We start from the raw sequence: 72089 nt of genomic DNA, 5'->3' as shown, positions 1-72089 counted from the left end.
AAGTATATACGGTATTTTGTGTGACATAACTCTCTGATTTAAGGGCATAAAAATTAAAACTTTGTAAAAGTTTGAAAATTGCAACATTTTTTAAATTGTCACCAATTTTCCATTTTTTCCATAAATAGACGCGTCATATCAAATAAATTTTACCACTATAATGAAGTATGATATGTTATTAGAAAACATTCTCAGAATCAGTGGGATTCATTGAAGTGTTCCAGAGTTATGACCTCATAAATCGACAGTGGTCAGAATTGTAAAAATTGGCCTAGTCAGGAAGGTGAAAAAAGGCTTCGGGGTTAAAGATGTTCGAAGATAGAAATAGATAGGGATGAGGTTCCCTGTATTTGCTAGGAAACCAGTCCCGTTTTAAAGCCATCCCTTTGAAAGACATACCTATTTTATGACCACACTCATTTTGCTGGCCATTGTTTTCTCAACCACAAACACTAGTAACAGTAACCTAAAGAAAATACACAATACCATCCTTAGGCTGCTTATAGTTTTTATTGATAGTCTTATTGTCACCTGTTAAGAAGACGTTGTTCCAGCAGAACTTTCAGTCACTTCTTAGTATGAAGTACTAGGGTTTTTCTAAGGTAGGGACCCCAGCTCAAAATGGAAAGGATAGCCTACTTCCTTTAAGAGGCGGGTGAGCACTGGAGCGGTCAGGACATCTTTGGATACAGCTAAACAAGTTTTCCACTCCTGTTCAACCCCTATCTATCTATGTCCCTAATTGTGCTGCTTGCAATAATTTTTATAAAATCACAAATCTAGCAGAACTAGCAGTTCTCTGAATGCTGAGCTCTGTATTACAATATAGACACAAATCATTGGCATCTTTTTGTGACCACTATACATAGGCACAAGCTGCAACCCAATGGTGGTTGTGGGTTAAACAGAGCAGGAAGACTACATGGCATGAGTGATAATCTCCTGCTCATAAAATACTGATATTACTCAAAGTATAAATAGCAGCTATGGTAATTCCGTGACGCATCACTGGAATCAGACTTTCTGCATTGTCCTAACCTGTAAATGATGAACTGATAGGACACCTGATAGACCCCATTGGATAGTTAGGTAAAATGTTACCAAAGGAGGTAACTGGTCCAAAGAATTACAACTATGAATTGATGGTCCAAACAGAAAATAGCATCAAATCATAACTCAATGCTAAATGCAGGTGAAAAGAGTGTAGGAAAAGGTGTGGAGGAAGACGAGAGGAAGAGGGGAGAACTAAGACCCAATTTTTATTACTTGCAGTATTTGTCCATATGCCCCAATAAGACATATGTATGAGGTAACCCCGTTAAGTATGCAAATAAGAAAGCTATGTGAACAAAACAACAATGAATTATAGGACACCTGACAGGACTACTGTTCTGAAAGCTCATACTGAAGTGAGTTTTGGTGGTTTTGCAATTAAATTCCCTTTAATTGCCAGAGCTAGAGGACAATCCTTTGCTCTCTCTAAGGGATGAAAACAAGCAATAAACTCTCTGTAGTGTATAATATGCCTTAATGCAGAAACTAAGTTAGAGTTAGACAGAAACAGTACATGTGGCTGGAGAAGCATGGCTCTGTTCACCATTTATTACATAGTCTTCAGAGTCTGCCTACTCAAGGAACAAATGATTATAGTTCGCAAAGAAAACAAAAAGTACAACACTTTGAGGTTTAATACACTCTTGGTAATGCAAGTTGGCATGATGGGTGGTACAGAACACTTGAACATTGTCCTTTACGAAGCACAACTTCCACTTTGGATTGGTTAATTAGAGGGTTAGTCCCCTCTTAGTAGTCATCAGCTACCCAATGGAAGAGTGATGACTAGCTAATTAGTACAAACCCTCATGGATTACATAAATGAGGCTTATAGTGCCCATTTTATTGGCTTGATGGTTCCACATACATCAGGACAAGCAAGACTAATGCTGGAAATAATTGACTTTCCTTCTAATTTAAGAGTTGAACAAACACAGTATATTTCACTACTATTCAAGAATGGTTGAAGGGGACATTGCCCAAAATATTCCCACAGCCCCTTTTAATGTAGTAATTGAGTGTCCCTTTTTCCACTAATCAAGACTGGGATATGTCAGAAGCTTTGTAATTAAAAAGACTCTCTAAATTAGGCATATGGAGGTTACTATACATACTATTCTATATTACACATACAGTAATACTCCAACAGATTTCTATGCAAATGTATTCATATGAATATAACTAAAGTTGTGATCAGATGAGGATTTGGCACTAGACAAAACATGCTGTCTGTTGCCCTAACTGTATTATTGTTCTGTACTGCCTTGGCGCCAGTAGAACTCCACATTTCTGAAAGTTTTCTTACATAAAAACTCAGACAAATTACAAACTCAGACAAATGTGAGGTATTTTACCTGGAACTCCTAATTTTGGTAAGATAGGTTTATCTCCAACAGTTGCAGCGTGGTCAGATATTTCTCCCTTAGGTAGAGGTAGACTGTCCTTTGAATTGATAATTGGCAGAGGATTCAGTCCTGGAATTTCTGGTGAACCTTAAAGGAAATATCACAAAAGAGTATGTAAGAAGTGGCCGAGAGCAGCAGCAGTAAGCCAGAGAATAGGTACAATAACCTTGATGGTTATATTCAAATTAGCGCAAGTAAGATAAATGGCTGCCAGTCACTTTGTGGGGTACAGAACTCTTGACATGCTAGAACACAATGCCAATAGTACTTCAAACAGTGCAACTCCCCCTTTGAATTAGGCAATGTTACTTTACAGAGATCCCATTACTTTTACACTTACCACTACATTTCGACTTTGATAAATTTATATATATTCATAAGTTTAATGAAACAACTTTTCAGCTACTCTCCACATCACCGAATCTGCTCTAACAAGCCTCAGTAACAAACCTTCTTACCACCCATGGCATACCAAAAATGTCCCAGAATCAACAAGCTATGTTACTTTATTGTCCACAGGACAGCAAATTTCTTGCTATAAACTGATTACTAGTCTCTTAAGCTAAAACTCAGCTCAACCCCTCTCAGGCACAGCTACAGCTTCACCCAATTAGACCTAATCCTATCTTGCTCCACACAGGGCTGTAGTTACCCACAGCCCACAAAGATCTACTGGATCAGACCTTCCAAAAGGCTGAAGTGAACATTGGTGGTCTTGTGATTAAATTCTCATTAATTGCCAGAGTCCCTAAAATCAATAGCTTCAAATATAACATTCCTAAATAGTCCTGGAATTTCAGGAGAACCTACAAGGAAGAAATGTGAATTCTAATGCACAAATACTTTTGACTAGTAAAAGTTCTACAACTTCAATATCTTTAAGATAGATCATAAAAATCAGATTAGTGGGCCTCCTATACCCATCACTTATTAGTTGTTGTCAGCTCCATCACTGGAGCAGCATGGCTCTGTTCACCATTTTTCACATAGTCATCAGAGTCTGCATTGTCAAGGAAAAAATGGCTATAGTTCACAAAGGAAACAAAAAGTACAGCATGTTGAGGTTTAATACACTTTTGGTAATGCAAGTTAGCATGATAGTTGGGTGGTACAGAACACTTGAACATTGTCCTTGTCGCAGCACAACTTCCACTTTGGATTGGTTAATTAGAGGGTTAGTCCCTAGCTAATTGGTATGAACCCTAATGGATTAAATTAATGAGGCTTATAGTGCCCAGTTTTATTGGCTTGATGGTCCCAATCAGGACAAGCAAGACTATTGCTGGAAATAATTGACTTTCCTTGTTCTAATTTAAGAGTTGAACAAATGCAATATATATTACTACTCTTTAAGAATGGTTGAAGGGGACATTACTCAAAATACTAATGTAATGTAATTAAGTGTCCTTTTTTCCACTGATCAAAACCGGGATATGTCAGAAGTTTTGTAATTAAAAGGACCCTCTAAATTAGGCATATGGAGGTTACTATACATACAATTCTATTTTACAGATACAGTAATACTCTAACATTTTTCTATGCAAATGTATTCATATGAATATAACTAAAGTTGAGATCAGAAGAGGATTTGTCAATAGACAAAACATGCTGTCTGTTGTCCAAACTGTATTATTGTTCGGTACTGCCTTGGAGCAAGTAGAACTCCACATTTCTGAAAGTTTTCTTATGTACACAAACTCTGACAAATTTGAGGTATTTTACCTGTAAATCCTAATTTTGGTAAGATAGGTTTATCTCCAGCAGTTGCAGCATGGTCAGATGTTTCTCCAATAGGTACAGGTAGACTATCCCTTGAATTGATAATTGGCAGAGGATTCAGTCCTGGAATTTCTGGTGGACCTTAAAGGAAAAACACAAAAAAATATGTAAGAAGTGGCCGAGAGCCGCAGCAGTGAGCCAGAAAAAAGGTACAATAACCTTGATGGTTATATTCAAGTTAGCCCAAGTATGATTAATGGCTGCCAGTTACTTTGTGTGGTACAGAACTCTTGACATGCTAGAACACAATGCCAATATAGTATTGTATAGTATAGTATTCCACTTCATACAGTGGAACTCCCCCTTTGAATTAGGCAATGTTACTTTTTTACACTCACCACCACATTTTGACTTTGATAAATTGAGAAATATTCATAAATTTAATGAAACAACTTTTCAGCTACTCTCCACATCACTGACTCTGCTCTAACAAGCCTCAGTAACAAACCTTCTTACCACCCATGGCATACCAAAAATGTCCCAGTATCAACAATCTATGCTACTTTATTGGCCACAGGAAGGCAAACTTATTGCTATAAACTAATATGCGAAAACTCAGCTGAACCCTTTCAGACACAGCTACAGCTGCACCCAATTAGACCTAATCCTATTTTGCTCCACACAGGGCTGAAGTTACTCACAGTCTCCAAACATCTACTCACAGTCCCCAAACATCTACTGAATCTGAACCTTCCTAAAGGCTGATGATATTCCCACCTTTTACCACAGTGGGACTTTTAATTTGAGCAGAGTTGAAGGCACCTTTAGCCCTAGCCTCCAGTGTCACATGTTCTCTTACCTGCTTACTCTTTTCTTCCAGTGACAATATTTTAACCTGACTAGTCAGTGCTACAAAGCTATCCGAAACCTTGGGATCCCCACAGCACTGCAGGAACAAAGCAAGATGACTCAGCTTCATTCACACTGAAATATAATCGTGAAAGTAGAGTATAGGTTCTAAAGGTGCCATACTGTATATGATCTTCCAGGACTCTGACCCTTGGTGCTTACCCACTACCTTATTCATACTCCTCTTATCCTTCTCAGCATAATGGCACAGTTCTTCAACACCATAATGCTCATGTCACTGTAAGAGTTCATTTACACGAACCACCCCGCTGCACTAAACCAACGCTGATCGATTAACCTTTACTGATTAGTAGTGATGAGCGAGTATACTCGTTACCCGAGATTTCCCGAGCATGCTCGAGTGATCTCCGAGTATTTGGATGTGCTAGAAGATTTAGTTTCTGTCTCCATAGCTGCATGATTTGCGGCTGCTAGACAGCATGAATACATGTGGGGATTCCCTAACAAACAGGCAACCACATGTACTCTTGAATAACGAGTATACTCATCACTACTGATCAGCAGTCATACATAATCTGTTCACGCAAACAGAACAAAGGAACCAATTTGAACTGAATGATCTGCAATACATCTGAAGTATTTACTTAAATACAGAACTTATTTAATAATTTTCTGACTAACTTGCCACATTTTCAGCTATAGAAAGCTAATGAAAAACAACAACTTTTGTATTCATCATCTCAACTCCTCATAGTCATATATGCGCTGTGGGGAAAAAATAGCAAGAAATATATAAAAAAAACACACAAACCTGTCAGTCCATTTTTATTTAGTGTTTCTAGTGGGACATTTGGCATCTCTTGAATAGGCTTTGGAATAGGTTTAGAGATTGGATCTTTGGGAAGTACCTGACGTTTTGCCCATTTGAATGGCTGAGGAAGGGAACATGCTTGACCAAGCACCATTAAAAGTAGCAAAGATCTCTGAGATAACATCTTTTTGGTCAAGAAAACCTGGAAGTTAGACATATTGTAGATGATAGAATGCAAGTAACATAAATGATGTGCTTATTGTAGCATAATATACAATATCTATGAACAATAAGTGCAGTAAATCCGACCCATAGAAAATAGTAATGAATACACAATATTGGTTTTAAAGGAGTTTCCTCACACATAATATTTATAACATATCTACAGGATAGGTGATAATGTAATGTAAGATCTCTTGGGGCCCCACGAGTGTGCAGGGCTACATAGAATATAGTTTTTACTATCTCCATCAGTTCTATGGATTTTAATTTCTTGACTGTTTTTATACATTGAGTAGGAATAGAGGTCTTGTGACACATGTTCTACTCATCAATGGGAGTCTCTCTGATTGGGCTTCCAGCGATCTTACAATTATACAAAGACTTCTCACTTGCTCAAGACTTGCAAGAAACACAGTCCTCCAGTGAATTGCATTGATTGACAAAATAGTATAGCGTATGGTATATATTTGCCAGCATTGTAATATTTTCTAGAGTATTGCTTCTGAACCATGTTTAATGGGTCAAGTTGCAATTAACTGGTATATTTTTGTGAAAGTGGGGAAATTTTAAGAGTGAAGTTTCTAGTTTAATAGCAAACTCATTAAATTCTGGACTAAATATTTGTAAAGTAAAACATACAAAAGGCTACATCAATTTTGGCTATACAGCAAAGCACAATCTACCAAAATAAAACAATGGACCAGTATAGCCTTATGCTAAGCTATTAGATTGTTTTGTTTTGCTGACATTAGCACAAAAGGTAAAAAAGCCCTCTTCCTATGTTCACGTGTCAAGCTTCACAATAGCGGTTCCCATGCTGAAAAAGTTTGCCCTGTTATAGTTAAATAATAAAACATTCATATAACATAGAGAGCATCATAACTAGCAGATCAATACACAGTCTAGGAGCAGTTCAATGAAAATATTGTGGTACTTACTGTAGGCATATCCAAGAATTATGAAGTCTGGTCATGTCTCATTTTATATTCTTTTCAAATACTTAATTATTAAGTGGTAGTGGATGTTTCTTCAGTTAGATAGAATGCCCCTCTTTGTTGTATCCTTGATATTTTTTCCTTAAGTGTTGTAGAAATACTTTAAAGTATCTAATGGATTTGCGCAAGGTAGTGTCTGTAAAATTAAGAGGTAATTATGTACAAAAATAAGGTTTCAAGCATCAAAATGTCGAGAATTTTATTCCTAAATGGACCAATTTGTGATGTAATGACTGCCTTAGTGTACTTTAGAAAAGTTCTTGAAACTGGCAATGTTTGTACAATGTTGGGGAGAAACGAAGAACACTCCTAGTAGGGGTCCATCTCATATAAATCTGCAGTTGCAATATAATTATCAGAGCACTCTCTTGTAATGGCTGTGCACTTGTGTGATCGTCACACGGTGGCAAGACTGATTATATCTGTCACATAAAGATGTTGTTGAGAACCCGATGATGGAGTTTGAAAACTTAAAAGACTCTGAGCTCATGCAAGTGTTATTTTTTACATTTTAAAAATTACAAAAAGGTACTATCTTGTTCACTATCATCGATAGGAAAGGCCAGATGATGCAAATTTCCCAGATTTATAAAAACCCAGTCTCTTCTAACCTTGTGCCAAAAAATAGCAGCCATGGGTTCTTTTAAGCAGCTGCCTATGATTCTGAAAATGAAAATGGTGGAGGCCCACAAAGCCGGAGCAGGCTGTAAGAAGATAGCAAAGCATTTTCAAGTTGCCCTTTCCTCAGCTTGAAACTTAATTAGGAAATGGCAGTACAGGAGCAGTGTAAGTCAAGATAATGTTTGAAAGACCAAGCAAATTTTCAGTGAGAGCTACCTGCATGATTGCTAGAGAGTCAATTCAGAACCCCTGCTTGACTGCAAAAGACCTTTAGAATGATTTAGCAGACTCAGGATTAGTGGTGCATTGTTTAAGTGTTCAGAGACACCTATACAAATATGGCATTCATGAAATAGTCATCAGATAAAAATCTCTCCTGCATCCTCACCATAAAATTCAGCATCAGAAGTATGCAAAAGAACATCTAAACAAGCCTGAAGTATTTTGGAAACAAGTCCTGTGGACCGATGAGGTTAAAATAGAACTAGTAGGCCACATTGATCAAAGATATGTGCGGAGATAAAAGGGCACAGAATTTCAGGGAAATAACATCTTGCCAAACATTAAGCATGGGGGTGGATCAGTCATGCAAAGATGGCATCTACAAATGAATAATGATCCTAAACACAAGTCAAAATCCATAATAGACATAAAAGGCACAATCTGAATGTTTTACAATAGCTTGTACAGCCCCCTTATCTGAACATCATTGAAAATCTGTGGCTAGACTTCAAAATAGCAGTGCATGCAAAACAACTCAGGAATCTATCAGAACTGGAAACATTTTCCAAGAAAAAGTTGATGAAAATCCCTCAACAGGAATTGAAAGACTCTTGGATGGCTCCATAAAGCATTTACAAGCTGTGAATCTTGCGAAAGTGGGTGCTACTGTAAATCCATCTGAAGGGGTTAAAATATTTTACAGCCAGGAGCTCTGCTAATGCAGCGGTGCTCGTGGCTGCAAAACCCCGGGGAATGGAGGTAAAGTAGGTCAATGACCTATATTTACCTTCATTCGCGGTGAGGCGCCCTCTGCTTTTTGTCCTCATATGAACTCGAGCCTGGGAGCTTTCTAGGAAATTTCCCATGCTCGAGGAACAACCAGCAGAGGGCGCCTCACTGCAAATGAAGGTAAATATAGGTCATTGACCTACTTTACCTTCATTCCCCGGGGTTTTGCAGCCACGAGCACCGCTGCATTAGCAGACCTCCTGGCTGTAAAATATTTTAACCCCTTCAGATGGATTTACATCGTGGGACGTTACAGATCTTCGGAAGGTATGGATATTGTTGGTTTATTATTTTTTCTTTGTTACGGAGCGAGGGTCTTCAGATGGATTGAGTGTAGAATAAAATATTACAACAACCTTTGTTTTTATTTCATTAAAATACTTTTTAATAATGTGTTTGTGTTTTTTTAACCCTTTACTACTATTGGATTAATAATGGATAGGTGTCATAATTGACGCCTCTCCATTATTAATTTGGCTTAATGTCACCTTACAATAGCAAGGTGACATTAATCCTTCATTACCCCATATCCCACTGCTACATGGGAAAGCGAAGAGAGTGGCCAAGTGCCAGAATAGGCGCATCTTACAGATGTGCCTTTTCTGGGGTGGCTGGGGGCAGATGTTTTTAGCCAGGGGGGGGCCAATAACCATGGACTCTCTCCAGGCTATTAATATCTGCCCTCAGTCACTGGCTTTACTACTCTGGCGGAGAAAATTGCGCGGGAGCCCACGCCAATTTTTTCCGCCATTTAACCCTTTAATTTAATAGCTAGAACGGCCAAATTTTGCATATAAACAATACTAACATTAGTAGTGTGGAATATGCAAAAAAAAATGGGGATATGAGATGGTTTACTGTATGTAAACCATGTCTCATATCATGTCGGGTTTAGGAAGGAGATAGCAAAAGGCGGCAATTGAATTACCGGCTTTAAAGCTATCTCGCGCTGTATGAAATAATAATATATATATATATACATATATGTGTCTTACTGACATATATATATATATACCTATTCTATGTGTACACATTTATTCTACCTATTCTACTGTAAGCTGTCAGTGTGATTTTACTGTACACCGCACTGAATTACCAGCTTTTCTCTCTAACACCGCTGCGTATTTCTCGCAAGTCACACTGCTGGTCCGTGTGTAATCCGTATTTTTCTGGCTTCCATGGACTTTCATTGGTGATTTTTTTGTGCAACACGGTGACAAACGCTGCATGCTGCGATTTTCTACGGCTGTACAAAGCCGTATAATACGGATCAGTAAAATACGGCAGATAGGAGCAGGGGCATAGAGAATAATTGGGCCGTGTGTAATGCGTGTTTTACGGACGTATTTTATGCGCTCATACGTCCGTAAAACTCGCTAGTGTGACGCCGGCCTCAAAGTGACTTTAAAGGGCTTCTATAGATAAACATGAAAGTGATAACAATTTAAAAGCCATACCTGTAAAATTATTCAAAACTTTTAGCTGTATGCTCATTTAATTTATTAAGGAATTACCACAATGTGAAATGAAAAATTACAAAAATGTTGCTTTATAGCAAAGTTTTTAAATTTCACAGGGAGTAAGAGGAGAAAATGGATTGCACAATTTGTTACCCACTTTACTCTGAATTATACCCCTTATGTGGCCAGAAACTACTGTTGATGAGTGGCAGGGATTGGAAGGGAAGGAGCACTGTTTTGCTTTTGTTACGCACATTTGGCTCTGCAATGTCATGCTGGCAGAGCTTCTGGGGCAACAAAACAAGCAAAACTTCAACAAGTGACACTATTTTTGAAACTACACCCCTAAAGAAATTCATCTAGAGGTAAAATGAGCATTTTGAACCCACATGTGCTTCACGGAATTTTATAACTTTGGACCATGAAATTTAAAAAATTGCATGTTTTCAGAAATTACTGCTTATGCCTCATGTTTTTCATTTTAACAAGGGGTAACAGAAGAATCCCAACCTTGCAATTTGCTACACTCTTTCTCCTGAACATGTTAATACTTTATTTATGTTCAAAAGCTACGCTTTGGAAAAATGGCAGGGCTTGGAATGGAAGGAGCAATACTTAACTTTTGAGCACAAATTTGGCTGTATTTGAAATAGATTTGCACATTTGCAGAACACCTGAGGTGTTAGGACAGCAGAAGTTTTTTTTTCCTGTTGAATATAATCCCCTTTAACCTATTCATCTAGGGGGATTGAGGCATTTTATTGCCTTGGTTCTTCTGTGTTCAGAAATACATCCAATTGGGACCCCAATGGTTACAGTACACAAAGCTATGCATAAAACATAAGGGACATCATAATCTTTTAAGGTAGAAGTGAGAATTATGAGAGGGTGCTTGGTATAATGAAGACCAGCATGAAAAGTAGCACAATGTGGACATGGGTAGGGTGGAATGGCAGAGTTGAACTGAAAGGGAACAGTGTGAGATGACAGTGTGAAAAGGACACACAGTATGGAGATGTGGGGCAACATAGAGGGACTTCAGTGTGAGGAGAAAGTATGGACAGGTGTCATTATGGGCATACAAATTGAGGGGCAGAGTGAAGAGAGTACAGAGTGGAGTGGCAATATAGAAAAGGAGCAATGTGGGGGGACACTGAAAACGGAGATAGTACGGAGGTGGCAGCATGAAGGGAAATAATGGAAAGGGGACAGCGTGAAGTTAACTTAGTGTGGAAGCCACCGTTCAAAGGGAAGACAGTATGGCAGTTGTAGCTCATAAGAGTTGATGGTGTGGAGGGAAAGTAATATGTGTGAGGCACATATTTTGTGCAGGAAGCACAGTGAGGGGCAACGATTTATTCAAGGGCACAGCATGGGCAGATATTTTTATACAGAGAGTGTCATTATGAGACTGCTATTTTTAAGGTCTCCATGTTGGGATGCGCTGCAGAAGACCAGAGAAAAGGCAAGTATACAGAGACAAGCTGTGGATGTGAAAAGTCATCATGGTGTCTGAACTAGATTGACAAAAAGGGAATGAGAACAACTAGAGACGACAACACATTTAGCCCCTTCAAGACCTTGCCCTTTTCTGTTTTTGCGTTCTCGTTTTTCGCTCCCCTCCTTTCAGAGCCATAACTTATTTTTCCGCCAATATGGCCATGTGAGGGCTTGTTTTTGTGGGACGAGTTGCACTTTTGAACGACATCATTGGTTTTAGCATGGTTTTTCCCTAAAAAAAGGGAAATAAATTCTAAGTGTGGTGAAATTGCAAAAAAAGTGCAATCCTACACTGTTTTTTTGTTTGGGTTTTTTGCTAGGTTTACTAATTGCTAAAATTGACCTGCCATTGTGATTCTACAGGTCATTACGAGTTCATAGACACCAAACATGTCTAGGGTATATTTTATCTAAGTGGTAAAAAAATATTCCAAACTTTGCTAAAAAAAAAAAAATGTGCGCAATTTTCCAATACCTGTAGCGTCTCCATTTTTTGTGATCTCGGATTATGTGAGGGCTTATTTTTTGCATGCCGAGCTGACATTTTTAATGATATCATTTTGGTGCAGATATGTTCTTTTGATCGCCTGTTATTACATTTTAATGCAATTTCGCGGATACCTAAAATCCTTAATTCTGGCGTTTCAAATTTTTTTCTCGCTACGCTGTTTAGCATCAGGTTAATGCTTTTTTTTATTGATCGATCGGGCGATACTGAACACTATGATACCAAATATGTGTAGGTTTGATTTTTTTATTTTATTTTGAATGGGGCAAAAAAGGGGGTATTTAAATTTTTATATTTTTTTTATTTTTTTCATTTTTTTTTAAACTTTTTTTTTTACTTTTTCCATGCTTCAATAGCCTCCATGGGAGGCTAGAAACTGGCATAGCCTAATCGGCTCTGCTACATAGCAACGATCATCAGATCGCTCCTATGTAGCTGAATTGCAGGCTTGCTATGAGCGCCGACCACAGGGTGGCACTCACAGCAAGCTGGCATCAGTAACTATAGAGGTCTCAAGGAGACCTCTAGTTACTATGCCGACGCATCGCTGACCCTCGATCATGTGACGAGGTCGGCGAAGCGAGCATTTCCGCCGGTTAACTACCGGTGTCAGCATTTGACAGGGGCATTTAACTAGTTAATAGCAGCGGGTGAATCGCGATTTCACCCGCCGTTATTGCGGGCACATGTCGGCTTTGATGCAGGCTCACCGCTGGAGCCCACATCAAAGCAGGGGAACCGACCTCTGCTGTAAGAGTACGGCGGAGGTCAGTAAGGAGTTAAGGTACCTACATATAAATGTTTATTTGTGACACTGCCTTAAACTGCCTGTATCCAATCAGTAATAGGCTTCCTGTATCATACACAATTTTAAGATAGCTAGTAACCACAATTTTCAAAATCTGTTACCAATTGTAAGAACATTGTGGAAGTTGTAGGTTCATGGAATACAGGTGTATATAGCAGGGGTTGACATGACATTGCAGACATTGCAATAGATCACGATACTAAGATTGGTTATGTATTCATATATTTATGATGGTTATGGTGATGTACTGTATTCTGGTACTGATGGTGGCCCTGGTGATGTATTAATGTATTAATAATGTATCATCCAATCGCCTCCAAGACTCTCATCCAATCGCCTCCAAGACTTCTCCCGAATATCCCCCATCCTCTGGAACTCTCTGCCCCAACACGTCCGACTATCAACCACAGTCGGATCCTTCAGATGGAACCTGAAAACTCATCTCTTCAGGAAAGCCTACAGCCTGCACTGACCCCGCTGCCGCCTCATCACTACCGAAGCTACCGCCTCACCAACACCGGAGCTCCTGCAACCCTCAACCTACTGTCTCCTTCCCCATAATCCTGTAGAATGTAAGCCCGCAAGGGCAGGGTCCTCGCCCCTCTGTATCAGTCCGTCATTGTTAGTTTGTTTACTGTATGTGATATTTATAACTTGTATGTAACCCCTTCTCATGTACAGCACCATGGAATCAATGGTGCTATATAAATAAATATTAATAATAATAATAATAATAATGATGGTTTTGGTGTGATATTCATGTACTGTGGTGGTTCTGGTGCAGTATTTCTGTACTGATTAGTTCTAATGATTCATTCCTGTACTGTTATCATAGAATCATAGAATGTTAGAGTTGGAAGGAACTGCAGGGGTCATCGTGTCTAACCCCCTGCTCAATGCAGTATTCATTAAACCATCTCAGACAGATGTCTGTCCAGCCTCCATTTGAAGACTTCCATTGAAGTGGAACTCAACACTTCTCATGGCAGCCTGTTCCACTCATTGATCACCCTCACTGTCAAAAAGTTTTATATAAAATCTATTCTGCATCTTCTCCCCTTTCAGTTTCATTCCTTTGCTTCTCGTGTTTCCATGTGCAAATGAGAATAATGATGATCTCTCAACACTGTTACATCCTTTCAGATATTTGTAGACAGCTATTAAGTCTCCTTTTAGCCTTCTTTTTTGTAAACTAACATTCCCAGATCCTTTAACTGTTCCTTGTAGGACATACTTTGCAGCCGCTCACCATCCTAGTAGCTTTTCTCTGAACTTGCTCAAGTTTTTCTATGTCTTTTTTAAAATATGGTACCCAGAACCGGACACAGTATTCCAGATACGTTATGACCAAGGATGAGTAGAGGGGAATAATTACTTCACGTGATCTAGACTCTATGCTTCTCTTAATACATCCTAGAACTGTGTTTGCTTTTTCATCATTGTTGACTTATGTGCAGTCTGTCATCTATTAGTATACCCAAGTCTTTTTCACACGTGGTGTTGCTTAGTTCTAGTCCTCCAAATCTATAATAATGTAAATATTGTTTTTCTTGCCCAGATATAGAATCTTGCATTTCTCCATGTTAAATACCATTCTATTAGTTACTGCCCATTGTTCAAGCTTATCTAGATCTTTGTGAATCATTTTTGTGCCTTCTCTAGTGTTAGCTATCCCTACTAGCTTTGCATTAACTACAAATTTGATAAGTTTACCTTCAGTTCCCTTATCTATATTCTTTATAAAAATGTTAGACAACACTGTGGCCAGGACAAAGCCTTGTCGTACCATACTTGAAATACTTTTCCAGTTGGATGTGCAACCATTTATTACTTCTCTTTGAATGCAATCACTGAGCCAGTTATGAATCTGCCTAGCCGTAGCCTTATATTTTCAATATTATGTCCAACAAATTACCATATGGCACTTCAATCCTAAATGCAACAACAATATGGATAATCAGTGGCATTAACCCCTGATTCCAAAGAAGAGAACCATAAAAATATCGCTAAAAAGATTATTTATTAACAATATTTAAAAAGGTTACAGAACATAATTTACAAAAAGATACCCCAGGGGGCCGAAAAAAACACCCTATAGCAAAATGTGCATAGCCTAAAAAACTGCAAATAGAGAGATCTATCGAAAGTTAAATAGATCAAGTAAGAAGCAATGTATATCCAGATCCACCTGATGCCTGTCGTTACACATGTATAATCATAGAAAGCGCCCCTGCAGGGAATACATAATATACTGTGCAGACAGCTAGGTATAGATATTAACATAAAATGCAAAGTATAAATTATCTCACCGCAGCTGTAATAAGTAGATAAAGGCTGCAACTTCTTACTGACGGATGATTTCGGCGTTCCCCTCTCGCCCCGACGCGCGTTTCGCCCTTAGCTTCTTCCGATATTTTTATGGTTCTCTTCTTTGGAATCAGGGGTTAATGCCACTGATTATCCAATATTGTTCTAGCCATAGCCTTGTCAATCCCAAAGTTGTTAATTTTTTCAATAACTTAGATAACAACAAAGAAATAGAGTATATGTGCTGTAAAAAAATAGATTTTATTGGATAGATTAAAAAACAATTTTATGTAAATATTCACAAAGGTTTTGGCTTGTTTTGGGATTCTTTGGAGAGTGATGTTGCTGTCTGGACAGATATCTGTATGGATCAGAAGTGTGAATTCCCTTGAAGGTTCACATATGGACTCAATGGACTGCATCAATAAGAACTTTTTTCTGGCTATAATGATACCACAGATCATTTCATCTTTCTCGCATCTGACCTTTCCAGTGAGATAAATTTGATCATATAGTCTTTTGGAACTATGTATGGCGTATGATTAATTATTTAATACTTTATTTTACTACGTTATCACCACACACTTACTGTAATCTTGTATAGCACATTCAATAGTGCATCACCATGAGTTTTTACTGTACTTTCCATAATTTTTAATTACTAGATGGTGGCCCGATTCTAACGCATCGGGTATTCTAGAATATGTATGTAGTTTATTTATGAAGATTTCAGAATAATGCAATAAATACACAGGATTCGGCCGGCGGGGTGCGACCAATTAGCAAAGCATGGTTCAAATCCTGCTCCAATTCGCATCCGGACTGCATCTGTCGCTGATTGTTCACGGCCGGCCGGGCGCAACCAATCAGTGAAGCCAGGGCCAGCTCCAGGTTTTTGAAGACTCCGCGCGAAAGAGTCTCACAGCCCACGTAGCATATAACACAGCCCACATAGTATATAGCACAGCCACATAGTATATAGCATAGCTACATAGTATATAACACAGCCACATAGTATATAGCACAGCCACGTAGTATATTGCACAGCCACATAGTATATAGCACAGCTACTTAGTATAAAACACAGCCCACGTAGAATATAGCACAGCTACATAGTATATAGCACAGCTACGTAGTAAAAAACACAGCCCGCGTAGTACAGTTATATGAAAAAGTTTGGGCACCCCTATTAATCTTAAACCTAATGTTTTATAAAAATTGGTTTTTATGCAACAGCTATTTCAGTTTCATATATCTAATAAATGTTGGACACAGTAATGTTTCTGCCTTGAAATGAGGTTTATTGTACTAACAGAAAATGTGCAATCTGCATTCAAACAAAATTTGACAGGTGCATAAGTATGGGCAACCTTATCATTTTCTTGTTTTAAATACTCCTACCTACTTTTTACTGACTTACTAAAGCACTTTTTTGGTTTTATAACCTTATTGAGCTTTGAACTTCATAGCCAGGTGTATGCAATCATGAGAAAAGCTACTTAAAGTGGCCACTTGCAAGTTGTTCTCCTGTTTGAATCTCCTCTGACGAGTGGCATCATGGGCTTCTCAAAACAACTGTCTAATGATCTGAAAACAAATATTATTCAACATAGTTGTTCAGGGGAAGGATACAAAAAGCTGTCTCAGAGATTTAACCTGTCAATTTCCACTGTGAGGAACATAGTAAGGAAATGGAAGAACACAAGGACAGTTCTTGTTAAGGCCAGAAGTGGCAGGCCAAGAAAAACATCAGAAAGGCAGAGAAGAAGAATGGTGAGATCAGTCAAGGACAATCCTCAGACCACCTCCAGAGAGCTGCAGCATCAACTTGCTGCAGATGGTGTCACTGTGCATCGGTCAACTATACAACGCACTTTGCACAAGGAGAAGCTGTATGGGAGTGTGATGCGAAAGAAGCCATTTCTACAAGCACGCCACAAACAGAGTCGGCTGAGGTATGCAAAAGCACATTTGGAGAAGCCAATTTCTTTTTGGAAGAAGGTCCTGTGGACTGATGAAACCAAGATTGAGTTGTTTGGTCATACAAAAAGGCGTTATGCATGGCAGCCAAAAAGCACAGCATTCCAAGAAAAACACTTGCTACCCAAGGTAAAATTTGGTGGAGGTTCCATCATGCTTTGGGGCTGTGTGGCCAATACTGGCACTGGGAATCTTGTTAAAGTTGAGGGACGCATGGATTCCTCTCAGTATCAGCAGATTCTTGACAATAATGTGTTCATGAATCAGTGACAAAGTTGAAGTTATGCAGGGGATGGATCTTTCAGCAAGACAATGATCCAAATCACCGCTCCAAATCTATTAAGGCATTCATGTAGAGGAACAATTACACTGTTCTGGAATGGCCATCCCAGTCCCTAGACCTGAATATCATTGAACATCTGTGGGATCATTAGAAGAGGGCTGTCCATGCTCAGCGACCATCAAACTTAACTGAACTGGAATTGTTTTGTAAAGAGGAATGGTCAAAAATACCTTCATCCAGGATCCAGGAACTCATTAAAAGCTACAGGAAGCAACTAGAGGCTGCTATTTTTGTAAAAGAAGGATCTACTAAATATTAATGTCACTTCTCTGGTGGGGTGCCCATACTTATGCACCTGTCAAATTTTGTTTGAATGCAGATTGCACATTTTCTGTTAGTACAATATACCTCATTTCAAGGCAGAAACATTACTGTGTCCAACAGTTATTAGATATATGAAACTGAAATAGCTGTTGCAAAAAAAAACAATTTTTATAAAACATTAAGCTTAAGATTAATAGGGGTGCCCAAACTTTTTCATATCCTTTGTCAGGCTGCATATAACTGTATATAGCACAGCCATGTAGTGCATAAAACAGCTACATAGTATATAGCACAGCCACGTAGTATATAGCACAGCCATGTAGCATATTGCACAGCCACATAGTATACTGAACAGCCACGTAATATATAGCACAGGCACATAGTATATAGCACAGCTATGTAGTATTATAACACAGCCACGTAGCATATTGCACAGCCACGTAGTATTTAGCACAGCCATGTAGTATATAGCACAGTCACTTAGTATATAGCACAGCTATGTAGTATATAACATAGCCACATAATATATAACACAGCCACACAGTATATAGCACAGCTATGTTGTATATAATACAGCCACGTAGTATATTGCACAGCCATGTAGTATATAGCACAGCTAAGTAATATATAACAAAGCTATGTAGTATATAACACAGCCAAGTAGTATATTGCACAGCCACATAGTATATACTACAGCTACGGAGTAAATAACACAGCCCACATAGTATATAGCACAGCCACGTAGTATATAGAACAGCCATGCAGTATATAACACAGCCACATAGTATATAGCACAGCTACATAGTATATAACACAGCCACATAGTATATTGCATGACCACATAGTATATAGCACAGCCACGTAGTATAGCACAGCCACGTAGTATATATCACAGCCATGTAGTATATAGCACAGCTATGTAGTATATAACACAGCCACATAGTATATAGCACAGCCACATAGTATATAGCACAGCCATGTAACATATTGCACAGCAACGTAGTATTATAACACAGCCACAGAGCATATTGCACAGCCACGTAGTATATAGCACAGCCATATAGTACATAGCACAGCCACATAGTATATAGCACAGCCACGTAGTATATTACACAGCAACATAGTATATAGCACAGCTATGTAGTATATAACACAGGTACATAGTATATAACACAGCCACGTAGTATATTGCACAGCCATGTAGTATATAGCACAGCTACGTAGTATGTAACACAGACCACATAGTATGTAGCACAACCATGTAGTATATAGCACAGCCACGTAGTTTATAGCACAGCTACATAGTATATAACACAGCCACGTAGTATATAGCACAGCCATGTAGTATATTGCAGAGCCAGTTAGTATATAGCACAGCTACGTAGTATATAGCACAGCCCACACAGTATATAACACAGTGCATAACACAGCCCACGCAGTATATAACACAGACACGTAGTATATAACACAGCCATGTAGTATATAGCACAGCCACGTAGTATATAGCACAGCCATGTAGTATATAGCACAGCCACGTAGTATATTACACAGCCACGTAGTATATAGCACAGCTGTGTAGTATATAGCACAGCCACGTAGTATATAGCACAGCCACGTAGTATATAGCACAGCCACGTAGTATATTGCACAGCCATGTAGTATATAGCACAGCTACGTAGTATGTAACACAGACCACGTAGTATGTAGCACAGCCACGTAGTAAATAGCACAGCCACATAGTTTATAGCACAGCCATGTAGTATATTGCAGAGCCAATTAATATATAGCACAGCTACGTAGTATATAGCACAGCCCACACAGTATATAACACAGCCTATGTAGTATATAACACAGCCCATGCAGTACATAACACAGCCCACGCAGTATATAACACAGCCACGTAGTATATAACACAGCCACGTAGTATATAGCACAGCCACGAAGTATATTGCACAGCCACATAGTATATAACACAGCCTACATAGTATATAACACAGCCCACGTAGTATATAGCAATGTGGCCACCATGTCACTGTTAAAAAAGATTTAAAATAACAAACAGTTATATACTCACCTTCCGGCAGTCCCCGGATCTTGCGAGACCGCTACATCATCTGGGGTCATTGCCGCAGTGCATTCTTGGGACCTGAGCATCATGAGGAGTGAGAAAGGCTGCCGCGGACGCGGAAAGGTGAGAATATAATGATTTTTTAATTATTATTTTTAACATTATATGTTTTTACTATTGACGCTGCATAGGCAGCATCAATAGTAAAAAGTTGGTCACACTTACAGGGTTTATGGCAGCGTTAATGGACTGCGTTACACTGCGTTATGATGCGGTGTAACGCGGTCTGTTTAATGGACTGCTAAAACGCTATGTGGCGCTTACTGGAGGGGAGTATGGAGGGGGCACTGAGTGGAGGGGAGTAGGGAGGGGCCAATTCGCTGCTGGATTGTGCCTGTCGCTGATTGGTCGCGCCCAGCTGGCCGCGACCAATCAGTGATGCAGGATTTCCGTGACAGACAAACAGATGAAAATGGACCTTAGACAATTATATATATATAGATTGTTATTTCAGTCACAGCACCACCATTCACCAATTCACTCCACTTACCGTGTACACCTGTTATATTTATTTATTATTCATTTCCACCAATTACAGTATCATCATTTACTATTTTATTCCCTTTAGTTCCATGATTCACATTCCTCTCATCCCCCACCCACACTTTTAGGGATATATCTCATCTCAATAGAACATTATATTCACTCCCATATTTTTTTTATATTCCCATTTTCACACATTAGTACAAATGCACTTAGTTTTTACACAATACATTTTTATTAATGTTATCTTCTACTGGATTGACTTTGTCAAAGGGCTGCAGTTGCTATAATAATAATAATAATAATAATTAGTCGTTTGCTAGTCGTTTGTCACCTACCAGTACATCCAGACACAACTCAGCATCTCCTTTCCCTTCATCTCTCTGCCTGTTGCGAGTTTGCACATGGTTTCGGCTCAGTGCGCCTACGCGATGTGTCAGCTGCTGGTGTCTCAGCGAACGGTCCACTCAGACGCCAAAATAGAGCCACGCTGCTTGCTTCCCCATCCCTGGTGAGCATCTTCTCCACTTACCTTACACCGAGGGAGCTCCCTATTGGTCCGCTGGCATTATATATAGACATACCCCCTCTCCCCAACAGACGCTTCCTGAGGAAGTGACCACACAAAACGTGAGATGGGGCAGTGGGAACACCTCCACTGCAACTGGACTACAAATGAATGTATTAAGCAGCACCTTATATTTGATGCACTTTAGCCAATAGTGGCACAGGTCCACCCTGTCTCTACTTTGCACACAAAGTTTTTTTTATGGTAACACCAAGTTTGTTTAATATGTAGTGTTTCTCATCCATTATATTAGGTATTGCAGCCTTTGTGATTATTTAAGTAAAATTGATTTTTAATCTATTATATCTGATAAAATCTATTTTTTGGCACATTTCTATACTCCTATTTCCTTGTTGTTATCTAAGTTAGTGCTCTGAGTTGTGAACATTTGCTCCCATATATACCCCTGGATGTTTCTTTGTTACCTATTTTTTCAATAAGGACAGTATTAGATACTTTATCAAATGCTTCACTGATGTCAAGATATACCATATCTACCGTATTTCTCTGATCCACTCAGTCAGTGATTCCATCATAGAAGGAAATTAGATTAGTCTGGCATGATTTGATTGCTACAAAACCATGCTGGCTCTGGTTAATTACTATATTCTTAACCAAGTATATACATACATGCTGTTTAACCACTTAACGTCCAATGACGAACACAGTCTGTCATTGAACATCTCCCCTGTTTAGTCCAGGCTCCGGCAATGAGCCCACACTTTTTCCGGCACAAGACAGCTGACAGGATCAGCTGACATGTGCCCCTAACAGCCGTGGGTGGAATTGTGATTTACTCGTCGCTGTTAACATGTTAAATGCCACTGTCAAAGGCATTTAACATGCACATCCTCTCATCAGCGCCCATGTCACATGACCGCGGGTCGCGGATGGGTTGTCAGCAGGAGACCATCGTTGTTGTCATTGCTGGATCACTATGATCACCGCCTGGTGGTCGGTGCTCATAGCAAGAGAGCATATCTGCTACATAGAGAAGGACTGCAGCCTTGCTCCATATAGAAGAGGCGATCGGACAAGTGCTGCTTCTGGTCTCCCATGGAGACTATTGAAGCAAGTAAAAAGTAGAAAAAATGTTTTTAAAAATATAAAAAAAAAATTAAAAATGCAATGCGAGAAACTCGTGCTAGTCTCTCGCCTCAAAACCTGGCACTGACGTCAGCACTCGGGACAAGTGTGCGGCTACATATACTTCTGTGCAGCTGAAGGCTCCGGTCCAAACCGCCAGTGGCAGTGACGGGTATTGAGGCGAGAGACTGATGCGAGTTTCTCACATTGCAGTTGCTTGACCCTGACCTTAAAGTTCAAATCACCCCTTTCGTCCCATTCAAATTAAAACAACTAAAAAAAACAAATATCCACATATTTGGTATCGCTGCATTCAGAATCGCTCGAACTATCAATATAAAAAAAATATTACTCCAATCGGTAAAAGATGTAGCGGGAAAGAAGATCAAAACGCCAGAATTGCGTTTTTTTTGTTTCTGCAACATTGCAATTAAATCCAATAACTGGCAATCAAAAGATCGCATACACACCAAAATGGTATTAATGAAAACATCAGATCGGTGAGCAAAAAATATGCCATCACCTGGACCCAGTTTCTGAAAAATGGAGACACTACGGGTCTCTGAAAATGGCAACTTTTTTTTTTACAAACTTTGGATTTTTTTTTCACCACTTAAATAAAAAATAACCTAGACATGTTTAGTATCTGTGAACTCATATAATGACCTGGAGAATCATATTGGCAGGTCAGTTTTAGCACTTACTGAACATGGTAAAAAAATAACCCCAAAAAACATTTATGGAATTGCACTTTTTTTTGCAATTTCACCGCATTTGGATTTTTTTTTTGAGGATGGCATTTGCTGAAACGCACATCTGGGTGGACGGGTGTGGGGTGCCTACACACTGGTGCCTTTATATTGACTGGTATGTATACCATGTACATCTGTCCTCTTTTTTACTTTAATTTTTAGCATAATGTGTGAATAGTTGGACTGATTTATTGTTGTGCACTTCATATGTTCACTATTTATGCTGTTAATATTGATATAATTTATTTGCACCCACCCCTGTCCTTTTTCTACATGCTGAGGGTGGCACGGGGACTCTTCCTATCTGCTATTTTTAGCCTGTTGTAAATAATAAAGGTTTTTGTAATTTGAATTATCAGGACCTATGACTGCGTTTTTATGGATAGTTTGTTCTGTGCAAAGCTCAACCAGCTACTGCCTAACTTCCTCTCCAGGCAACCAGTTTTACCTAAGTGTGAAGAGTGCCCTAATAAATAGGAGCATAGCTCCCCTGGTGGCCTGGAGTATGAACATGTGTTGCATGTTTGTGATACCTGGATTCGGTTGTCCTTCTTTGCCTCCAAACATAACCCCACTCCCCCCTACAGGAGAATGATATTACTGCAACAACCAGGACCCTGGGGCGCTGCACTCCCCCCCCATTAAATCCAGTACTCCGGGACTGGGAAAAGAAAACAACAATACATTAGCAAAAGACATGTACATTTTTAAATGCAGTAAAATAAGTTAATTTAAACTGTTGCTTCCCTTTATGGGAGGTGAGGACACTTAAACGTTGCATAACAAAACATATTTACATTGTAGGCCTATTTTTAGAAATAGAACACTTTAGCAACAATATGTTAACTAACTATGAAATGCAGTTACCCTCTATGGGTATACTATCTCTTAAGTGCAAAGTGAAACATTTTATTACTCCTATTCTTTTCTAAGTGCAAAACAATCATTTTCTTTATTCTTTCCCACATGCAGAACTGTCTATCAACCCTCACGGGCTCACTGCATTTTTTCCTTCAGTTTATTCAAAAGTGCATCATTAAACATTTTTCTATTACCTGTCTTAATCTCAATTTTATTATTATTCTCTATATCTCTAGCTACATACTATCGACTATGTAAACTCACTTCTATCTATTGTATTAACTCTTTAATATACTCTTTCAAAGGTAACAATTAAACATTGGACCCATTATGGGTTCGAATAACATTCAAGTCTTTCAATGAGCTAGTGCAAACAATCAATCACATCAAGATTCAAGTCAGTTTAGCAACATAAGTGACGTGATGCGAGGGACCCGTTATGAACCCCGAACATTGACGTTGGGCGGGCTACAAAGCGTGTATCCTGACCCGGAATTCTGCCACACCAACGGGTTTTTCTTCAGGTCTGAAAAACAAAACAATTCTCACAACAAGATTAGTAACAGTCTCTGTTGGAGGCAGTCTCTGTAAAAGCCTCCATTGTAAAACCAATAGGAAGTACCTTTAAGAGGATGCAAACTATTTACAAATAAGTTCCGATCATGCACAGTCCATGATTCTGCAGTTCTTTAAAATGAGGCAACTTGTGCAAAACACAGGATCCCTTCAACATGGGACCCCTTTAAGAGATAACCCTGGACGGGTTTAGAACTTGGAAAACAGCAGCAAAAGAGTTAAAGAACTATATACAATCTTGTCAGATTTCATTTATTGCAACTCTGGAGGTAGCACTGGTGTAGGTAACCCTTTTGGGTACTGGCGGCTACCAGGTGCTACATATGGGGCTCCCTCACTCCAGATGGGGGTCTGTGTGCCCACTGAATTCTGTTCTGGCAGTTCCTTGACACAGGTTATGGTTGGTTCTGTAGTTAACGCAGTCTCTGTGGTGGTAACAGAACACACAGTGGTCCTTGTAAAGGTGCAGGTAAGGGTGACAGTAGTGGTGGTAGTAGTAGCTGCTTTGGCACAAGGTGGTGCTGTTACCACAGGAGAAGACATAACTGGTGTTTTAGAGCTGGCGTGACATGGGGCCTCTTTGCTTGTGTACATTCAGAGCAAACCAACCCTTTTCACCAAGGTTCCTGGTGTAGGTGACGTTATCTCCTGGATACAGGTCCCTATCCGGGTGTCCTTCCCAGAGATGGGATTCCACATCCCTCCGGTTGACGAATATTTCTGCATACAACCCCTGTTCCTTAATGAAACCCCATCCTCCTTGCAGCTTAAAGGTGACGACTGTGCCCTGCTTACGCGGGGCCTGGTTAGCGGTGCAGTCCTTGTGGGCCTGGGCTTTGACCTGTAGATCCTGCTTGTCAAAGGCTCTGTGCTGGGCCTGATGTCTTTCCTCCTTCTCCTCCCACTTGCAGGCAAGCTGGGACTGGTAGTCCTCCCAACTTTGAACTTCTACAGTCTCTCCTTTCTGCTCAGTGGTCCCGGGGAAACCCATGAGGTCAGGGCCTGGGTTGACCCATCGGTAAACAGTTCTCTCTGCACATAGCTCACCCGGCAGGGTGGTGGGCGCAATTGGGGCCTTCATAAACCATTCCATTCCCGTGGCCTGGTCCCAAGATGTTGGAGCCTGCTTGAACCGCGGAGAGGTGGCTTTGCCACTGGGCCTACCAGCAGTCCCTCAGTCTCCGGGGCAGGGTCGGCGTGCTTACCTGCTGCATCGATGTCTTCAGTGCCGGTCGGTTCCATTGGTGGCAAAGTCTGCAGTGGTGCTGGCAGCGGCTCTAAAAATGGTGCTGGTTGATCTTTCGCAGTCGCCGTCTGACATGTAGCCTTGGCACTCAGCCGCATCTGCAGGAGCTGGTCTATGAGCTCCTCCACGCCGGTCTGCAGGAAGTCGGGGCCAACGGGTGATTCTTTTTCTTTGCCTCCGCCCGCCATTGAGGATCAGGAGGCGGATGTCGGCTGCTGACGGACATGTCATCAAGGTACAGAGATATTTAGACTGGGTGGCCATTATTTTTGGCGTTTCTCAATTCGTTCACACCCACGATGGCACACCTTTCTTCTTCTCCTGCGCTCCTCGTGGCGCTGTAATGGCGGCAGTTTTGGTGGGAATTTTGGCAGCAAATCACAGTTCGTTAGTCACACAGTCCTTGAATAAGTCCAAGAAAAAAAAAAAAGAACAAGAAAAAGACTGACAGCACTCACTTATTCGGGCGCCCGGTCCGAATCCAGAGAACCTTGGTGGATATTGCACATAGCCAAAGATGAGTAAAGAACTAGCGCTCCATCCGGGTGTAGTATTCCCAAGTAGAAATGTATTGAGCCATGTTACAGCAACGTTTCGACCCAAAGGTCTTTTTCAAGCATAACAAACCATGTCAGGGGTCAGCTTTATATAGCGTCAAAGCCACACAGTGCACCAATCGCAATCAAGCCACCTCCCACCATACAATATATCCCAATTAAAATATAAAAACAAAAATCAAATATACATAAAGTAAAAATCCACCACCGCAGATATAATCACCACATACAAAGTATGGAAAACATATATATACTTAAAGTTTCATAGGTTGTTTACATTTCTACTAGCCAATCAGCATAATGTGTCAGTCGTTGCCATGAGAACAATAGCCTAATCCAGAGAGAGCCATGTACCATCTCATATAATAGATTAGGCCAATTGGTTACCTCCGAAAACGGCGCCTAAATGTACCTGATACCTATCAAAAGTCATATGACAACAAAACAGTCCTTGAATAAATCATAGTTCAAGCACAATTCTGACACAGTTTCTAGGCGCACATGACCCGATTTTCAGGCTTAAGTAGGTCCTTCGGTTCACAGGGGGATGTCACGGTGGCTGACCCGGTCCGTGGCACGTGGGACGTCCGTGTTAAAGGGAAAGGTCTTTAAAGGGATATGTTCGTGACGCCACCTGCGGTATTCGGTCAGGGTGACCAACGCTGCTTTAAGGGGTCCGCTGGGGTGATGTTATGGCAGCTAGATGGTATACCTTCCCACAGGTGAAGTAGGTCCCCAAGGCTTCCCAGTGTGTAGATGGTGGATGGTGAGAGGCACAGTGATGAACGAGGACACAAGGTTGCAGTCTCTTTACCTTTTACTGAAGGCTTCAGCATCCACAGTCCAGAGCAAAGATCACGGGGCAGGAAGAGTCCGGCCGGTTTGGAGGCAAGTCCAGAGTCCCCTTATCCAGGTAGAAATCAGTAGCCTTCCTCTAGCACCATGTGTTGTAGTACCTTACTGCTAAGCTTCTCATAAGGTCCTCACAACTGTTGAAGATATTATGTCTCTCTCTCTCTGTCCCCCAGATGGATAGGACAAACCCGTATGACCGGTGGCTTGAGGCATTTTACTTAGGTTTCTAAGCGGTGCCACCTTGCCTCCTGGGTAAAAGGGGCGGACAGGTAATGTGAAATTAGCTGTCCTGCCGGTCTCTGGAGCAAGGCATAAAGGACTGTTGCTCCCTCGGTGTTCCGGCTACTGGGATCTTGCGCCTCAGAAGGAGGCAGCCTGTGCAGGGCACAACTCCTCTGATATCCACTACTTTGCTACGACTTCTTCACCCTCTCTACAATACAGTTCTCTTTCAATGTCTCTTTCTGGAAGCTGCCGCACTTAGGGCAGGTGTAGCTCCGTTTCCTTCTGTCCCGGCCTCTGACAGGATCCCACCCCGTCAAGGACCATCTACCTGAGCAAAGCTCAGCCAACAACTGCCTAACTTCCTCTCCAGGTAACCAGTTTTACCTAAGTGTGAAGAGTGCCCTAATAAGTAGGATCATAGCTCCCCCTGGTGGCCTGGAGTATGAACATGTGTTGCATGTTTGTGATACCTGGATTCCGTTGTCCTTCTTTGCCTCCAAATGTAACACCACTCCCCCTAGAGGAGAATGATAGTACTGCAACGACCAGGACCCTGAGGCGCTGCAAAATCAATTGTGCCATTCAAAAGTACAACTTGTCTCACAAAAAACAAGCCTTCATATGGCCATATTGATGGAAAAATAAAAAAGTTATGGCCGTGGGAAGAAGGTGAGCAAAAAAATTGAAATGCTTAATTGGAAATACCCTTTTGGTCTTTAGGAGGTTAAGTGTGTGGTTTTGCCATTGCTCTCCAGCAGCTTGCCTGCTGTCTTGGGGTCATATTTGACTCATATCTTTTCTTCACTCCCCAAATCCGATCACTCGCTAAGGTTGTTTTCAGACTAGCGTATGGGAGTGCTGTAGATGGTAGCGTACTTCCTCTCTTCTTCCTCCCTGAAACCACGCCTATGCCTCCTTGCGTCCTGCGGTGCCCTGTGTACCTACAGCACAGACCAAAAGTTTGGACACACCTTCTCATTTAAAGATTTTTCTGTATTTTCATCACTATGAAAATTGTACATTCACACTGAAGGCATCAAAACTATTAATTAACACATGTGGAATTATATACTTAATAAAAAAGTGTGACACAACTGAAAATATGTCTTATAGTCACCGGGAATGGTCTTCCAACAATCTTGAAGGAGTTCCCAGAGATGCTTAGCAATTGTTGGCCCTTTTGCCTTCTCTCTGCAGTCCAGCTCATCCCCAAATAAGAACTCTGTGTGGCATTGGCCTGGTCTCTAATCTGAGCTGCTATTAACTTGAGGCTGGTGACTCGGATAAACTTATCCTCAGAAGCAGAGGTGACTCTTAATCTTCTTTTCCTCGGGCGGTCCTCATGTTAGCCAGTTTCTTTGTGGTGCTTGATGGTTTTTGCCAGTGCACTTGGGGACACTTTCAAAGTTTTCCCAATTTTTTCAGACTGACTGACCTTCATTTCTTAAAGTAATGATAGCCACTCATTTTTCTTTACTTAGCTGCTTTTTTCTTGCCATAATACAAATTCTAACAGTCTATTCAGTAAGACTATCAGCTGTGTTTCCACCAGACTTCTGCACAACACAACTGATGGTCCCAACCCCATTTATAAGTCAAGAAATCCCACTTATTAAACCTGACAAGGCACACGTGGGAAGTGAAAACCATTCCCGGTGACTACCTCTTGAAGCTCATCAAGAGAATGCCAAGAGTGTGCAAAGCAGTCATCAAAGCAAAAGGTGGCTACTTTGAAGAACCTAGAATATGAGACATATATTTACAGTTGTTTCACACTTTTTGATAAATATATAATTCCACATGTGTTATTTCATAGTTTTGATGCCTTCAGTGTGAATGTACAATTTTCATAGTCATGAAAATACAGAAAAATCTTTAAAAGAGAAGGTGTGTCCAAACTTTTGGTCTGTACTGTATATTTATCATTGGGTACGCAGGGACATACACCATTTGCTAATGTCTCCACATGCGCCATTTGGAAGCTTCACAGAACTGCACTGAACACAACATGTTGCATTTTGTTGCAGTCTGTACAGCGTCCAAACGGTACATGCGGAGGCATCCGCAAACAGCGTATGTCCCTGCGTACCCAATGATATAGATAAATATGCAGGGCACTGCAGGTTGCAAGGAGGCAATGGCGGAGTGTAGGCGGAATGCAGTTTCAGGAGGAAGAAGGGAGGAAGCGGTGCTCCAGGTGCGCCGATTGTCTGTGGAGAAAATTTAATCTACCCGAAGATTTCATTCATTATAAATTCATGCTTAAAACATACAACTCTGCCCTTCACCTCTCCAAACAAACCTATTTTAACACCCTCATCACCTCCCTGTCCAATAACCCTAAACGCCTCTGTGACACTTTCTAGTCTCTACTCAACCCAAGAGTGCAGGCCCCAACCACAGATCTCCGCGCTGACAATCTGGCCAATTACTTCAAAGAAAAAATTGACCACATCCGACAGGAAATTATCTCTCAATCCCTTCATACCATGCACTGTCCTCCCTCCCCCACAGCATCTAGTTCACTCTCTAACTTCGAACCAGTTATAGAAGAAGAAGTAATCAGGCTCCTTGAAACTTTTCGCCCGACCACTTGCACCAGTGACCCCATTCCGTCACATCTCCTACAGTCCCTTTCCCCAGCTGTCACCTCTCATTTAACAAAAATATTCAACCTTTCTTTCTCTTCCGGTATCTATCCCTCCTCATTTAAGCATGCCATCATACATCCACTACTTAAAAAAACATCCCTTGATCAAAACTGTGACGCTAATTATAGACCTGTCTGTAATCTCCCCTTCATCTCTAAACTCCACTCCCGTCTTACCCACTATCTCTCAGATAACTCTCTTCTCGACCCTATTCAATCTGGTTTCCGCTCTTTACACTCTACTGAAATTGCCCTCACCCTAAGTCTTTAATGATCTAATAACAGCAAAATCTAATGGTCACTACTCCATGCTAATTCTCTTGGATCTCTCCGCAGCATTCGATACTGTGGATCATCAGCTCCTCCTCACTATGCTCCTCTCCATCGGCCTCAAGGACACCATTCTCTCCTGGTTCTCCTCCTATCCCTCTGATCGCTCCTTCACTGTATCTTTTGCTGGTTCTTCCTCCTCTCACCTTCCCCTTACTTTTGGGGTTCCTCAAGGATCAGTCCTAGGCCCCCTCCACTTCTCTTTGTATACTGCCCCTATTGAACAAACAATCAGTAGACTTGGTTTCCAGTACCATCTCTATGCTGATGACACCCAATTATACACTTCTTCTCCTGATCTCACGCCTGCCTTTTTAGAAAACACCAGTGATTGTCTTACCGCTGTCTCTAACATCATGTCCTCCCTCTATCTGAAACTGAACCTGTCAAAAACTGAACTCCTCATGTTCACTCCCTCTACTAACCTATCTTTCCCGCTGCCTTGGGGTCATACTTGATTCCGAGCTTTCCTTCACCCCCTCATCCGATCATTGGCTCGCTCTTCTTATCTGCATCTCAAAAACATTTCTAGAATTCGCCCTTTTCTTACTTTCGACTCTGCAAAAACTCTTACTGTTTCACTCACTCATTCTTGTCTGGACTATTTTAACTCTCTCCTAAACGACCTCCCTCTTACCAAACTCTCCCTGCTCCAATCTGTCCTGAATGCGGCTGCCAGGATTATATTCCTCACCAACCGTTACACCGATGCCTCTACTCTGTGCCAGTCATTACACTGGTTACCCATCCACTCCAGAATCCAGTACAAAACTATTACCCTCTTTCACAAAGAGCTCCATGGCTCAGCACCACCCTACATCTCCTCCCTGGTCTCAGAATACCACTCTACACGTGCTCTCCGTTCTGCTAATGACCTGAATTTAGCATCCTCAATAATCAGAACCTCCCACTCCCATCTCCAAGAATTTTCACGTGCTTCGCCAATTCTTTGGAATGCACTACCCAGGTTAATACGATTAACCCCCAATCCCCACAGTTGTAAACATGCCCTAAAAATGCATTTGTTCAGACTGGCCTACCACCTCAACGCATTAAGCTAATTATCCCTGTGTGGCCCATTCATATAAGTTAAACCAAAATCAGGTTCCTCGCATCATGTCCTCATACAATTTATGCAGTTAATAGTCTTCTGTGTCTGTATTGCTATATTCTTAGGCTGTTAACTGGTTCATTCAGTTTTACATGAACACTCAATCCTTACACTATGGCTGGTCCGAACAACAAATCAATTGTTACCATTCACCTCTTGTGTCTCCCTTTTTTCCTCATAGTTTGTAAGCTTCTAAGCAGGGCCCTCACTTCTATCTCCTATCTATTTTGAACTGTGATTTTTGTTATGCTGTAATGTCTATTGTCTGTACAAATCCCCTCTATAATTTGTAAAGCGCTGCGGAATAAGTTGACTTTATATAAATAAAATTATTATTATTATTATTATTAAGTAAGTACGCTGTCATCCGCAATATTCCCATACGCATGTCTGAAACCAGCCTTAATCATTAAAGATGAGCGAATATTTCAATGATCCGCTCGGCTCATGATCGTCTAATTTGCAATATTCGCTGATTTAATCGCTGAATAAAGCCGAACATGCACAGCATAAAAGCGGGATTTAAATCCCGCGCCAATGGCGCTGATTGGTCGCACCGGCTGGGTGCGAGCAATCAAGGAAGCGGGATTTAAATGCCGTGCCAATGTCGCTGATGGGTCGCGCCGGTTGTGCACGACCAATCAGCGAAGCGGGATTTAAATCCCGCGCCAATGTCGCTGATTGGTTGCGCCGGCTGGACGCAACCAATCAGTGAAGCGGGTTATAAATCCTGTGCCAATGTCGCTGATTGGTCGCGCCACCTGATCGCAACCAATCAGCGAAGCGGTGGGACTGGAGCATCGCGACTTGCAGGAAAAGCTGCTGCGGAGGCGACAGAAGGTGAGAATATCACAATTTTTTGTTTTATTATTTTAACATATCTTTTTACTATTGATGCTGCATAGGCAGCATCAATAGTAAAAAGTTCATCACATAGGGTATATAGCAGCGTTAACAGACTGTGTTGCACCGCGTTATGCCGCGGTGTAACGCAGTCGGTTTAACGGACTGCTACAGGGCTATGTGGGCGGCAAGCGCTGACTGGGGGGAGTATAGAGGGGGCACTGACTGCAGGGGAGTAGGGAGCGGCCTGACTGTGCCCGTCGCTCCCAAGAGTGCATTGCGGTTTCACAACATCATCATCTCGCGAGACCGCAATGCATGGACCGATTACCGGAGCGTGGCGAGGAGCTGGAAAGGCCTGGGCTGGATCCAGGGGGCCGACGGATGGTGAGTATATAATGATTTTTTATTTTTTTATTATTTTTAACATTAGATCTTTTTACTATTGATGCTGCATAGGCAGCATCAATAGTAAAAAGTTGGCTATACAGGGTTAATAGCAGCGTTAACGGAGTGCATTACACCGTGGCATAATGTGGTCCGTTAACGCTGCCATTAACCCTGTGTGAGCGCTGACTGGAGGGGAGTATGGAGCGGGCACTGACTGCGGGGAGGAAGGAGTGGCCATTTTGCCACTGGACTGTGCCCGTCGCTGATTGGTCGTGGCTGTTTTGCCGCAACCATTCAGCGATTTGGGATTTCCGTTACAGACAGACAGACGGAAGTGACCCTTAGAAAATTATATAGTACAGTAGATAGAGTCATTACAAGCAGAGTGATCTATTTCAAGTGTTTATTTTTGTTAATGTTGATCATTATGACTTACAGCCAATGAAAACCCAAAAGTCACTATTTCAGTAAATTAGAATACTTTATAACACCAGCTTGAAAAATGATTTTAAAATCTGAAATGTTGGCCTTCTGAAATGTATGTTCAGTAAATGCATTCAATACTTGATCAGGGCTCCCTTCTCATCAATTACTGCATCAATGTGGCGTGGCATTGGGGCGATCAGTCTGTGGCACTGCTGAGGTGTTTTGGAAGCCCAGGTTGCTTTGATAGCAGCCTTCAGCTCATCAGTATTTTTTCTCATCTTCCTCTTGAGAATACCCCATAGATTCTCAATGGTGTTAAGGTCAGGCGAGTTTGCAAGCCAATCAAGCACAGTGATACTGTTATTTTTAAACCAAGAATTGATACTTTTGGCAGTGTGGACAGGTGCCAAGTCCTGCTGGAAAACTAAATTTCCATCTCCAAAAAGCTTGGTGGCAGATGGAATAATAATAATAATCTTAATAATAATAATAATCTTTATTTTTATATAGCGCTAGCATATTCTGCAGCTCTTTACTGTTTGGACACATTATCATGGCTGTCCCCGATGGGTCTCACAATCTAAATTCCTTATAAGTATGTCTTTGGAATGTGGGAGGAAACCGGAGTACCCGGAGGAAACCCACGCAAACACGGGGAGAACATACAAACTGAGCATGAAGTGCTCTAAAATTTCCTGGCAGACGGCTGTACTGACTTTGGTCTTGATAAAACACAGTAGACCTACACCAGCAGATGACATGGCTCTCCAAACCATCACTGATTGTGGAAATGTCACACTAGACCTCAAGCAGCTTGGATTGTGTGCCTCTCCAATCTTTCTCCATGATCTGGGACCTTGATTCCCAAATGAAATGCAAAATGTACTTTCAGATCAGCACCTTGGACCACTGAGCAACAGTCCAATTAATTTTCTCCTTGCCCAAGGTAAGATGCTTCTTGCATTGTCTAATGGTCATGAGTGGCTTGACACAAGGAATGCAACACTTGTCCTGGGTACCCCTGTTTGTGATGGCTCTTGAAGAAATGACACTTGCAGGAGACCACTCCTTGTGAATCTCCCCCAAATTTTTAGAATTGCCTTTTCCTAACCATCTTTTCAAGGCTACATTTATCCCGGTTGCTTGTGCACATTTTTTTACCACAGTTTTTCCTTCCACTCAACTTTCCATTAATATGCTTGGATATAGCACTCTGTGAACAGCCAGCTTCTTTAGCAATGATCTTTTGTGGCTTACCTGTTGTGAATTCTGTAGCAAAGCTCCCTCCTGTGGTCACAAGTGGTACTTCGGCTGATTCTCTCTGTGAGCTTCTGTTGGTGGAGGGAAGTGGTACTGCTGCTTCTGAGTTTCCTCCCTCAGGTGATCTGGTGAGGTCGTTAGGTGCTTCTCTACTTAACTCCACCTAATGCTTTGATCCTGGCTTCCTGTCAATGTTCCAGTGTTGGACTTGCTTTTCCCTGGATCATTCCTGTGGCCTGCTGGCCTGCATAGCTAAGTTCTTCTTTGCTATTTGTTTGCTATTTTTTCTGTCCAGCTTGTCTATTTTTTTGCTGGAAGCTCTGGGACGCAAAGGGTGTACCTCCGTGCCGTTAGTTCGGTACGGAGGGTCTTTTTGCCCCCTTTGCGTGGTTTTCTTTAGGGTTTTGTGTAGACCGCAAATTTACCTTTTCTGTCCTCGCTCTGTTAAGAAAGTCGGGCCTCACTTTGCTGAATCTATTTCATCTCTACGTTTGTCTTTTCATCTTAACTCACAGTCATTATATGTGGGGGGCTGCCTTTTCCTTTGGGGTATTTTTCTGACGCAAGGTAGGCTTATTTTCTATCTTCAGGCTAGTTAGTTTCTCAGGCTGTGCCGAGTTGCATAGGCAGAGTTAGGCGCAATCCACGGCTGCCTCTAGTGTTGTTTGGAGAGGATTAGGGATTGCGGTCTGCAGAGTTCCCACGTCTCAGAGCTCGTTCTATGATTTTGGGTTATTGTCAGATCACTGTATGTGCTCTGACCGCTATGTCCATTGTGGTACTGAATTGCCTTTCATAACAGTACAGGAAGCCAAAAGTACTAATGATTCTCAATAGAGGGAAAAAAGAAGTTCTGAGACCATTTTTTTTTCTTTGCACTGTGTTTTGCCTTTTTTTTCCCCTAGACATTTGGGTGGTTCAGTACACAAGTGTAGCGATGGACATTAGAAGTCTGTCTTCATCTGTGGATCAGCTCTCGGCAAGAGTACAAAAGATTCAAGACACTATTGATCAGAAATCTATGTTAGAACCAAGAATTCCTATTCCTGATTTGTTTTTTGGAGATAGAACTAAGTTTCTGAGTTTCAAAAATAATTGTAAATTATTTCTGGCCTTGAAACCTCGCTCCTCTGGTGATCCAGTTCAACAGGTTTTGATTGTTATTTCTTTTTTGCGCGGCGACCCTCAGGACTGGGCATTTTCTCTTGCGCCAGGAGATCCTGCATTGAGTAATATCGATGCGTTTTTCCTGGCGCTCGGATTGCTGTACGATGAACCTAATTCAGTGGATCAGGCAGAGAAAAATTTGCTGGCTCTTTGTCAGGGTCAGGATGAGATAGAGGTATATTGTCAGAAATTTAGAAAGTGGTCCGTGCTCACTCAATGGAATGAATCTGCGCTGGCAGCTATGTTCAGAAAGGGTCTCTCTGAAGCCCTTAAGGATGTCATGGTGGGATTTCCTATGCCTGCTGGTTTGAATGAGTCTGTGTCTTTGGCCATTCAGATCGGTCGACGCTTGCGTGAGCGTAAATCTGTGCACCATTTGGCGGTATTACCTGAGCCTAAACCTGAGCCTATGCAGTGCGATAGGACTTTGACCAGAGTTGAACGGCAAGAACACAGACGTCTGAATGGGCTGTGTTTCTACTGTGGTGATTCCACTCATGCTATCTCTGATTGTCCTAAGCGCACTAAGCGGTTCGCTAGGTCTGCCACCATTGGTACGGTACAGTCAAAATTTCTTCTGTCTGTTACCTTGATCTGCTCTTTGTCATCGTATTCTGTCATGGCATTTGTGGATTCAGGTGCTGCCCTGAATTTGATGGACTTGGAGTATGCTAAGCGTTGTGGGTTTCTCTTAGAGCCCTTGCAGTGTCCTATTCCATTGAGAGGAATTGATGCCACGCCTTTGGCCAAGAATAAGCCTCAATACTGGACCCAGCTGACCATGTGCATGGCTCCTGCACATCAGGAGGTTATTCGCTCTCTGGTGTTGCATAATCTGCATGATGTGGTCGTGTTGGGGTTGCCATGGCTACAAGCCCATAATCCAGTATTAGATTGGAAATCCATGTCGGTGTCCAGCTGGGGTTGTCAGGGGGTACATGGTGATGTTCCATTTCTGTCAATTTCGTCATCCACCCCTTCTGAGGTTCCAGAGTTCTTGTCTGATTACCGGGATGTATTTGATGAGCCCAAGTCCGATGCCCTACCTCCGCATAGGGATTGTGATTGTGCTATCAATTTGATTCCTGGTAGTAAATTCCCAAAAGGTTGACTGTTTAATTTATCCGTGCCTGAGCACGCCGCTATGCGCAGTTATGTGAAGGAATCCCTGGAGAAGGGGCATATTCGCCCGTCATCGTCACCATTAGGAGCAGGGTTCTTTTTTGTAGCCAAGAAGGATGGTTCGCTGAGACCTTGTGTAGATTACTGCCTTCTAAATAAGATCACGGTTAAATTTCAGTACCCCTTGCCATTGTTATCTGATTTGTTTGCTCGGATTAAGGGGGCTAGTTGGTTCACCAAGATAGATCTTCGTGGTGCGTATAATCTGGTGCGAATCAGGCGAGGAGATGAATGGAAAACTGCATTTAATACGCCCGAGGGTCATTTTGAGTATCTAGTGATGCCATTCGGACTTGCCAATGCTCCATCAGTGTTTCAGTCCTTTATGCATGACATCTTCCGAGAGTACCTGGATAAATTCCTGATTGTGTACTTGGATGACATTTTGATCTTCTCGGATGATTGGGAGTCTCATGTGAAGCAGGTCAGAACAGTTTTTCAGGTCCTGCGTGCTAATTCTTTGTTTGTGAAGGGATCAAAGTGTCTCTTTGGTGTGCATAAGGTTTCATTTTTGGGGTTCATCTTTTCCCCTTCTACTATCGAGATGGATCCTGTTAAGGTCCAAGCCATCCATGATTGGACTCAGCCGACATCTCTGAAAAGTCTGCAAAAGTTCCTGGGCTTTGCTAATTTTTATCGTCGCTTCATCTGCAATTTTTCTAGTATTGCCAAACCATTGACCGATTTGACCAAGAAGGGTGCTGATTTGGTCAATTGGTCTTCTGCTGCTGTGGAAGCTTTTCAAGAGTTGAAGCGTCGTTTTTCTTCTGCCCCTGTGTTGTGTCAACCAGATGTTTCTCTTCCGTTCCAGGTCGAAGTTGATGCTTCTGAGATTGGAGCAGGGGCTGTTTTGTCGCAGAGAGGTTCTGATTGCTCAGTGATGAAACCATGCACTTTTTTTTCCAGGAAGTTTTCGCCTGCTGAGCGAAATTATGATGTGGGCAACCGAGAGTTGCTGGCCATGAAGTGGGCATTCGAGGAGTTGCGTCATTGGCTTGAAGGAGCTAAGCATCGCGTGGTGGTATTGACTGATCATAAGAACTTGACTTATCTTGAGTCTGCTAAGCGGTTGAATCCTAGACAGGCTCGTTGGTCGCTGTTTTTTGCCCGTTTTGACTTTGTGATTTCGTACCTTCCGGGCTCTAAAAATGTGAAGGCGGATGCTCTGTCTAGGAGTTTTGTGCCCGACTCTCCGGGTTTGTTTGAGCCGGCGGGTATCCTCAAGGAAGGAGTCATTGTGTCTGCCATCTCCCCTGATTTGCGGCGGGTGCTGCAAAAATTTCAGGCTAATAAACCTGATCATTGTCCAGCGGAGAGACTGTTTGTCCCTGATTAGTGGACCAATAAAGTTATCTCTGAGGTTCATTGTTCGGTGTTGGCTGGTCATCCTGGAATCTTTGGTACCAGAGAGTTAGTGGCTAGATCCTTTTGGTGGCCGTCTCTGTCGCGGGATGTGCGTACTTTTGTGCAGTCCTGTGGGATTTGTGCTCGGGCTAAGCCCTGCTGTTCTCGTGCCAGTGGGTTGCTTTTGCCCTTGCCGGTCCCGAAGAGGCCTTGGACACATATCTCTATGGATTTTATTTCTGATCTTCCCGTTTCTCAAAAGATGTCAGTCATTTGGGTGGTCTGTGATCGCTTTTCTAAGATGGTCCATTTGGTACCCTTGTCTAAATTGCCCTCCTCCTCTGATTTGGTGCCATTGTTCTTCCAGCATGTGGTTCGTTTACATGGCATTCCAGAGAATATCGTTTCTGACAGAGGTTCCCAGTTTGTTTCAAGGTTTTGGCGAGCCTTTTGTGGTAGGATGGGCATTGACTTGTCTTTTTCCTCGGCTTTCCATCCTCAGACTAATGGCCAGACCGAACGAACCAATCAGACCTTGGAAACATATCTGAGATGCTTTGTTTCTGCCGATCAGGATGACTGGGTGTCCTTTTTGCCTTTGGCTGAGTTCGCCCTTAATAATCGGGCCAGCTCGGCTACCTTGGTTTCGCCATTTTTCTGCAATTCTGGGTTCCATCCTCGTTTCTCTTCAGAACAGGTTGAGTCTTCGGACTGTCCTGGTGTGGATACTGTGGTGGACAGGTTGCAGCAGATTTGGACTCATGTAGTGGACAATTTGACCTTGTCCCAGGAGAAGGCTCAACGTTTCGCTAATCGCAGACGCCGTGTGGGACCCCGACTTCGTGTTGGGGATCTGGTTTGGTTATCTTCTCGTCATATTCCTATGAAGGTTTCCTCTCCTAAGTTTAAACCTCGTTTCATTGGTCCGTATAGGATTTCTGAGGTTCTTAATCCTGTGTCTTTTCGTCTGACCCTTCCAGATTCTTTTTCCATACATAACGTATTTTATAGGTCATTGTTGCGGAGATACGTGGCACCTATGGTTCCATCTGTTGATCCTCCTGCTCCGGTTTTGGTGGAGGGGGAATTGGAGTATATTGTGGAGAAGATTTTGGATTCTCGTGTTTCTAGACGGAAACTCCAGTATCTGGTTAAATGGAAGGGTTATGCTCAGGAAGATAATTCCTGGGTTTTTGCCTCTGATGTCCATGCTCCCGATCTTGTTCGTGCCTTTCATGTGGCTCATCCTGGTCGGCCTGGGGGCTCTGGTGAGGGTTCGGTGACCCCTCCTCAAGGGGAGGTTACTGTTGTGAATTCTGTGGCAAAGCTCCCTCCTGTGGTCACAAGTGGTACTTCGGCTGATTCTCTCTGTGAGCTTCTGTTGGTGGAGGGAAGTGGTACTGCTGCTTCTGAGTTTCCTCCCTCAGGTGATCTGGTGAGGTCGTTATGTGCTTCTCTACTTAACTCCACCTAATGCTTTGATCCTGGCTTCCTGTCAATGTTCCAGTGTTGGACTTGCTTTTCCCTGGATCATTCCTGTGGCCTGCTGCCCTGCATAGCTAAGTTCTTCTTTGCTATTTGTTTGCTATTTTTTCTGTCCAGCTTGTCTATTTTTTTTGCTGGAAGCTCTGGGACGCAAAGGGTGTACCTCCGTGCCGTTAGTTCGGTACGGAGGGTCTTTTTGCCCCCTTTGCGTGGTTTTCTTTAGGGTTTTGTGTAGACCGCAAAGTTACCTTTTCTGTCCTCGCTCTGTTAAGAAAGTCGGGCCTCACTTTGCTGAATCTATTTCATCTCTACGTTTGTCTTTTCATCTTAACTCACAGTCATTATATGTGGGGGGCTGCCTTTTCCTTTGGGGTATTTCTCTGAGGCAAGGTAGGCTTATTTTCTATCTTCAGGCTAGTTAGTTTCTCAGGCTGTGCCGAGTTGCATAGGCAGAGTTAGGCGCAATCCACGGCTGCCTCTAGTGTTGTTTGGAGAGGATTAGGGATTGCGGTCTGCAGAGTTCCCACGTCTCAGAGCTCGTTCTATGATTTTGGGTTATTGTCAGATCACTGTATGTGCTCTGACCGCTATGTCCATTGTGGTACTGAATTGCCTTTCATAACAGTACAGAAAGCCAAAAGTACTAATGATTCTCAATAGAGGGAAAAAAGAAGTTCTGAGACCATTTTTTTTTCTTTGCACTGTGTTTTGCCTTTTTTTTCCCCTAGACATTTGGGTGGTTCAGTACACAGGTGTAGCGATGGACATTAGAAGTCTGTCTTCATCTGTGGATCAGCTCTCGGCAAGAGTACAAAAGATTCAAGACACTATTGATCAGAAATCTATGTTAGAACCAAGAATTCCTATTCCTGATTTGTTTTTTGGAGATAGAACTAAGTTTCTGAGTTTCAAAAATAATTGTAAATTATTTCTGGCCTTGAAACCTCGCTCCTCTGGTGATCCAGTTCAACAGGTTTTGATTGTTATTTCTTTTTTGCGCGGCGACCCTCAGGACTGGGCATTTTCTCTTGCGCCAGGAGATCCTGCATTGAGTAATATCGATGCGTTTTTCCTGGCGCTCGGATTGCTGTACGATGAACCTAATTCAGTGGATCAGGCAGAGAAAAATTTGCTGGCTCTTTGTCAGGGTCAGGATGAGATAGAGGTATATTGTCAGAAATTTAGAAAGTGGTCCGTGCTCACTCAATGGAATGAATCTGCGCTGGCAGCTATGTTCAGAAAGGGTCTCTCTGAAGCCCTTAAGGATGTCATGGTGGGATTTCCTATGCCTGCTGGTTTGAATGAGTCTGTGTCTTTGGCCATTCAGATCGGTCGACGCTTGCGTGAGCGTAAATCTGTGCACCATTTGGCGGTATTACCTGAGCCTAAACCTGAGCCTATGCAGTGCGATAGGACTTTGACCAGAGTTGAACGGCAAGAACACAGACGTCTGAATGGGCTGTGTTTCTACTGTGGTGATTCCACTCATGCTATCTCTGATTGTCCTAAGCGCACTAAGCGGTTCGCTAGGTCTGCCACCATTGGTACGGTACAGTCAAAATTTCTTCTGTCTGTTACCTTGATCTGCTCTTTGTCATCGTATTCTGTCATGGCATTTGTGGATTCAGGCGCTGCCCTGAATTTGATGGACTTGGAGTATGCTAAGCGTTGTGGGTTTCTCCTAGAGCCCTTGCAGTGTCCTATTCCATTGAGAGGAATTGATGCCACGCCTTTGGCCAAGAATAAGCCTCAATACTGGACCCAGCTGACCATGTGCATGGCTCCTGCACATCAGGAGGTTATTCGCTCTCTGGTGTTGCATAATCTGCATGATGTGGTCGTGTTGGGGTTGCCATGGCTACAAGCCCATAATCCAGTATTAGATTGGAAATCCATGTCGGTGTCCAGCTGGGGTTGTCAGGGGGTACATGGTGATGTTCCATTTCTGTCAATTTCGTCATCCACCCCTTCTGAGGTTCCAGAGTTCTTGTCTGATTACCGGGATGTATTTGATGAGCCCAAGTCCGATGCCCTACCTCCGCATAGGGATTGTGATTGTGCTATCAATTTGATTCCTGGTAGTAAATTCCCAAAAGGTTGACTGTTTAATTTATCCGTGCCTGAGCACGCCGCTATGCGCAGTTATGTGAAGGAATCCCTGGAGAAGGGGCATATTCGCCCGTCATCGTCACCATTAGGAGCAGGGTTCTTTTTTGTAGCCAAGAAGGATGGTTCGCTGAGACCTTGTGTAGATTACCGCCTTCTAAATAAGATCACGGTTAAATTTCAGTACCCCTTGCCATTGTTATCTGATTTGTTTGCTCGGATTAAGGGGGCTAGTTGGTTCACCAAGATAGATCTTCGTGGTGCGTATAATCTGGTGCGAATCAGGCGAGGAGATGAATGGAAAACTGCATTTAATATGCCCGAGGGTCATTTTGAGTATCTAGTGATGCCATTCGGACTTGCCAATGCTCCATCAGTGTTTCAGTCCTTTATGCATGACATCTTCCGAGAGTACTTGGATAAATTCCTGATTGTGTACTTGGATGACATTTTGATCTTCTCGGATGATTGGGAGTCTCATGTGAAGCAGGTCAGAACAGTTTTTCAGGTCCTGCGTGCTAATTCTTTGTTTGTGAAGGGATCAAAGTGTCTCTTTGGTGTGCATAAGGTTTCATTTTTGGGGTTCATCTTTTCCCCTTCTACTATCGAGATGGATCCTGTTAAGGTCCAAGCCATCCATGATTGGACTCAGCCGACATCTCTGAAAAGTCTGCAAAAGTTCCTGGGCTTTGCTAATTTTTATCGTCGCTTCATCTGCAATTTTTCTAGTATTGCCAAACCATTGACCGATTTGACCAAGAAGGGTGCTGATTTGGTCAATTGGTCTTCTGCTGCTGTGGAAGCTTTTCAAGAGTTGAAGCGTCGTTTTTCTTCTGCCCCTGTGTTGTGTCAACCAGATGTTTCTCTTCCGTTCCAGGTCGAGGTTGATGCTTCTGAGATTGGAGCAGGGGCTGTTTTGTCGCAGAGAGGTTCTGATTGCTCAGTGATGAAACCATGCGCTTTTTTTTCCAGGAAGTTTTCGCCTGCTGAGCGAAATTATGATGTGGGCAACTCTCGGTTGCTGGCCATGAAGTGGGCATTCGAGGAGTGGCGTCATTGGCTTGAAGGAGCTAAGCATCGCGTGGTGGTATTGACTGATCATGAGAACTTGACTTATCTTGAGTCTGCTAAGCGGTTGAATCCTAGACAGGCTCGTTGGTCGCTGTTTTTTGCCCGTTTTGACTTTGTGATTTCGTACCTTCCGGGCTCTAAAAATGTGAAGGCGGATGCTCTGTCTAGGAGTTTTGTGCCCGACTCTCCGGGTTTGTCTGAGCCGGCGGGTATCCTCAAGGAAGGAGTCATTGTGTCTGCCATCTCCCCTGATTTGCGGCGGGTGCTGCAAAAATTTCAGGCTAATAAACCTGATCGTTGTCCAGCGGAGAGACTGTTTGTCCCTGATAAGTGGACCAATAAAGTTATCTCTGAGGTTCATTGTTCGGTGTTGGCTGGTCATCCTGGAATCTTTGGTACCAGAGAGTTAGTGGCTAGATCCTTTTGGTGGCCGTCTCTGTCGCGGGATGTGCGTACTTTTGTGCAGTCCTGTGGGATTTGTGCTCGGGCTAAGCCCTGCTGTTCTCGTGCCAGTGGGTTGCTTTTGCCCTTGCCGGTCCCGAAGAGGCCTTGGACACATATCTCTATGGATTTTATTTCTGATCTTCCCGTTTCTCAAAAGATGTCAGTCATTTGGGTGGTCTGTGATCGCTTTTCTAAGATGGTCCATTTGGTACCCTTGTCTAAATTGCCTTCCTCCTCTGATTTGGTGCCATTGTTCTTCCAGCATGTGGTTCGTTTACATGGCATTCCAGAGAATATCGTTTCTGACAGAGGTTCCCAGTTTGTTTCAAGGTTTTGGCGAGCCTTTTGTGGTAGGATGGGCATTGACTTGTCTTTTTCCTCGGCTTTCCATCCTCAGACTAATGGCCAGACCGAACGAACCAATCAGACCTTGGAAACATATCTGAGATGCTTTGTTTCTGCCGATCAGGATGACTGGGTGTCCTTTTTGCCTTTGGCTGAGTTCGCCCTTAATAATCGGGCCAGCTCGGCTACCTTGGTTTCGCCATTTTTCTGCAATTCTGGGTTCCATCCTCGTTTCTCTTCAGGACAGGTTGAGTCTTCGGACTGTCCTGGTGTGGATACTGTGGTGGACAGGTTGCAGCAGATTTGGACTCATGTAGTGGACAATTTGACCTTGTCCCAGGAGAAGGCTCAACGTTTCGCTAATCGCAGACGCCGTGTGGGTCCCCGACTTCGTGTTGGGGATCTGGTTTGGTTATCTTCTCGTCATATTCCTATGAAGGTTTCCTCTCCTAAGTTTAAACCTCGTTTCATTGGTCCGTATAGGATTTCTGAGGTTCTTAATCCTGTGTCTTTTCGTCTGACCCTTCCAGATTCTTTTTCCATACATAACGTATTCCATAGGTCATTGTTGTGGAGATACGTGGCACCTATGGTTCCATCTGTTGATCCTCCTGCTCCGGTTTTGGTGGAGGGGGAATTGGAGTATATTGTGGAGAAGATTTTGGATTCTCGTGTTTCTAGACGGAAACTCCAGTATCTGGTTAAATGGAAGGGTTATGCTCAGGAAGATAATTCCTGGGTTTTTGCCTCTGATGTCCATGCTCCCGATCTTGTTCGTGCCTTTCATGTGGCTCATCCTGGTCGGCCTGGGGGCTCTGGTGAGGGTTCGGTGACCCCTCCTCAAGGGGAGGTTACTGTTGTGAATTCTGTGGCAAAGCTCCCTCCTGTGGTCACAAGTGGTACTTCGGCTGATTCTCTCTGTGAGCTTCTGTTGGTGGAGGGAAGTGGTACTGTTGCTTCTGAGTTTCCTCCCTCAGGTGATCTGGTGAGGTCGTTAGGTGCTTCTCTACTTAACTCCACCTAATGCTTTGATCCTGGCTTCCTGTCAATGTTCCAGTGTTGGACTTGCTTTTCCCTGGATCATTCCTGTGGCCTGCTGCCCTGCATAGCTAAGTTCTTCTTTGCTATTTGTTTGCTATTTTTTCTGTCCAGCTTGTCTATTTTTTTGCTGGAAGCTCTGGGACGCAAAGGTTGTACCTCTGTGCCGTTAGTTCGGTACGGAGGGTCTTTTTGCCCCCTTTGCGTGGTTTTCTTTAGGGTTTTGTGTAGACCGCAAGTTACCTTTTCTGTCCTCGCTCTGTTAAGAAAGTCGGGCCTCACTTTGCTGAATCTATTTCATCTCTACGTTTGTCTTTTCATCTTAACTCACAGTCATTATATGTGGGGGGCTGCCTTTTCCTTTGGGGTATTTCTCTGAGGCAAGGTAGGCTTATTTTCTATTTTCAGGCTAGTTAGTTTCTCAGGCTGTGCCGAGTTGCATAGGCAGAGTTAGGCGCAATCCACGGCTGCCTCTAGTGTTGTTTGGAGAGGATTAGGGATTGCGGTCTGCAGAGTTCCCACGTCTCAGAGCTCGTTCTATGATTTTGGGTTATTGTCAGATCACTGTATGTGCTCTGACCGCTATGTCCATTGTGGTACTGAATTGCCTTTCATAACACTTACCCTCCTTGTGGAGTGTGTCAATGACTGCATTGTGGATACCTGTCAAGTGAGCAGTCTTCCCTTTGATTGTGGAGCCTATTGAAAGAGACTAAGGGAACTTTTTAAATGCTTAGGAAGCCTTTGCAGGTGTTTTTGTTAATTATTCCAATTTACTGAGATATTGACTTTTGGGTTTTCATTGGCTGTAAGCTATAATCATTAATAGAAATAAACATTTGCAATAAATCACTCTGTTTGTAATGACTCTTTTTAATATATGAGTTTCATTTTTGCATTGAAGAACTGAAATAAATTAACTTTTGATGATATTCTAATTTAGTGAGAAGCAATTGTATGTATAGGGGGAGAGCCAAACTGAGTTTTTGACCTGGTTGCAGAAAACCTAGATTTACTTCTGATTGAGGTATAGTTTGTAGTGTTGAAGATGCATACAAATTCAGTGACAAAATTGTAACAATAAAATTGGTGATAAACACAGGTAATAACAGGACACAAAATTAATATGCCTATCTTTTTATTTTGAAAAATGTAAGGGAAATATCAGCCGTAGAGTAGAAGTAAGCTACAAATAAAACAATATTTTAATTAACATAGTAAAATTGTAATCAACATTAAATCAGAGACCCAGATGAGTAGACATTTTAGATTTATAACTCACAGACAGTAAGACGTTTGTAGTTACAAGCTTTATCATTCCACTGGCCATCAGTATACATTTCAGTGCAGCCTTCAGTTCCTTTTCCACTGGGTTCACCTTTTCTCCAGCGGGTGAAAACTACAGGGGCTCCATTCAAGTAGTTGAACGCGCCAGGTACTGGCCCCCCTATCACTCCCACATATGCATATCTGTTATATTTCTTCACGATTTCCAATGCAGCGCTGTTCTCTGCTTCATTCATGGGAGAAACAATGCGCCCACCAATCAGATTACATGTAAGATTGGATGTTGCAAAATCAACTTCTTTTCCACTGGTGGCAATCATTTTGTCACCTACTACTTGGATCCTTCCTTCCAGTTTGAGAACTAGATGATATACAAAAATATTAATTATCATATATAGGATGGAAGAAGTATTAAAGGCCTAAATGATCATTAAATTACTGGATCACTTCAGCATTTTCTTTAATGGGCCCCTCCATTAGACATCACTGTAGTGTGAATACAGCGTGTGCTTTATAATAGTAATCCATCAGTCTTTTGCCATGTCCAGTCCGGCTCCCGTTGTACCCTGCATTGTGCAGCTTTCACTTGCAAGTAGACTGCTATTTCCTTATTTAATGCAAGCAGATGAGAACCTTGTTGTGATTCTCAAAGACTTACATTGAGAAAGTGACTCATTATCCACACAATAGATGCTGCTTGAGGTGGCTGGTCACGTTTGCGGTCACATGATGCAGGGGAGGGCCGGAAAACAGCAATGGAAATGGGAGAAGACAAGAATAGGTAATTATTTTGTTGCACAAACTGAACACGTTACTGCTGGCTAATAGGGTAGGAGCGGCAATAAAAAAAACAAACACTGGAGCAGTCCTTTAATTTTGCATCTCAATAAGTTTTGAAAATATTTAGTAATTAAATCATATTATTTAATAAGCTGCCATGGTGGTTGGTAACGATGAGAGGAGGGGTGCAGGGATAGACCCCATGCAAATCGCAGCTGGGCAGCTTCATCAGGGGGATTGGCATTCCCCCTGACAAAGCTGCCAAGCAGCGATAAGCGTGGGGTCTATCCCTGCACCCCTCCTCTCATCGTTACCAAAGATGTCACTCCCTCTGTCAAACCTGCCCAGTAGCGATACACGGGGGGACTATCCCGCATCTCTCCCCTCATCATTACAAACCACCATGGCTGTTTATTCCCTGTTTTAGCAATATTTTTATTCGATTCTCAGCCAGCTCCCATTGGATCAGGTATACACCTCAGGACACGCCGTCCTGTCGTTCTACCAACGGCTCTCCTTTATCTCTATAGCCTTTACATCTCTGCTTGCCTCATACAATTATCACGATTTGTGAGGTCAGGTGGGCTATTTATAACACATTGAATCAGATAGATTGTGTACTATACACTGTATAATGATTTGTACGTGGGATCATTCATTCTACATTTTAGTGGGAAGATCCATTTGAGTGATTTACCCCTGATCCAGGTGATCACCAGCCCTATGATGGTTAGGGGAATTCTACAGGCCTAAATACTTATAGCCAAATTTCTTTCCTATATGGTAATTAATCTCAGGTCTTTGGAATTGTTCACATGGGCTTACCCAGGTCTTAATTTCTTCATCTAATATGGGATTACCATTTTTTCACTATAAACTTTGTTAGCACTATCATGTGATATTAATTATTATTATTGCTGTGTGGTCAATTGCTATTATTAGTGTGGTTGACTGATTTATTGCAAGTGCTAAGGGTGTGGTAACATTGCACCTTGTGTGGTGTTAAGTGGTTTTATATCCCCGTTTGTGTATCAGTGTAAATAAAAGCATATTTTTTATTGAAGCATTAGGTGTGCATGTCTTATATGTATTGAACTTTCTATTCTTTCTGACATTACTTTTTCCATACATGATGTAACACCCTTATTACACCTATATTAACATTCTAGTGAGCCCTATTCACATTTATACACTGGCTTCATACAAATGACCATCCCTATAATAGTGAGTCGTACTCACTATTTCTGTTACTGTCCTACTTGACCATAGTGGCCAAAATGTAGACTACAAATATATTTCGTGAACATTGTTGAGTTCCCAGCCATCATTTGGCACTGGATTTTTTAAAAAAAGCTATTTTACTCATGGCATTTATAACTAATTTTTAACTGCATTTAGCAGTGAATGAAAGGAAATATATGGTATACATTAAAGGCTATATGCACCTTCTCACGTATGCTTAATATTTTTTTCCTAAATACAAAGTTTAGCAACTTTTTAAATAATCTTCATTAAAATGTTCTATCATTTTACTTTTACATTTTAAATCCTCTATCTGAGTGCTTTTGCAAAACTGACACAAATCTGTTAATTCTAGTGTTAGAGACAGCAGGATGTAAATGGAGTAGTTGTACACAGATCTGCAGTGGAGAAGGAAGAATATCATGAAGGGGGCAGCAAAAAGTCTGTAGACTATAAAGGAGCCATATCTTAAGGCAAGTTACAGAACTGCAGTTAAATCCCCTAAAGCGCCCGTGTGCAGGAACGAGCCTCCCACCAGCTTATATGAGCAGTAGTTACTAGAGATGAGCGAATTTGCTCAGGTTCCCTCTTATTTGGCAAGCTATAGCCATTGCTGATTAAGCTGCAGAGGAAACCCGGCTTCCTGGATCGCGCCAGCCGATCAGCTGTTTGGCTCCGCAGCTGCATGTGTTGCGATCCAGGAAGCTGGGTTTCCTCTGCAGCTTATTCAGCAAGCGCTATAGCTTGCCAAATAAGAGGGAACTGAGCAAATTCGCTCATCTCTAGTAGTTACACAATACACTTGATTCACCATGTACAGACAAAGGCAACATCTGATCATTCATTTAATAAAGTACCCAGGTTATTATTATATAGAAGCAGAGATAAATTAAATTTACTGTAAGATCTGCATATAGTAGATCAGTGGTTCGTTTACGGCTGCGATGACCTTTTGTCTTGCCCTTCAGGCAGATTTGTGGGATCCTAGTGCTTGGGCCGTCAGCTGTGTTTTACCAGATGCCAGCACTTTAATTTCTTCTTGCTTTGTGAGCATGTGTAGAGTTCACTACTGAACGTTGAGGTGCATGCAGTGAAAGATTACGTCTTGACACCAATGCCAGTGTCAGGGCATACTTTGGGGGTATGGCTAACCAGCAATTTGTATGGTGCCCGAAGGATGGAATTAATATCCCGATTCCCGATGGCTCTTGGCAGACAAAAGGTTCCCCACCCCGATCTAGAAGTGAGCAGTGAGATAATCTAACTCTCTGCCACATGACGGTGTAAAGGTTGATTTTCTACAAAAGTACAAGGAGACCTTGATGCATTTCTTGAAAGATATAATATTACAGGGTATGGGCAGTAGATTCTGTGATGGGGACACTGTCTAGGGAACCAGTTTGATTGCCACATGTAGAGTCAGGAAGGAATTTTTCTACCTTCACCCTTAAAACTATGAAACAACCATAAATCTTTATTCCTTCAATCCTGAAAACTGGAAGGAAAAAGATGCATGCCAAACTTTTTGTTAAGTATAGTTTTACAGTACTAATATATTGGCCAATCTATGTGCTAAGGCTACGTTCACAGTTGTGTACCGGGGCTTTGCGGATGGTTGCATACTTCCTCCCTGAAGCTTCACCCACTTCCACACTTCTTCTGTTTAGGTTCGCCTACTTCTGCTTGTTTCCTGCATACCTATCTTTAACATTGGGTACGCAGGACAAGTTGCGTTCCCGTGCAATCGGCGGGCACATCAAAACGACGCATCCGCACACATCCACATGTGAGTCACCCGCCAGGGCCGTGGGGTACTTGGTCCTGGGTCCGGTAATTAAAGGGATGTGTCACGGCGGCAGTGACCCGGTCCATGGCCCTGGGCACCCATGTTAAAGGTATAGTCTTTAAAGGGGTTTTTGAAATAAAGGAATGTTTGTGACGCCACCTGTGGATTTCGGTCAGGGGTGACTGATGCTGCTTAAAGATGTCCTTTGGGGTGATGCTATGGCAGCCGTATGGTATAACTTCCCACAGATGAAGAAGGTCCCCAGGGCTCCCAGTAAATAAATGGAAGATGGTGAGTGATGCAGTAAAGAAAGAAGGACACAGTTGTGCAGTTTTTTACCTGGTTTACTGATGGTAGCCGGCAACCACAGTCCAGGGCACCATATCACAGGTACAGGCAGGGTCTGGCCGGCTTAGGAGCGAGTTCAGAGTCCAGCTTTATCAGGTGGAGTTAAAAGCCTTTCTTCTAGTGCTCTTACTGCCTATGGCTTTGTAGCAAGTTCCTCTCAGTTCTCTCTGTCCTTTGTTGAAGTGGGACACAAACCCATATCACAGGTGACACGAGCCTTTTTACAGGATCTCTATCATGACCCGGGCTCTATTTGTCACTGTGTCTCATGGGTGTTAGGGCAGACAGGTTACGTGTAGTCTAGCTGTCCTACCGGTTTCTGCTGTGCCTCCTAGAGTATGACACAACCTTGGTCTTCCGGTTACAGGTATCTGTGCTCAATCAGGGAGGAGCCCAGTCGCCGCTATTCTCCTCTGTTGTCACTCTCCTGTGCTTCGCTCTCTGTCACGTTTGCTACAAGCTGTTCTTCCTTCTGTATCTCGCTATCTAGGGGCTACAGCACCTCAGGCTGTACAGCCCCTCACCCGTTCTTCTGCCTCAAACTGCTCCTGTCTCCTGTCAGGCACCAACTTATAAACTCTTCCTAACTGCCCAGCAACTAACTCCTCCTCCTGACCAAAGAGGATGCAGCTCCCCTGAATTCAGGATTAGAGCTCCCCTTTCTGGCCTGAAGTCAGAATGGTGTTGTATGTGCTAATTACCTGTTAAAAGGAATCCTCCATCGCTTCCAAGCATGACATCACTCTCCCCTTGAGGAAAGCAATGCCACTGTAACAACCAGGCCCCTGGGGTGTCACACTTGTCCTGCGTACCGAATGTTAAAGATAGGTATGCAGGAAGTATGTAGAAGTAGGCGGACCTAAATGTAAGAAGTGCAGAAGTTGGCGGAGCTTCAGGGAGGAAGTACTCAACAGTCCGCAAATCCCTGGTCCTCAAGTGTGAAAGTACCTTCCTTTTTTCATAGCAATTTTTGCAGATGAATATTTCATACATGCAATATATATTGCTTTTTTCCATTTTTTCCCATTTTCTATGGCAGCAATGCAGTTTCAATGTTTTAGAGTAATCATTCTTGGTAAATTATGGTGCATCCTTACTGTTTCTTACTTTGTTTGGTTGGCACCTATTCACACTCTCTTAGATTTGCTAGTCCTTTTCTCTATTTGTTCTACCCTATTAATGTTTGAAACTGGCAAACTAAGAATATGAAAAAGTTTCCGAATTATGGAAAATGGAGCAGCATATCTGGATTTGTGTGAAGCTTGGATGACTCATAAAACTATGGCTTAATAATAGCTGAACTCTTACTATAGTTCCTGTAACTGGTGACAAAAGGAAAAACTTCAAGAACATTACTGAATGATACTAGGGATGAAAGAAACAGCATAGCAAAAGAGAAGAAAGTTCTCAGTCCAGGGAAGTTATGAATTTTTTTACAAGAAATGTTCTTCAGTCACTTACCTGCTTCTAGTCTGCTGACACGACGTTGGAGGTCTTGCCACTGGGCAGGTTTGTTGCCTATAACTGGAACTCCTGAAAGTGAAATATACATTTCATATGTATATACAAATGAAGTCTACATTTTTCAATACTTAATTCACAAACGTCATTTTTGTTGTGAGTCGACAAGCTTGATATCAACTTATGTCTAAGGGCTAAGCTGGCCATGCTATAATGTTCTTGGACATGTCCTATTTTCCTGTATGGCAGCAGTATAATCCCTACACTTCTCAGAGAGCAAATCAGTGTACCACATTCTAAAAACAATGCAGATACTTATGAAGACTGCAATTATCAATTATGCATTGAAATATCTCTCCCATTCCAAACAGTCTTGAATAAAATCTGATTTAATAACAAAGACTCAAAAGATTAACAAAATATATTTATAGAAGATGGATTTGTTAGCAGTGTTTAACCATGAGTTGACAACAGGGTAAATATTTTTGGATTGTGTGCAAGCCTGATTATTACTAAATAATTCATAATAACACTTATGAGGCCCCATACACATTAGATGGTTGTTGGCTAGACAATTCTTTGACCAATTGTTCAGCCGACAGCCATAACAGCCGATTCTCCCATGCCCATGACTGAAACATCAGACATGCCCGGTTGGTATCTTCTCTAACCATCAGTTGCACAGTGCCCCAATATTAGATTCTCGGCTGAACCAGTCAATATCATCTCGTTCTGCCAACATTAGTCTAATGTGTATAGGGTCCTTTAGTTTCATTTATATCTATATCTCAATCATTGACATAAAGAAACTCACAAACCTTTCAGTCCAATTTTCTTCAGAGTACCTCCGGTTGGCTTTGGAATGTTTGCATCTACTTTAGGAGGTGAAATAGGTTTTGTAATACTGGGAATTTCTGGAACCTTTGCCAAATTTAGGGGATCAGGGAGACAGGCCACCATACTGACCACTACTGTGAGCAGAAGAGATCCGTAATAGAACATCTTTGGTAGTTGAAGAAAGCCTGTGTATCAAAAATAGAATAGACAGCATGTTATCTCAACCACCATTGTTTATCCATTGTCCACATATTGCCTTCTATATTGAGATAATTAGGCCTAATTTAAGAAATAACTGCAACAATTTTGTGGTCGTACTCTCCATTTCTAAAACATTTGTTCTCACTTTTAAAGTTAGTTGAGATTATTTGTGAAGCTGACCATAAGACTGCCGTCACACTAGCAGTATTTGGTCAGTATTTTACATCAGTATTTGTGTATTTGGTCAGTATTTTACATCAGTATTTGTAGCCAAAACCAGGAGTGGGACAATCAGAGGAAAAGTATAAGAGAAACATATGCACCACTTCTGCGTTTATCACCCACTCCTGGTTTTGACTTACAAATACTGATGTAAAATACTGATCGAATACTGCTAGTGTGACGGCAGCCTAACAAATAGCCCCTAGTGGGTTTTGATCGCCTCTAAAGGCAACTCTAAAGGGACTGTCTACTAAACGTTTGGGACCAATCACTGTGCTAGAGTCTTAAATAATCACGATAAAACAGCAGCATATGAGGAAGAATGCTATTTAGCTTGCACATCTGAATGAACCATAAATTATTTTGATAAACAAGAGATCTCTTGTAAATTATATACCAATCGTCGAAAGCAATTGTCATAAGGAATATAAATAAATAAAGAGTAAGTAAACCTTTATATATTTTTTTATATTTTACTGTCCTTTTATTTGAAAGAAAATTAATGGTGTCTGAGTCCGGAGACCCCACAGATCATCAAAAACTCACCTAAGAGATGCACAATTCAGGAGAAAGCAGTGCACAGCTCCTGGCTGAGTGTGCACACAGAGTGGGATATGGATTCAATAATCTCCTCACAATTTAAAGGGCCATAAAATACAAATAAAATTCTAATTATTTTACTTACTATTTAAATGGAAATGTGTATTTCCTTCTGACACATACCTGTAGAAGACAGCAGAATAATTTACTCTAGTCGCATTGAGTCATTTTATACAGTTCTGCAACACTGAACTATGTGGAAAAAAACCAAACCTTAATTTATCACAAGTACCACCTTTGTTATACCCCTAAGAGTGACTGTAATTATCTAATGGATTTGCACAATTCACTAATGGTGTCTTAAGACGTCCTAAATTGATTTTCAAGCATCTACAATAATTGGTAGGGCTTTCCATGATGGATGAGGCCTCAACTTAATGTAAGGATTACCTAAATGTTCTTTAGACAAGAACTTGAGAATGTTTGTTCATACACTAGTATATGATGAAAACTCAAATGACTCTTTTGAGGGGCTACCTAATACAAAATTACTAGGGTTGAGCGAAACGGGTCGAACATTTTCAAAAGTCGCCGACTTTTGGCGAAGTCGAGTTTCATGAAACCCGATCCGACCCCTGTGCGTGGTCGGCCATGCGGTACGCGACTTTCGCGCCAAAGTCGCGTTTCAATGACGCGAAAAGCGCCATTTTTCAGCCAATGAAGGTAAACGCAGAGTGTGGGCAGCGTGATGACATAGGTCCTGGTCCCCACCATCTTAGAGAAGGGCATTGCAGTGATTGGCTTGCTGTCCGCGGCGTCACAGGGGCTATAAAGGGGCGTTCCCGCCGACCGCCATCTTACTGCTGCTGATCTGAGCTTAGGGAGAGGTTGCTGCCGCTTCGTCAGAAGCAGGGATAGCGTTAGGCAGGGTCCATTAACCACAAAACCGCTTGTGCTGTAGCGATTTCCACTGCCCAACACCACCTTCGGTGTGCAGGGACAGTGGAAGCTCCTTTTTTTTTTCCTCAGCACTGTAGCTCATTGGGCTGCCCTAGAAGGCTCCCTGATAGCTGCATTGCTGTGTGTACGCCGCTGTGCAAACCAACTGCTTTTTTCAAAGCACAAATCCTCTTGTTCCTTCCTTTCTGCACAGCTATCTTGTTTGTTTGTCCACACTTTTTATTTAATTTGTGCATCAGTCCACTCCTTATTGCTGCCTGCCATACCTGGCTGAGATTACTGCAGGGAGATAGTAATTGAAGGACAGTTCCTTTTTTTTTTTTTTTTGTGGGAGATTAAGATTGGCATTTCTGCTAGAGTGCCATCCCTGTCTGTGTCATCTCTCACTCAGTGGGCCATAGAAAGCCTATTTATTTTTTTGCTTGATTTGGGTTCCAAAATCTACCAGAAAAAATCACAACATCAATCAGTGGGAGAAAAATATTGGCCTCAGGGCTTGTGTGCCACTCCTTACTCCTGTGTGTGCCATCTCTCACTCAGTGGGCCATAGAAAGCCTATTAATTTTTTTGCTTGATTTGGGTTCTAAATTCTACCTGAAAAAATCAATAAATCAATCAGTGGGAGATTAATATTGGCCTTTGGGCTTGTGTGCCAGTCCTAAGCGTGCCATCTCTCTCTCTCTCAGATAGTGGGCCATAGAAAGCCTATTTTTTTATTATTTTATTGGGTTTATAAATTTTCCCTGGGAAAAAAAAAAAAGTGGGAGATTAATATTGGCCTCTGGGCTTGTGTGCCAGTCCTGAGCGTGCCATCTCTCTCACAAATAGTGGGCCATAGAAAGCCTATTTATTTTTTTGGTTGATTTGGGTTCATAATTCTACCTGAAAAAATCAATCAATCAATCAGTGGGAGATTAATATTGGCCTTTGGGCTTGTGTGCCAGTCCTAAGCGTGCCATCTCTCTCTCTCAGATAGTGGGCCATAGAAAGCCTATTTATTATTATTTTTTTTATTGGGTTTATAAATTTTCCCTGGAAAAAAAAAAAAAATGGGAGATTAATATTGGCCTCTGGGCTCGTGTGCCAGTCCTGAGCGTGCCATCTCTCTCACAAATAGTGGGCCATAGAAAGCCTATTAATTTTTTTGCTTGATTTGGGTTCAAAAATCTACCACAAAAAATCACTAAATCAATCAGTGGGAGATTAATATTGGCCTCTGGGCTTGTGTGCCACTCCTGACTCCTGTGTGCGTCATCTGTCACTCAGTGGGCCCTAGAAAGCCTATTTTTTGTTTTATTTGTTTTCTAAATTCTCCCTGAAAAAATCATTTTATTTTCTTTGGTTTCTAAATTATTCCTGAAAAAAATCATTTTTTTTGTATTTTTTTTTCTCTAAAGTCTCCCTGAAAAAAAAAAAAAAAAAAAATCTGTGGGAGATTCTTATTGCCCCTTCTGCTTGTGTGCCAGTCTTGACTCCTGGGTGTGCCATCTCTCTCTCTCTCCCCAATTGTGGGCCATAGAAAGCCTATTAATTTTTTTGCTTGATTTGGGTTCCAAAATCTACCAGAAAAAATCACAAAATCAATCAGTGGGAGATTAATATTGGCCTCTGGGCTTGTGTGCCACTCCTGACTCCTGTGTGCGTCATCTGTCACTCAGTGGGCCCTAGAAAGCCTATTTTTTGTTTTATTTGTTTTCTAAATTCTCCCTGAAAAAATCATTTTATTTTCTTTGGTTTCTAAATTATTCCTGAAAAAATCATTTTTTTTGTATTTTTTTTTCTCTAAAGTCTCCCTGAAAAAAAAAAAAAAAAAAAATCTGTGGGAGATTCATATTGCCCCTTCTGCTTGTGTGCCAGTCTTGACTCCTGGGTGTGCCATCTCTCTCTCTCTCCCCAATTGTGGGCCATAGAAAGCCTATTAATTTTTTTGCTTGATTTGGGTTCAAAAATCTACCACAAAAAATCACTAAATCAATCAGTGGGAGATTAATATTGGCCTCTGGGCTTGTGTGCCACTCCTGACTCCTGTGTGCGTCATCTGTCACTCAGTGGGCCCTAGAAAGCCTATTTTTTGTTTTATTTGTTTTCTAAATTCTCCCTGAAAAAATCATTTTATTTTCTTTGGTTTCTAAATTATTCCTGAAAAAAAATCAATTTTTTTGTATTTTTTATTCTCTAAAGTCTCCCTGAAAAAAAAAAAAAAAAAAAATCTGTGGGAGATTCATATTGCCCCTTCTGCTTGTGTGCCAGTCTTGACTCCTGGGTGTGCCATCTCTCTCTCTCTCCCCAATTGTGGGCCATAGAAAGCCTATTAATTTTTTTGCTTGATTTGGGTTCCAAAATCTACCAAAAAAAATAACTAAATCAATCAGTGGGAGATTAATTTTGGCCTCTGGGCTTGTGTGCCACTCCTGACTCCTGTGTGCGTCCTCTATCACTCAGTGGGCCCTACAAAGCCTTTTTTTTTTTTTTTTTCCTAAATTCTCCCTGAAACAATCATTTCATTTTATTTGTTTTATAAATTCTTCTGTAAAAAAAATTTTTTTTTTATTTTTTATTTTTTCTGAAGTCTCACATTTAAAAAAAACAAACACAAATCAGTGGGAGATAAATATTTACATTTGCGCTTCAGTGACAGTCCTGCGTGTGTGGCATCTCATTTGTTGCCAACAACAACAGAGTGTGTAACATTGTGGCTGATTTTCGTTGTGGTCTCACCCACCTGTAAAGGGGTAGCTAAATCATACTGAAGTTATAGCTCACCGTGTAAGTTGTGTGACAGCAACAAATACCGTTCGTTTGGTAACGTTTTTAAAACAATGAGGAAGTCTGGTGGAAGAGGTCGTGGCCGGGGGCGTTCATTGTCAGCTGGTAATGAGGGTAGTGGTAGTGGTGGAGCATCAGGTGGTCGTGAGAAAAAGAATATTGCACCTAAGTCTGGAGCTGTGGAGCCAGGTTCGTCGTCTGGCTACACAAGGCCTCGAACCCTCCCTTTTCTGGGAGTAGGAAAACCGCTTTTAAAGCCGGAGCATCAAGAGCAAGTTTTGGCTTATCTTGCTGACTCAGCCTCTAGCTCTTTTGCCTCCTCTCGTGAAACTGGTAAAAGTAAAAGCAGCGCGTCGTTAGTGGATGTTCACGGTCAGGGACAAGTCGCTTCCTTGTCCTCTTCAGCAAAAACAACAACAGAGAAGAATGCAGCAGGCGACACAACGGGTTACTCCATGGAGCTCTTTACACATACCGTCCCTGGCTTAGAAAGTGAAGCAGTTAACAGTCCATGCCCATTACAAGTTGAATCTGACATGGAGTGCACTGATGCACAGCCACAGCCAGACTACTATGCTGGTCCTTTGACTCAGACCACAACATTGCCCTCGCAGGGTGCTGATCAAGAATCAGACCCTGATGAGACTATGTTGCCCCATCACGAACGCTATACCACCGACCGACACGGTGACACAGACGAAGTTGCACACGAGCTACAAGAAGAGATAATAGATGACCCAGTTCTTGACCCCGATTGGCAGCCATTGGGGGAACAGGGTGCAGGCGGCAGCAGTTCTGAAGTGGAGGAGGAGGGGCCGCAGCAGCCATCAACATCGCAACAGGTTCCATCTGCCGGGCCCGTATCTTGGCCAAAACGCGTGGCAAAGTCAAAACCTGTTGGAGGACAGCGTGGCCATCCGGTTAAAGCTCAGTCTGCAATGCCTGAAAAGGTATCCGATGCTAGAAAAAGTGCAGTCTGGCATTTTTTTAAACAACATCCAATTGATCAGCACAAAGTAATCTGTCAAAAATGTTCAACTACCTTAAGCAGAGGGCAGAATCTGAAAAGTCTCAATACAAGTTGCATGCATAGACATTTAACCACCATGCATTTGCAAGCTTGGACTAACTACCAAACGTCCCTTAAGGTTGTAGCACCCTCGGCCAATGAAGCTAGTCATCAACGCAACATCCCTTCCGGCAGTGTAGGGCTACCATTTTCTGCACCACCTGCAGTATCTGTGCAGGTTTCTTTGACAGGCCAAAGCAGTCAGGGTCAGGGAATCTCCAGTTTCGTAGTAGGAAACACTGCATCTAGGGCACCGGCAGCAACAATACCATCTCCCACCGTCTCTCAGTCTGCCATGTCCACCGGCACCCCCGCTAGTTCCCCGATCTCCAACTCTCCAGTCCAGCTCACCCTACATGAGACTATGGTTAGAAAAAGGAAGTACTTAGCCTCGCATCCGCGTACACAGGGTTTGAACGCCCACATAGCTAGACTAATCTCGTTAGAGATGATGCCCTACCGGTTAGTTGAAAGCGAAGCTTTCAAAGACCTGATGGACTACGCTGTACCACGCTACGAGCTACCCAGTCGACACTTTTTTCCAGAAAAGCCATCCCAGCCCTCCACCAGCATGTTAAAGAGCGCATCGTCCATGCACTCAGGCAATCTGTGAGCACAAAGGTGCACCTGACAACAGATGCATGGACCAGTAGGCATGGCCAGGGACGTTACGTGTCCATCACGGCACACTGGGTAAATGTGGTGGATTCAGGGTCCACAGGGGACAGCAAGTTTGGGACAGTTCTGCCTAGCCCACGGTCTAGGAAACAGTTGGCTGTAGCCGTTCGCACCCCCTCCTCCTCCTCCTCCTCCTCGTCCTCCTGCAGAAGCGAGAGCTCGTCCACAGACCGCAGTCGCACAACCACTCCATCCGCAGCTGCCACTGTTGCACACCAGGTCTCCCATTATGGGGCAGCTACTGGCAAACGTCACCAGGCTGTATTGGCTATGAAGTGTTTGGGCGACAACAGACACACCGCGGAAGTTCTGTCCGAGTTCTTGCAGCAAGAAACGCAGTCGTGGCTGGGCACTGTAGATCTTGAGGCAGGCAAGGTAGTGAGTGATAACGGAAGGAATTTCATGGCTGCCATCTCCCTTTCCCAACTGAAACACATTCCTTGCCTGGCTCACACCTTAAACCTGGTGGTGCAGTGCTTCCTGAAAAGTTATCCGGGGTTATCCGACCTGCTCCTCAAAGTGCGTGGACTTTGCGCACATATCCGCCGTTCGCCTGTACACTCCAGCCGTATGCAGACCTATCAGCGTTCTTTGAACCTTCCCCAGCATCGCCTAATCATAGACGTTGTTACAAGGTGGAACTCAACACTGCACATGCTTCAGAGACTGTGCGAACAGAGGCGGGCTGTTATGTTTTTGTGGGAGGATACACATACACGGGCAGGCAGTAGGATGGCAGACATGGAGTTGTCAGGTGTGCAGTGGTCGAAGATTAAAGACATGTGTCAAGTCCTTCAGTGTTTTGAGGAATGCACACGGCTGGTTAGTGCAGACAATGCCTGTTGTGAATTCTGTGGCTGAATTCACTCCTGTGGTCACAAGTGGTACTGCAGCTTCTGGGCTTCCTCCCTCAGGTGTTCTGGTGAGCTCGTTAATTGCTTCGTTACTTAACTCCGCCTGATGCTGCTATCCCTGCTCCTTGTCAATGTTCCAGTGTTGAATCTGAGCTTCTCCTGATTGTTCCTGTGACCTGCTGCTCTGTATAGCTAAGTGCTTTTTTGCTATTTGTTGCTTTTTTTCTGTCCAGCTTGTCTTTTGTTTTGCTGGTAGCTCTGAGAAGCAAAGGGTGTACCGCCGTGCCGTTAGTTCGGCACGGTGGGTCTTTTTTGCCCCCTTTGCGTGGTTTTTGCTTTAGGGTTTTTTGTAGACTGCAAAGTTCGCTTTACTATCCTCGCTCTGTCTAAGATTATCGGGCCCCACTTTGCTGAATCTATTTCATCCCTACGTTTTGTCTTTTCATCTTACTCACAGTCATTATATGTGGGGGGCTGCCTTTTCCTTTGGGGTATTTCTCTGGGGTCAAGTCAGGCCTATTTTTCTATCTTCAGGCTAGCTAGTTTCTTAGGCTGTGCCGAGTTGCATAGGTAGTTGCTAGGCGCAATCCACAGCCGCTTTTAGTTGTGTTTAGGATAGGATCAGGTGTGTGGTCTACAGAGTTTCCATGTCTCAGAGCTCGTTCTTTTGTTTTTGGGTATTTGTCAGATCACTGTGTGCGCTCTGATCGCTAGGCACACTGTGTCTCTGGATTGCCTTCATTACACCTTTCATTAGCAGACAGAACAAACGCCATAATAAGCATGAGCATCCCCCTAATGTGTCTGCTGATGCAAAGTTTGACGCACATAAAGGATCAGGCGTCTGCACCAGAGGAAGAGGAAAGCCTTGATGACAGTCAGCCACTGTCTGGTCAGGGCAGTGTACAGGACGAGGTAGCGGGCGAAGAGGAGGTGGAGGATGAGGAGGATGATGGGGATGAGTATATTTTTAATGAGGAAGCTTTCCCGGGGTCACTGGAAATTGGTGGCGTGGCAAGGCCGGGTTCTGGTTTTTTGAGGGACACAAGTGACGTAGATTTGCCTGCAACTGCCCCTCAACCAAGCACAACCGCAGATTTGACAACTGGAACTTTGGGCCACATGGCGGATTATGCCTTGCGTATCCTCAAAAGGGACACACGCATTACAAAAATGATGAACGATGACGATTACTGGTTGGCCTGCCTCCTTGATCCTCGCTATAAAGGCAAATTGCAAAATATTATGCCACATGAGAACTTGGAACTAATATTAGCAACAAAACAATCAACTCTTGTTGACCGTTTGCTTCTGGCATTCCCTGCACACAGCGCCCGTGATCGTTCTCACACGAGCTCCAGGGGGCAGCAGACCAGAGGTGTTAGAGGGGCAGAAATCAGAAGTGGCGTTGGCCAGAGGGGTTTTCTGACCAGGTTGTGGAGTGATTTTGCTATGACCGCAGACAGGACAGGTACTGCAGCATCAATTCAAAGTGACAGGAGACAACATTTGTCCAGTATGGTTACAAACTATTTTTCATCCCTTATCGACGTTCTCCCTCAACCGTCATTCCCATTTGATTACTGGGCATCCAAATTAGACACCTGGCCAGAATTGGCAGAATATGCATTGCAGGAGCTTGCTTGCCCGGCAGCTAGTGTCCTATCAGAAAGAGTATTCAGTGCTGCAGGTTCAATACTAATTGAAAAAAGGACTCGTCTGGCTACCCAAAATGTAGATGATCTAACCTTCATTAAAATGAACCACAACTGGATTTCGAAATCTTTTGCCCCACCTTGCCCGGCTGACACCTAACTTTCCTATGAAAAGGTCTTGCCTGTGGACTCTTCTGAATGACTTTTCCAATCTCGTAATTTTCTGCACCTGATTGTCCAGCATACGACATGTTTACTCCTAACAAAATGGCCAAACTCCCCACACGGGGCCGTGGTATCGCCACTTTGCGCCAGCACCCGTGAGAGTGCTGTTTGTCTGAAGAGGTGGGTGTGCCCGCTTTTGGTCGACGGCACTGCCACTGGGTCCCTCATAGTACAATAAAGTGTCTCTGGCGGTGGTGGTGCGCACCCAACGTCAGACACACCATTGTAATATGAGGGGCCCTGTGCCTGTACCGCCGGCCACAAGACAGTTCCCCCCCCCCCAGCTCAAACAGTGCTCTACCACTAGCAAAATTATCTCTCACAGCTTCACCAATGTTTAGTCTATGCGCTGACATCCTTCAATGCCTGGCACTGACAATACCATTGTTTTGACATTTTTGTTATGTTAGGCCTTCGAAGCCTGTCTGCGGTCCGTTCTTTCTACAACTACTACACTGACCAGGCCACTGCTGGCCGTGTTCCCCTGGAACCAATTTAAACTTGCCTACAGCCAGCCCAATTTTGTTATGTTAGGCCTTCTTAGCCTGTCTGCCGTCACTCCTTCCACTAGACTTCCACTGACCAGACCACTGCTGCCAGTGTACCCCTGGAACCAATTTAAAATTGCCAACAGCCCAATGTTATTATGTTAGGCCTTTGATGCCTGTCTGCCGTCACTCCTTCCACTAGGCCTCCACTGACCAGACCACTGCTGCCCGTGTACCCCTGGAACCAATTTAAAAGTGCCTACAGCCAGCCCAATTTTGTTATGTTAGGCCTTCGAAGCCTGTCTGCCGTCACTCCTTCCACTAGACTTCCACTGACCAGACCACTGTTGCCCGTGTACCCCTGGAACCAATTTTAAATTGCCAACAGCCCAATGTTATTATGTTAGGCCTTTGATGCCTGTCTGCCGTCACTCCTTCCACTAGGCCTCCACTGACCAGACCACTGCTGCCCGTGTACCCCTGGAACCAATTTAAAAGTGCCTACAGCCAGCCCAATTTTGTTATGTTAGGCCTTCGAAGCCTGTCTGCGGTCCGTTCTTTCAACTACTACTACACTGACCAGACCACTGCTGCCCGTGTACCCCTGGAACCAATTTAAAAGTGCCTACAGCCAGCCCAATTTTGTTATGTTAGGCCTTCGAAGCCTGTCTGCCGTCACTCCTTCCACTAGACTTCCACTGACCAGACCACTGTTGCCCGTGTACCCCTGGAACCAATTTTAAATTGCCAACAGCCCAATGTTATTATGTTAGGCCTTTGATGCCTGTCTGCCGTCACTCCTTCCACTAGGCCTCCACTGACCAGACCACTGCTGCCCGTGTACCCCTGGAACCAATTTAAAAGTGCCTACAGCCAGTCCAATTTTGTTATGTTAGGCCTTCGAAGCCTGTCTGCCGTCACTCCTTCCACTAGACTTCCACTGACCTGTCTACTGCTGCCCGTGTTCCCCTGGAACCAATTTTAAATTGCCTACAGGCAGCCCAATTTAGGATGTTAGGGCTTCGAAGCCTGTCTGCGGTCCCTCCTTCCACTATGCCTCCAGTGACCTGTCTACTGCTGCCCGTGTTCCCATGGAACCAATTATAAATTGCCTACAGCCAGCCCATTTTATTATGTTAGGCCTTCGAAGCCTGTCTGCGTTCCCTCCTTCCACTAGGCCTCCACTGACCTGTCTACTGCTGCCCGTGTACCCCTTGAACCAACATCATAAAATAAAAAAATAAGTATTTTGCTTATAAAAAAGAAAATACTGGTGAGATATCAAATGCAGACATTTTAACATTAAAAACAAACACCCAACTAAAATCTGGTACAGTACTAAAAATGGCCACCAGCTACAATTACTTTCTCCTGCAAGTAGTTAACTGAAAGGTTTTTTAAATTGAAAACACAGATATGGCATCCACCGAGTGTTGTCCTGTCGCGTCTTCTTTATATTATTGCCAAGAAGATGCAAAACAATGAAAATAATAAAATCATTAATTACAAAAATAATAGAGTAAGTCAAAACCACATTGCAAATAAACATTCATTACAAATAAAGAAGCAGGGCGCGTCCGAGGGTGAGTATATACCTAATAAGAATATAATCACCCTCGGACGCGCAATGCTTATTTCCAACAGCCTTCCTTCCTAAGAATCAGCCCTTCCGTGGTGTAGAGAGAGGTTGTGTTACACTCCAAGGTGTTCCCCAGGTTGCCTTTCCTGAGCTTCGATCTTCCGGCTCTCGTTTAGTAGTTGTTGGAAACTACGCTGCATTAGGCCTTCAAATTGGGTATGGGGTGTAGAGAGAGGGTGTGTTACACTCCAAGGTGTTCCCCAGGTTGCCTTTCCTGAGCTTCGATCTTCATGCTCTCGTTTAGTAGTTGTCGGAAACTACGCTGCATTAGGCCTACAAATTGGGTATGGGGTGTAGAGAGAGGGTGTGTTACACTCCAAGGTGTTCCCCAGGTTGCCTTTCCTGAGCTTCGATCTTCATGCTCTCGTTTAGTAGTTGTCGGAAACTACGCTGCATTAGGCCTACAAATTGGGTATGGGGTGTAGAGAGAGGGTGTGTTACACTCCAAGGTGTTCCCCAGGTTGCCTTTCCTGAGCTTCGATCTTCATGCTCTCGTTTAGTAGTTGTCGGAAACTACGCTGCATTAGGCCTACAAATTGGGTATGGGGTGTAGAGAGAGGTTGTGTTACACTCCAAGGTGTTCCCCAGGTTGCCTTTCCTGAGCTTCGATCTTCCGGCTCTCGTTTAGTAGTTGTTGGAAACTACGCTGCATTAGGCCTTCAAATTGGGTATGGGGTGTAGAGAGAGGGTGTGTTACACTCCAAGGTGTTCCCCAGGTTGCCTTTCCTGAGCTTCGATCTTCATGCTCTCGTTTAGTAGTTGTCGGAAACTACACTGCATTAGGCCTACAAATTGGGTATGGGGTGTAGAGAGAGGTTGTGTTACACTCCAAGGTGTTCACCAGGTTGCCTTTCCTGAGCTTCGATCTTCTGGCTCTCGTTTAGTAGTTGTTGGAAACTACGCTGCATTAGGCCTTCAAATTGGGTATGGGGTGTAGAGAGAGGGTGTGTTACACTCCAAGGTGTTCCCCAGGTTGCCTTTCCTGAGCTTCGATCTTCCGGCTCTCGTTTAGTAGTTCTTGGAAACTACACTGCATTAGGCCTACAAATTGGGTATGGGGTGCAGAGAGAGGTTGTGTTACACTCCAAGGTGTTCCCCAGGTTGCCTTTCCTGAGCTTCGATCTTCCGGCTCTCGTTTAGTAGTTGTTGGAAACTACGCTGCATTAGGCCTTCAAATTGGGTATGGGGTGTAGAGAGAGGGTGTGTTACACTCCAAGGTGTTCCCCAGGTTGCCTTTCCTGAGCTTCGATCTTCATGCTCTCGTTTAGTAGTTGTCGGAAACTACGCTGCATTAGGCCTACAAATTGGGTATGGGGTGTAGAGAGAGGTTGTGTTACACTCCAAGGTGTTCACCAGGTTGCCTTTCCTGAGCTTCGATCTTCTGGCTCTCGTTTAGTAGTTGTTGGAAACTACGCTGCATTAGGCCTTCAAATTGGGTATGGGGTGTAGAGAGAGGGTGTGTTACACTCCAAGGTGTTCCCCAGGTTGCCTTTCCTGAGCTTCGATCTTCCGGCTCTCGTTTAGTAGTTCTTGGAAACTACACTGCATTAGGCCTACAAATTGGGTATGGGGTGTAGAGAGAGGGTTTGTTACACTCCAAGGTGTTCCCCAGGTTGCCTTTCCTGAGCTTCGATCTTCCGGCTCTCGTTTAGTAGTTGTTGTAAACTACGCTGCGTTAGGCCTACAAATTTGGTATGGGGGAAACATTGGCGCATCTGCGGTCCCTCCTTCCACTAGGCCTCCACTGACCTGTCTACTGCTGCCCGTGTACCCCTTGAACCAACATCATAAAATAAAAAAATAAGTATTTTGCTTATAAAAAAGAAAATACTGGTGAGATATCAAATGCAGACATTTTAACATTAAAAACAAACACACAACTAAAATCTGGTACAGTACTAAAAATGGCCACCAGCTACAATTACTTTCTCCTGCAAGTAGTTAACTGAAAGGTTTTTTAAATTGAAAACACAGATATGGCATCCACCGAGTGTTGTCCTGTCGCGTCTTCTTTATATTATTGCCAAGAAGATGTAAAACAATGAAAATAATAAAATCATTAATTACAAAAATAATAGAGTAAGTCAAAACCACATTGCAAATAAACATTCATTACAAATAAAGAAGCAGGGCGCGTCCGAGGGTGAGTATATACCTAATAAGAATATAATCACCCTCGGACGCGCAATGCTTATTTCTAGGGATGAGCGACCTTTACTTTTATAGGATCGGGTCGGGTTTCACGAAACCCGACTTTTTCAAAAGTCGGGTCGAGTGAAATCGGCCGATCCTATAAAAAAGTCGGGGTCGGGGACGGACGAAACCCGAAACCCAATGCAGTGCATTGGGTTTCCATGGTTCCCAGGGTCTGAAGGAGCGGAAACTCTCCTTCAGGCCCTGCGATCCATATTTAAGTGTAAAATAAAGAATTAAAATAAAAAAAATCGCTATACTTACCCTCTGACGGGCCCTGGTACTAACCGGCAGTCTTCCTTCCTTAGCATCAGCCTTCCAAGACCTGGCGGTGACGTCGCGGCTTGTGATTGGCCGCGCGGCCGCCCATGTGACCGCTCGCGCGGCCAATCACAAGCCGCGACGTCACCGCGACGTCACCGAAGGTCCTGGAAGGGCTGATTCTTAGGAAGGAAGGCTGTCGGAAGGAAGCAGGGTGCTTCCGAGGGTGAGTATATTCCTATTAGGTATATACTCACCCTCGGAAGCGCCCTGCTTCCTTCCGACAGCCTTCCTTCCTAAGAATCAGCCCTTCCAGGACCTTCGGTGACGTCGCGGTGACGTCGCGGCTTGTGATTGGCCGCGCGAGCGGTCACATGGGCGGCCGCGCGGCCAATCACAAGCCGCGACGTCACCGCCAGGTCTTGGAAGGCTGATGCTAAGGAAGGAAGACTGCCGGTTAGTACCAGGGCCCGTCAGAGGGTAAGTATTGCAATATTTTTTATTTTAATTCTTTATTTTACACTTTAATCGGAATTCCAATACCAATTCCCGATATCTTAAACATATCGGGAATCGGTATCGGAATTCCGATTCCAGATTCAAAAGATCGCCGACTGCATGGCCGACCCCACACTGGGGTCGGGTCGGGTTTCATGAAACCCGACCTTGCCAAAAGTCGGCGACTTTTGAAAAATCTCGACCCGTTTCGCTCAACCCTACTTATTTCCAACAGCCTTCCTTCCTAAGAATCAGCCCTTCCGTGGTGTAGAGAGAGGTTGTGTTACACTCCAAGGTGTTCCCCAGGTTGCCTTTCCTGAGCTTCGATCTTCCGGCTCTCGTTTAGTAGTTGTTGGAAACTGCGCTGCATTAGGCCTTCAAATTGGGTATGGGGTGTAGAGAGAGGGTGTGTTACACTCCAAGGTGTTCCCCAGGTTGCCTTTCCTGAGCTTCGATCTTCATGCTCTCGTTTAGTAGTTGTCGGAAACTACGCTGCATTAGGCCTACAAATTGGGTATGGGGTGTAGAGAGAGGGTGTGTTACACTCCAAGCTGTTCCCCAGGTTGCCTTTCCTGAGCTTCGATCTTCATGCTCTCGTTTAGTAGTTGTCGGAAACTACGCTGCATTAGGCCTACAAATTGGGTATGGGGTGTAGAGAGAGGTTGTGTTACACTCCAAGGTGTTCACCAGGTTGCCTTTCCTGAGCTTCGATCTTCCGGCTCTCGTTTAGTAGTTCTTGGAAACTACACTGCATTAGGCCTACAAATTGGGTATGGGGTGGAGAGAGATGGTGTGTTACACTCCAAGGTGTTCCCCAGGTTTCCTTGCCATTGCTTCGGTCTTCCGACTCTCGTTTAGTAGTTGTAGAAAAGTACACTGCATTAGGCCTACAAAATGGGTATGGGGTGGAGAGAGATGGTGTGTTACACTCCAAGGTGTTCCCCAGGTTGCCTTTCCTGAGCTTCGATCTTCAGGCTCTCATTAAATTGTGGTTAAATGGAACAACTGCATTTGGCGTACTAGTTGGTTTGGGGCCTACTATCGGTGTCTGCCACTCCTTGCTGTTCTCCTGGTTTCCTGTCCTGAAATTCCATTTTCAGGCTCTCGTTAAGTAGTTGTTAATGTTAGACTGCATTTGGCCTACTAGTTGGGTTGGGGCCTACTATCGGTGTCTGCCACTCCTTGCTGTTCTCCTCCACTGAACAAAGCTGTGCCGCCTGTTTACTACGGTTGCCAATTTTGAACTGCATTTCGACTACTTACTGATTTGGCCCTACTCTCTGTGTCAGCCTCTCATTCCAGTTGTCCTCCACTGCAATGCCCCCTGGTTATTCCTGTGTTACCAATTTTGAACTGCATTTAGCCCACTTTATTCTTTGGGCCTATATCTGTGTTTCCACTTCATCGTGCCCATTGCCCAGCCAGTGATAGATGAGTCTGCTGGTACATTGACCCATAACGCAACATTCCCCGTGCATGCTACACAACAACATTGTGACCCTGCTGAAAGTCAGGTTGCTCTTCCCGCATACCATACCACCTTACACGGGGACAAAGAGGAAGGTGCAGATGAAAGTGCAGGTTCCTTCATCAGGTGGGGGGAGGAATACTAGTTGGCGACGTCACTGGCACAGGGCCTCTCATAGTACGCAAAAGTGTTGCTGCCGGTGGGAGGCGCCCCCACCGTGCAAACACACCGCTGTACTTTGAGGGGCCCTGTGCCAGTGCCAATGCCAACGAGTGGGCCCCCCCTGCTTGCTCAGGTTCACAGCACTTGCAAAGTTGAAATACTTACCTCTCCCTGCTCCACTGCCGTGACGTGGTCCAGATTTCCTGGGCCCACTAATTACTTGAACCAGCCCTACCCCACACAACTTTAGCCAAATGACCCCCAATTTCAAATGCCTTCCAATTATTATAAGGTAAATTACGCTTGACAAGCTTCATTAAGAAGAATGGATGGTTTTGACATTAAAATGGGCACTCTAGGTGTTTTCCTGGCCCCCACTCACTGCCGACTATGCTGCCCCATTGACTTGCATTGGGTTTCGTGTTTCGGTCGATCCCGACTTTTCGCCATAATCGGCCGATTTCACTCGACCCGACTTTTGAGATAGTCGGGTTTCGCGAAACCCGGCTCGACTCTAAAAAGGTCAAGGTCGCTCAACTCTAAAAATTACAATTAACACCATATTAGTCATCCTTTAATGTCATAAAAATGAGTAGTGCAGCACTTTTTCATTAGTATATTAATACTCTTTCACTTCTATATAAATCTTCACATCTGTCTTCAGAGGCAAACATCTCAGTTTCACCAAAACCCAACATTATTTTTTTAATTTTAGGCCTACCTTTTTGAATAATTTGAATATTAAAATCTATGCTAAAATTCTTGCAGCAAGGTTGCCACTGATAATTCATCCGTGATAACTGACAATCAGGTGAGCCTGTTGGAAGAACAATGCTGCAAATTAATGTTGATGTCATATGCTCAGGAATGAGGCACCCTTCCTTCAGTTGTGATCGAATTGTTGTTGACCCTTGCCTCCATGACAGAATTATCTCATAGATTGTAGGCTTGCGAGCAGGGCCCTCATTCCTATTTTTATCTGTTTTGATCTATGTGCTTATTGCTATACTGTAATGTCTATTGTATGTACAAATCCCCTCTAAAATGTAAAGTGCTGCGGAAAATTCCGGCGCTATAGAAATAAAATTATTATTATTATAATTATTAATTATGGCCTCATAAAAAATGTATAGCGTGGGTACAGGTAAACAGGATCAGGCTTGGACTGACCCACAGAGAACAGGAGAATCTTCAGTTGCAAGAGTGGACCACCACCCTCTTAAATCAGCAGTACTTAGCACTATATACTTGAATCACTATATACAGACCAAGGCGGCATCTTATTAATTTAACAATCTACCTAGTTCATTGTCATATGAATTTGTAATTGAGCATAATGTCACATTTGCATGTAGCTGAAAATTGGGACCCTGATGTTGGTTACTGGCGGGCCCTTGGCACCCCAGTCCAACACTGAACGGAATATTATAAGACAAGTTTCACATTACCAAAGAGACAAGACAACAATAGGCTCTTTCCTTTTTACTGTGTACACTTATACTGTAATAGTCTTATTCCCCACACTCGAAGGCCCAGGGGGTTGGAATGGATACTCCTCATGTGAATCGATAACGGTGTCTCAGCTTCTGTATTTATACAGCTGACATGTTTGGAAATTCTTCTTATTTCTTGCACTGTTTTCCCAATGTATAATTTGGGACATGGACACATTATGGCGCATAGCACTCCTTTAGTTTTGCAGGTAATACTGTCCCTAATATAGAACTTTCTCATATCACCGAGGTTAATGAATTCCTTAGTCCTCGGAAGGTATTTACAGAATGACAAGAGCCACAGGGATGGGAACCTTCCCTACAATCCCTTTTTGTTTGGGTCCATTATCATTTGAGACAAAATGGCTATGCATTAAGAAGTTACATAAATTTCATCCCCTTTGACATGTTATTGAGGGATTTTTTCCAATATCCCTGAAATCAGGATCCACTCTCAGGATGGACCAGAATTTTCACAGTATGATAGACATATAGAAGGGTATCCCTTTTTGTCATCTTTGCCCTGTTAAAGGCTCTGTATCATAGGCGTATCTAGGGGGGGCAGCCGGGACATGTGCCCCGGGCGCAACTGGCAGGGGGGACGCAATCGGGCCGCCTAATGCAGCGGTCCGCAGTGTCTCTCCAGGCAGCTGCATTCTGCCGCCCCCGGACTGAGATTCGACCGTTCTTTGTGCCGACTGTCAAGCTGACAGCCAGAACAGAGAAGCTGCAGTGTGCCAGCTCCCAGGGATCAACTGTACTCACATCTTACAAAAGCAATTACAATTGAGGATCTGACTAATGGGTCAGAGTGACGCAAGCAGCATGATCAGATCATGTGATCACGCTGCTGACGTAACTCACCTGCGCTGCAGAGACGAACACTGGTGGTAAGTGCTCCAGTGGAGCTGAAGACACTGAAGATTAAGTCCATGGGGGGAGATTTATTATGTGTGGGGAGAATTTGAGTGGGGATGGGGGGATTTATTGTGTGTGGGGAGAATTAGAGTGGGGATGGGGGATTTATTATTTGTGGGTAAAATTGGAGTTGGGATGGGGGTGTTTAATGTGTGTAGGGAGAATTGGAGTGGGAATGGGGGATTTATTGTGTGGTGCGAAAATTGGAGTGGGGATGGGGGATTTATTGTGTGTTGGGAGAATTACAGTGGGGATGGGGGATTTATTATTTGTGGGGAGAATTGAGATGGAGATGGTGGTGTTTAATGAGGAAACTGTGTGGGGGAATGGGGGTCATATATAATGAAACAGTATGGGGGATGGGTGCAGACAGTATGGGGAGTCAGGTGAGCATGCAGTATAAAAGTGAGGTGGTAAATATATGAGGTGACTGTATGGTGAAAAGGGGGATGTGAGAAGAGACAGTATGAGGAGGGAGGGGAATAGTTTACGGAGACAGTATAGAGGGGAGAAAAGTCAGTAGCCACAGAATAGGAATGAATTAGTTGGGGCATAACATGGACGGACAGTGTAAGGGCACAGCCAGGAGGGGACAGTATACCAAGGAGGGGGGAGTGTGATGAGAGAGTACAGTATAAATACTGGGCCATATATGGGGGACACAGTATGAGAGGATAGTGTGAAGAGGGGGCTGGTATGGAAAGGAGAGGTCAGTATAAAGAGCATGTACCATAACAGGGACAAGGTGGGGGTCATTTTTTGTGCAGACAATATAGTGAGGGACATTTTTTTTATTCAGGAGCATTATAATGACACTTCTGTCTTTAAGAGTATCATGTAGAGATTTTCTGCTAAAGAGCGGAGAAGATCGAAATCTGCAGAGACAAGCTGTGGATGAGAAAACTCATCATGGGGTCTGGACAAGATGAAGAAAAGAAGGAGAACGAGTCCAGAGATGTCGTCATATATAAGGTACCTGGATGTAAATGTTATTTATGATACTAACTAATTCTCACCTTTTTATTTCTTAGGAGCATTAAAGGGGTTGTCCAGGTTTATAATGAGTCTGCAGTCATTCTTAGTGATTGCAGATTTCTGAATTCTCACAGTGCACACGGCACGCTGTCAGGATTCTCTCATGCTGGCGATTTACATACATGTGGTCAAATGCTGACTAGACATGTGTGGCCCCAGTCAATAAAAATGAACTGAGCAAGGCTGTGTACGTCTAGTCAAAATGTGGCCAGAAGAATACAAATCACATATTTGTGCAGTGCAGTGTGCAGTGCATTTGCTGTGAGAATTCAGAAGCCTGCGATGTCAGGATTCAGCTCTGCAGGTTCCAGTAGTTATCAGGTGGACACTTCACTCATATGCGACTTTCATACTTATGGTCTTGTGACAATGAGCTTCTCTTCCTGCTTCTCTCAGTTTTCCACTGATATGCAAACCACATATGTCGTGGGTAGTGTTGAGCGATACCTTCCGATATCGGAAAGTATCGGTATCGGATAGGATCGGCCGATATTCAAAAAATATCGGATATCGCCGATACCGATACCCGATCCCAATGCAAGTCAATGGGACCAAAATATCGGAATTAAAATAAACCCTTTCTTTCCTTGTAGGTTCATTCTACATGAAGGAAAAC

The 72089-nt window shown here is 43.0% G+C and overlaps 1 protein-coding gene across 1 annotated transcript; it reads right to left on the bottom strand.

The window, feature by feature from the left end:
- Window positions 1–45678: 45678 nt before the first annotated feature.
- Window positions 45679–70454, bottom strand: LOC138666800 (pulmonary surfactant-associated protein A2-like). Its single transcript, XM_069754974.1, has 5 exons — window positions 70385–70454; window positions 52130–52333; window positions 51312–51383; window positions 51159–51215; window positions 45679–46055 (listed from the first exon to the last, which is right to left on the bottom strand). Exons 1-5 carry the CDS (start codon window positions 70452–70454, stop codon window positions 45679–45681), a joined length of 780 nt encoding a protein of 259 aa, XP_069611075.1.
- Between the last annotated feature and the right edge of the window lie 1635 nt (window positions 70455–72089).

Source organism: Ranitomeya imitator, chromosome 2, assembly GCF_032444005.1.
Source record: "Ranitomeya imitator isolate aRanImi1 chromosome 2, aRanImi1.pri, whole genome shotgun sequence".
In the NCBI taxonomy this organism is placed as follows: domain Eukaryota; kingdom Metazoa; phylum Chordata; class Amphibia; order Anura; family Dendrobatidae; genus Ranitomeya; species Ranitomeya imitator.
This window is presented reverse-complemented; position numbering and strand designations above follow the sequence as displayed.

Coding starts and splice junctions, on each gene's coding strand:
- LOC138666800 (XM_069754974.1), bottom strand. CDS start 70,454: ATGGACTTAATCTTCAGTGTCTTCAGCTCCACTGGAGCACTTACCACC. Junction 51,216..51,311: donor TGTCAGCAGACTAGAAGCAG/GTAAGTGACTGA, acceptor TTTCATCCCTAG/TATCATTCAGTAATGTTCTT. Junction 46,056..51,158: donor CACCAGTTACAGGAACTATA/GTAAGAGTTCAG, acceptor TATATCATCTAG/TTCTCAAACTGGAAGGAAGG.